At 38.5% G+C, this 68,473-nt stretch overlaps 2 protein-coding genes across 2 annotated transcripts; both read left to right on the top strand.

The window, feature by feature from the left end:
* The first annotated feature begins 29,415 nt into the window (after positions 1 to 29,415).
* LOC104682240 (serpin B3-like) lies at positions 29,416 to 36,512 on the top strand. The gene is made up of 8 exons (XM_010388796.2): positions 29,416 to 29,544; positions 30,150 to 30,339; positions 30,537 to 30,593; positions 31,854 to 31,982; positions 32,751 to 32,868; positions 33,958 to 34,100; positions 34,388 to 34,543; positions 35,646 to 36,512. The coding sequence occupies exons 2-8, from the start codon at positions 30,175 to 30,177 to the stop codon at positions 36,048 to 36,050; spliced, it is 1,173 nt and encodes a 390-aa protein (XP_010387098.2). The 5' UTR covers positions 29,416 to 29,544; positions 30,150 to 30,174; the 3' UTR covers positions 36,051 to 36,512.
* A 23,034-nt stretch (positions 36,513 to 59,546) lies between these two features.
* Positions 59,547 to 65,940, top strand: LOC104682241 (serpin B3). Its single transcript, XM_010388797.2, has 8 exons — positions 59,547 to 59,650; positions 60,259 to 60,448; positions 60,646 to 60,702; positions 61,956 to 62,084; positions 62,556 to 62,673; positions 63,765 to 63,907; positions 64,191 to 64,346; positions 65,107 to 65,940. Exons 2-8 carry the CDS (start codon positions 60,284 to 60,286, stop codon positions 65,506 to 65,508), a joined length of 1,170 nt encoding a protein of 389 aa, XP_010387099.2. The 5' UTR covers positions 59,547 to 59,650; positions 60,259 to 60,283; the 3' UTR covers positions 65,509 to 65,940.
* The last annotated feature ends 2,533 nt before the right edge of the window (positions 65,941 to 68,473 follow it).

The following is a 68,473-nucleotide window of genomic DNA, read 5'->3' as shown; positions in this document are numbered from 1 at the left end:
GCCCGCCACCTTGCCCGGCTAGATTTTTGTATTTTTTGGTAGAGACGGGGTTTCACCGTGTTAGCCAGGATGGTCTCGATCTCCTGACCTCATGATCCGCCCGTCTCGGCCTCCCAAAGTGCTGGGATTACAGACTTGAGCCACCGCGCCCGGCCGAGCATGGAATGTTTTTAATCTGCTTGTGTCCCCTCTGATTTCCTTGAGCAGTGGTTTGTATTTCTTCTTAAAGAGGTCCTTCACTTCCCTTGTTATCTGTATTCCTAGATATTTTATTCTCTTTGTGGCAATTGTGAATGGGAGTTCATTCATGATTTCAATTTCTGCTTGTCTGTTGTTGGTGTATTGGAATGCTTGTGATTTATGCACAGTGATTTTGTATCCTGAGACTTTGCTAAAGTTGCTTATCCAGCTTAAGAAGCTTTTGGGCTGAGATGATGGGGTATTCTAGATATAGGATCATGTCATCTGCAAACAAAGACAAGTTGACTTCCTCTCTTCCTATTTGAATAACCTTTATTTCTTTCTCTTTCCTGATTGCCTTGGCCAGAACTTCTGTCAATAGGTTGAATAAAAGTAGTGAGAGGGCATCCTTGTCTTGTGCCAGTTTTCAAGGAGCATGCCTCCAGCTTTTGCCCATTCGTTTGCCATGATGTTGGTTATGGGTTTGTCATAAAAGGCTCTTATTATTTTGAGGTATGTTCCTTCAATAGCTAGTTTATTGACAGTTTTTAACATGAAGGGATGTTGAATTTTATCAAAGGCCTTTTCTGCATCTATTGATGATCATGTGATTTTTGTCTTTAGGTCTGCTTATGTGATGAATTACATTTGCATATGTTGAACCAGCCTTGCATCTTGGGGATGAAGCAAACTTGATCATGGTGGATAAGCTTTTTGATGTGCTGCTGGATTTGGTTTGCCAGTATTTTACTGAGGATTTTTGCATTGATGTTCATCAGGGATATTGGCCTGAAGTTTTCTTTTTTGTTGTTGTATCTCTGCCAGGTTTTGGTATCAGGATTATGCTGGCCTTATAAAATAAGGTAGAGAGGAGTCCCTCCTTTTCAGTTACCTGAAATAGTTTCAGAAGAAATGGTACCAGCTCCTCTTCGTACCTCTGGTAGAATGTAGTGATAAATCCATCTGGACCTGAGCTTTTTTTGGTTGATAGGCTTCTTGATTTCTGCCTCAATTTCAGAACTTGTTACTAGTCTATTCAGGGATTCAACTTCTTCCTGGTTCAGTCTTGGGAGAGTATATTTGTCCAGGAATTTTTCCATTTCTTCTAGATTTTTCAGTTTATTTGCATAGATGTGTTTATAGTATTCTCTGATGGTTTATATTTCTGTGGGGTTAGTGGTGTTATTCCCTTTATGGTTTCTGACTGTGTTTATTTGAGTCTTCTCTCTTTTCTTCTTTATTAGTCTTGCTAATGGTCTGTCTATTTTATTGATTTTTTCAAAAAACCAGCTCCCAGATTCATTGATTTTTTGAAGTGTTACTCGTGTCTCTATCTCCTTCAGTTCCATTCTGACCTTGGTTATTTCCTGTCTTCTGCCAGCTCCGGGGTTTGTTTGCTCTTGGTTCTCTAGTTCCTTTACTTGAGATGTTAAGGTGTCGATTTGAGATCTTTCTAACTTTTTGATATGGGCATTTAGTACTATAAATTTCCCTCTTAGCATTGCGTTAGCTGCATCCCAGAGATTCTGATACATTGTCTCTTTGTTTTCATTGGTTTCAAATAACTTATTGATTTCTGCCTTAATTTCACTATTTACCCAGGAGTCATTCAGGAGCAGCTTGCTCAATTTCCATGTAGTTGTGTGGTTTTGAATGGACTTTTAAATCTTGAGATCTAATTTAATTGCACTGTGGTCTGACAGACTGTTAAGATTTCAGTTCTTTTGCATTTGCTGAGGAGTGTTTTACTTCCAATTATGTGATGAATTTTAAAGTAAATGTCATGGGGCACCAAAACAATGTATATTCTATTGTTTTTGGGTGGAGAGTTCTGTAGGTATCTATCAGGTCCGCTTGATCTAGAACTAAGTTCAAGTCCTGAATATATTTGCTAACTTTCTCTCTCAATGATTTGTCTAATACTGGCAATGGGGTTTTAAGTCTTCAACTATTATTGTGTGGGAGTATAAGTCTCTCTGCAGGTCTCTAAGAACTTGTTTTATGAATCTGGGTGTTCCTGTATTCGGTGCATATATATTAAGGATAGTTAGCTTTTCTTGTTGAATTGAACCCTTTAACATTATGTAAGGCCCTTCTTTGTCTTTTTTGACCTTTGTTGGTTTAAAGTCTATTTTGTCAGAAACTAGAATTGCAACCCCTGCTTTTTCCTGCTTCCCATTTGCTTGGTAAATTTGCCTCCAACCCTTTATTTGAGTCTATGTGCATCTCTGCACGTGAGATGTGTCTCTTTTTTTTTTTTTTTTTTTTTTGAGGCGGAGTCTCGCTCTGTCGCCCGGGCTGGAGTGCAGTGGCCGGATCTCAGCTCACTGCAAGCTCCGCCTCCCGGGTTCACGCCATTCTCCTGCCTCAGCCTCCCCAGTAGCTGGGACTACAGGCGCCCGCCACGTCGCCTGGCTAGTTTTTTGTATTTTTTAGTAGAGACGGGGTTTCACTGTGTTAGCCAGGATGGTCTCGATCTCCTGACCTCGTGATCCGCCCATCTCGGCCTCCCAAAGTGCTGGGATTACAGACTTGAGCCACCGCGCCCGGCCGAGATGTGTCTCTTGAATACAGCACACCAATGAATGTTGTCTTTGTATCCAGCTTGCCATTCTGTGTCTTTTGATTGGGGCATTTAGCCCATCTATATTTAAAGTTCATATTGTTATGCTTGAATTTGATCCTGTCATCATGATGCTGGCCAGTTAATTTTACAGACTTGTTAATGTAGTTGCTTCATAGTGTCATTGGTCTGTGTACTTCAGTGTGTTTTTGTAGTGGCTGGTAACAGTTTTTCCCATCCATGTTTAGTGCTTCCTTCAGGCACTCTTGCAAGGCAGGCCTGGTGGTGACAAAAATCCCTCAGCATTTGCTTGTCTGAAAAATAATTTATTTCTCCTTCACTTATGAAGCTCAGTTTGGCTGGATATGAAATTCTGGGTTGGAATTTATTTTATTTAAGAATGTTGAACATTAGTCCCCAATCTTTTCTGGCTTGCAGAGTTTCTACTGAGAGGTCCACTGTTAGTCTGATGGGCTTCCCTTCGTAGGTGACCTGGCCTGCCTTTCTTGCTCCCCTTAACATTTTTTCCTTCATTTCAGCCTCAGAGAATCTGATGATTTTGTGTCTTGGGATAGATCTTTTCATGGAGTATCTTATTGGGGTTCTCTGGATTTTCTGAATTTGAATATTGTTCTGTCTTTCTAGGTTGGGGAAATTTTCCTAGATGATATCCTGAAGTGTGTTTTCCAATTTGGTTCCATTCTCCCCATCTTTCAGGTACTCCAATCAGTCACCAGTTCAGTCTTTCTACATAGTCTCATAATTCTTGGAGATTTTGTTCATTCTTTTTCATTCTTTTTTTCTCTAATCTTGTCTGCCTGCCTTATTTCAGCAAGATAGTCTTCAAGCACTGATATTCTCTCTTCTACTTGATTGATTTGGCTATTGATACTTCGTGTTTGCCTCATGCAGTTCTCATGCTGTGTTTTTCAGTTCCATGAGGTCATTTATGTTCCTCTCTAGACTGGTTATTCTGGTTAAAGCTCCTGTAATCTTTTACTATGGTTCTTAGCTTCTTTGCATTGGGTTAGAACATAATCTTTTAGCTCAGCGAAATTCATTATTACCCACTTTCTAAACCCTACTTCTGTCAGTTCCTCCATCTCAGCTTCAGGTCTGTTCTGTATCCCTGCTGGAGATGTGTTGCAATCATTTGGAGGAGGAGAGGCATTCTGGTTTTTGGGATTTTCATCGTTTTTGTGTTGGTTTTTCCTCCTCTTCATGGATTTATCTACCTTTGATCTTTGAGGCTGATGGCCTTTGGATGGGGCTTTTGTGGGATCTTTTTTGTTGATATTGTTGTTATTGCTTTCTGTTTGTTTTTTCTTCTAACAGTCAGGCCCCTCTTCTGCAGCTCTGCTGCAGTTTGCTAGGGGTCCACTCCAGACCCTGTCGGCCTGGGTATCACCAGCAGAGCTTTCAGAATGGCAAAGATTCCTGCCTGCTCCTTCCTCTAGAAGCTTCGTCTCAGAGAGACACCGACCTGAAGCCAGACAGAGCTATCTTGTATGAGGTGTCTGCCAACCCCTGTTGGGAGGTCTCACCCAGACAGGAGGCATGGGGTCAGTGACCCTCTTGAGGAAGAATTCTGTCCCTTAGCAGAGCTGGTGTTCTGTGCTGGAGAAGTGTCCCTCGTCAGATTCAGCCAATCTCTTCAGAGTCAGCAGGTAGGAAAGATTAAGTCTGCTGAACCTGGGACCATGGCCACCCCTCCCCACAGGTGCTCTGTCCCAGGGAGATGAGAGCTCTGTCTGTAAGCTCTTTATTGGAGCTGGTGGACTTCCTGCAGGGAGGCCCTGCCTGGTGAGGAGGGATCTAGAGAAGCAGTCTGGCCACAGCCACTTTGCTATACTGTGGGAAAGTCCACCAAGTCCAAACCTCCCAGTCTCCTTAGCAATGTCAGGGGAAAACCGCCTATTAAAGCCACAGTAATAGTGGTCGCCCCTTCCCCCTCCCCTACCCCCTGGGAACTCTATCATCCCAGGCAGATTCCAGACTGCTGTTCTGATCATGGGAATTTCAAGCCAGGGTGCTTAGCTTGCTGGGCTCCATGGGAGTGGGATCCACTGAGCGAGACTGCTTGGCTCCCTGGCTTCAGCCCCCTTTCCATGGGAGTGGACAGTTCTCCTGTCTCACTGGAGTTCTAGGCACCGCTAGAGTATGTAAAAACTTCTGCAGCTCAGTGTCTGTCCAAACAGTCACCCTGTTTTGTGCTTGAAACCCAGGGCCCTAGTGGTGTAGGCTCACGAGGGAATCTCTTGATTCATAGATTGCAAACATCCATGGGAAAAGCTTCATACTCCTTGTGGGTAGCACAGCCCCTCACCACTTCCCTTGGCTGGGGGAGCGAGGCCCCCAACTTCATGCACTTCCCAGGTGAAGTGATGCTCCACCCTGCTTGGGCTTGCTCTCAGTGGGTTACACCCACCGCCTAGCCAGTCCCGATGAGATGAACTGTGCACCTCAGTTGGAAATGCAGAAGTCACCCACATTCTACACTGGTCTCGCTGGGAGCTGAAGGCCAGAGTAGTTTCTATTCAGCCAACTTGGCCCCAGCCTGCCGATCTCTTTAACGAACCCAACCATAGTGTTACTATGCAATCCAGCAATTGCATTCCTAGGTATTTACCTGAATAGGCTGAAATTCATGTCCACCCAAATAAGTTTAAATTTATGCCACACAAATACCTGCACACAAGTATTTATGGAAGCTTTATTTATTGTCAAAAATTGGAACTAACAAAAATGTCCTTTAATAGTTGAACGGGTACACAAACTGTGGTACATCCACACAATGGAGTATTATTCGGCACTACAAAAATGATCCGTCAAGCCATGAAAAGATATGGAGAAACCTTAAATGCATATTGTTAAGTGAAAGAAGCCAGCCTGTGGCTACATACTGTGTGATTCAAACTATGTAACATTTTGGAAAAAGCAAAATTATAGAGAGAGTACAAAGATCAGTAGTTGCCAAGGGTTTAAGGTGTCAGCCTAAAAAAGAAACACACACATGCTAGAGAAAATTATTCTTTAAATATGTTGGGTTTACTTGGGAAAAGAAATAAAGATTATAGCCTGGAATGCATGGAATGGCAAGCCACCAGTGCCTTCAAAGAGGGAAGGTTAAGGGAAGCTTTTTAGCGAAAAGAGATTTACATAAGCCACTTAGAAACAGGGTTCATTTGTTCCAGAGGTTCAAAGCTGGAGTTGTCAGTTCATTGTTGGAGATGCTGGGAAAGCGTTCCTCTAAGACCATCTTGCCTGAATTAGTGCATCATAAAGAATTTCTAGTGATAAACCTTATCAAATCTGGAGATGCATGAAGGATGAGAAAGAGTTTTTAGAAAGTCCTTGGAAACAGTTCTTCTCTCAGATGTGTCAGCATGAGTCTTCTCTCTTTTGGGTCTTCCCAGATCTGATTTGTCTGAGTCTGACGAAAGTGATTTCTTTCTGGTATCTGCAACTTTCACAAAGGAACAGAAATGGATTGGGAAGGGATAAACAGGTGGAGCACAGGGAACGTTTAGGGCAGTGAAACTTTTCTGTGTGACACTATAATTAATGGTGGATAGAAGTCATTTTGCACGTATCAAAGCCCATAGGACTGTATGACACAAATATGGACTTTAGTTAGTAATCAGATATCATATGGATGTAACAAATGTACCACTATAATGCAAGATGTTAATAATAGAGAAAACTGTGGCTGGGCAGGGTGGAGGTACGGTATAGGAATGCTCTGTACTTTCTATTCCACTGTTCTATAAACTTAAACAGCTTAGTTTAAAAATAATAATAATGCTGTGCTTTTTTCTGGGCTTAAGTTTTTAAATTTTTTTATATTTTTTATTTTTTTGAAACAGCGTCTTTCTTCATCACTCAGGCTGGATGCAGTGGCAGGATCTCAGCTCAATGCAGCTTCCACCTCCCAGGTTCAAGCGATTCTTCTGCCTCAGCTTCTCAAGTAGCCAGGACTACAGGCATGCACCACCACACCTGGCTAATTTTTGTATTTTCAGTAGAGACAGGGCTTCACCATGTTGGTTAAGTTGGTCTCAAACTCCTGATGTCAGGTGATCTGCCTGCCTCAGCCTCCCAAAGTGCTGGGATTACAGGTGTGAGCCACCACACCTGGCCATCTGAACCTAAGTCTTAAGGAGATCTGATCATTTCAACTCAGGCTCTTAGGAGTCTTCAGTCACCATTTGAGTCTCGCTGGGGAAAGCATGTGAAAAAACCACAAGGAGGGAGCAAGTGGAAAGGAAGAGGTCCTGAAACAACAGAGAAGAGTCAAAGAAACAAGTCGATAGGGAGAAGCAGAGCCCGCTCATTTTCCCAGGTGAGTCATTGCAGCCAGCCCTAAACTATTCCAGACATTCTAGTAGAATCAACAGGCATGTGAGTGAAGGAGCCTTCTTGGACCTTCTAGCCCTAGCAGACACAACACAGAGCAGAAACGAGCCATCTCCACTGCTCCTTTCGAATCCCTGACCCACAGAATTGCATGCAAGTAAAATGGTTGTTATTTTTAAGCTACTTAGTGTTAAGGTTGTTTATTATGTAGCAGCAGGTATGTGAAACACCAAGTAAATTTTTTTAAATGCTCAAGAAAAGCTGATATTTCCTTTTGTTTCTCTTCCCTATAATGTTTGGCTCTATGCAAGTGGAAAAAAGGAGTGCGCTTCTGTGTTCTGTCCATTCTACCAGAATTTTAACTGAAGTCATTAGGAAAGGTGTACCTAGTTGAGATAACTACTCTTATAAAATCTTTTAATATGGCACAGAGGGTGGCAGCAGGCAGTCAAATGCCTAGGCAGATAGGGACGGGTCCCCGGTGAAACTCCACCTCCAAGCCAAAGACAGTTTAAAGCCTGAAAGCCAAGCTACAAGTTAAATCCTCAGACCAGATTGAGAACTTGTCTTCCTATTTGGCATGCTTTCCTCTGATTGGTCCCACCCTTAACCTATTTTACATATACCTACCCTTTCCTAATTGGTTTTCTACATTATCATGCCCACCTTTGAGTGGTGTCTTCACTTTAAACATTTTTGCATACGCACAAACCAATCAGCATGCATTCCACATTCTGAGTCCATGAAAGGCCCCGGACCCAGTCCCAGAGGGACTTTCACACCTTGAGGTGGGGGACCACCCCCACGTTCCCTCTCCACTGAAAGCTGTTTCATCGCTCAATAAAATTCTTTTCCATCCTCCTCACTCTTCAATGTCCTGCGTATCCTCATTCTTCTTGAGTATGGTACAAGAGCTCAGGGATCACTGAATGTGGGTACAAGCTATAACACAGGCAAGCTGGGACATGCCAGCATGGCCGAGTGGGGCCCATGTGGAGCATTGCCAGCCAGAGATCTTCAGCTTGCAAAGCAACCAAGAAGAAAAATCCTACATCAGAACTTTATGAGGGAAATCAAGGATTAGCTGATCTCATTCTGTGGAATGAGCATGTTTAGTTGACAATATACCTGTGCACAACAAACAAGGGATGATACATAGTGGTTTCCAGCCTTCATTCCTAATTCTTTCTCACTATAAATTCATCAAAAGCCTTAGTTGGGTATCCAACCAATATTAATTGATCATCTATAACATGCAAGGTACTGTTCTAGTGTAACTGAGTATCCCAATTTTTCTAAGAGATATAAAATGAGGTTTTTTTTCTCTTCTTTTCTCTTTCCTCTCTTTCCCCTATTCCCCCACTTCTTACTTAGCTCTTTAGAAATGCAATTAAAACCACTTATCTTCCCTTCAACAGACAAAATTATCTAACTGTGTGCTTACTTAAAAGCTCCAGGGCAGAAATCTCTCCCACCAGGAGATTGCCTTGAGAGACAACAGTCAATTTATAACCAAAAGTATGCCTGCTACAAAATTCTGTCCCACCTGGAGAGAATCTGGAGACAAGACCACTCTACAACCTAGTTCTGACCATGATGGTGCCAGTTCAACCACCCAGTAGGTCAAATACCAAAGCAAGTCACATGGACTCCCCACCAGCTCACTCCCTCCCCTGCATGCCATTCATGCCACATTCCTTTTTAAAAGCCCCTGCTTTCTGCTCCAAAAGGGAAGCAGTACCCTTTACCCTTAAGGCAGGAAGCCTATACTTCTTCCCCTAAGCTAGCTTTGGAATAAAAAGTCACGTTCTTTATACCAGACCTTGTTCTTGTGCGCTGGACTCTGCAAGCAGTGAGTGACTGCTTTGCACTAGCATGGTGCATACAGCAAGGAATACAGCAAAGTCCCCACCATTGGGATCTTCCCTGCACGGATCATGTGGGAAGTGGTGGGCTGGGCTGGGCTGAGCTGGATCAGATCGATTTTGTGACATGCAGGCTTTATAAACCCTCTTTTGCCTCAGTTTCAGAGGGGTCCTAATGCTGCTGTTATAAAAATAACTAAATAATAAAAATTAAAATTGAGAAGTCCATATTACTCATATATTATAGAAAATTCTGAGTTTCCGTCTGCAATTCAGATTTTTAATGTAGTGTCTCCCTAAACTGTCTTCCACAGCTGTCCAATCTCTACGGCTAGTTACCCTTTGTCCTAGGAAACCGTTCTCTTGTCACCTACAGACCCTGAAGCTTCTATCTGGGAAACAATTTCTCACTCCGCTGCCTTTTTGCCTATATATTGACTAGGCAGCAGGAGATTGAGTCTGTAATGAAATGGAAAGCCCATGTGCCCAAATTAGGCATCTCTGCAAATTAGGCATCTCTGATAAATGGAACCCCATTAGACTCCTCCTCTAATGGCCACAGATCCTGGGTTTTAAAACAGTCTTGCTGATTTGACTTACCAAGACTGATCAGCTTCCTGGATTTCTCAATCTTGCAAAAAATCACCACCCCTCCACCCTAGCCTGGCACCACCCTCTGTGTTCCCATGCTCCTTAAAGACTGCATTCCACAGTGTTTGCATTAATGGGGTGGAGAGGCAAGGTTCAGCCTCTCAAAGAAAGGCTTACTCAGAGAATGCACAGATCAACTGCTGGGAGCTCCTATCCATTTGCCTTGTTGTTTTTACAACCTGTGTGCTGAATAATGCTGAGAACAGTAAATAGTGAACATGATATGTTGCTATTTTCTGAGGTTTGTGCATACAGTAGAGTCTTATCTGGAGAATTTAATTGAGAGAGAAAGCAAAGAGAGAGAGAGAAAGAAGAAAGAAAAAAGAGAGAAGGAAAAGAAAGAAAGAGAGAGGGAGGGAGGGAGGTGGAGGTAGTGTAAGGAAAAGGAAAGACAAAATAAATAGAGAGAGAGAACGGGAGCAGGAAGGAGGGAGGGAACAAAGAAGGGACAAAGAGAAAAAAAGAAGGAAGAAAGAGAAACTGATAAAGTCAGACTACTGAAAGCAACACAGCAAACAAAGAAAGGAAAGAATCAAGAAAACCGTACAGCAACCTCAGCAAGAAGATACCGAAAAAAGCTTCCTCCCTTCCCTTCCGTAGCTTCCTTCACTGTCCTTCTGTTCCATACTTACCTCAGTGAGAGTCCGTTTTCTATTCTGTCATCTTGTCCGTCATTTTTCCTTTACAGTTTTTTTTCCTTCCGGACGTCTTTGTGCAGAGACAGGCAGGCAGGCAGCAGGCAGGCAGGAAGGAAGAAAGGGAGGGAGGGAGGGAGAGAGGGAAGGAGGACTTTTCCAATGCTGAGATCCAAGAGGGAGAATCTGGAACAGGGAGGGAAAAAAAATGTTGGTTTTTGTTATTTCTTATTTTGGTGGGGTAGTGAGGTGGTATCCAGATCACAGAGTAAATGCTGGGTGACACAACTATTAGTGTTCTCTTGTTTAGAGAGATAAATATAAAATATTTAACAAATCCACTCATAAAAATAATTCAAAACAGAGTACTTGATTTAATAAATATAGAAATACTAAAAATGTATATTATATAATATACCAAAGAAGGAAGAGTGAAAGGAGCTAGAAATCAATGTGGAGGGATCAAAATGGAGGCATAAAGAGATGAGCAGGGAGGGAGGAGAAGGACGAAGGCAGAGGAAAGGAAGATGCAAGAGCTAACGGGAAAGAAAAAGTGTGTCAAACAACAGGCTCCAGCAGGAGCAGGGTTGTGGGAGATCAAGCATGTCCTCCATGATTGATTTCATCGAGGCCAGAACACTAGTCCTGTTTTCTGGGCAATTTTGGGAAAATCCTCCTGGCCTCATATTTTTCAGCTGCAAATCAAGGTAGTTGTATCTAACGATTTGCTGGAGTCACTTCTCTGACCTGGTCTTGCCCCATCTGTGAGGCCTAAAGGTGGCCCTGTGAGTGGCCAAAGTTTAGCAGACCCATGAGAGCACTTATACTGCTATTTGTTCTGCTACATAATTAATTAGCTTTTTTTTTTCTCCCTCAAAGTATATTTTGTAATTTACACTTGCTGCTTTTTCTTCTGAGGTCCTCTTTGGGTCCAAGAGTCTATGATTCTGGAACCAACAGCTATCTGATTACTTGCTTCTCGCAGCTTTTAATGTCAGCCCATAGACTCCAGGAAATGAGACACTGTGCTATTAAGCAAGCAAGAGTCTATAAAGCATTGAATCATGAGATTCTGCAACTGTCCCAGGTACGAATGTCAGAAGACTGGTCTTTTGCCCGTCTGTTTCACAGGGAAGAAACAAACAGAAATTTCTTCTTCCAATTACATAGCACAATGAATAGAGACAAGATGACAGCATTTGTAGTTCATATTTGCTCAATTTATTAAAGAACAAAAGCTCATAGAATCACTGGAACTTGCCCATGGAGGCAAAATAATGCAAAGACTGCCAAGGTTAAATAATGGTTTCAGATTTCCTGGGCACCTTCACACAGAATCAATGTCGATATTTGCAAATTGACTAAACATACTTGATGTCTTGGCCTCTCAAGTTACTTATTTAATGTGTATTTATTGGGAGATATTATCAAATGAGTGGCTGAGCACCATGAGCATGGAATCCCACCTCATTTTACTTTTTATCTTTTACATACCCTAGGACTGTACTGGTATAGCAGTAGTGTACAAAACAGACTTGATTAATTAGTGATACTTGAATACATGTGTACAATGTGTAATGATCCATTCTGGCTAACATTCGTCACCTCTGACCTTTGTCATTTCTTTGTGTTGAGAACATTCAAAATCCTCTCCTCTAGCTTTTTAAAAATATGCACTAAATGATTGGTGACCATATTCACTCTACAGTGCTATAGAACACTAGACTTATTCTACCCATCTAGCTGATATTTTGTACCTGTTAACCAACCTCTCCCTATCCTCCCCATCTCCTATCCTTCTCAGCCTCTAATAACCACAATTCTACTCTCTACTTCACTGACCTCCATTTGGTTAGCTCTCACACACAAGTGAAAACATGTGGCATTTGTCTTTCAGTGCCTGACTTATTTCACTTGACATAACATCCTCCAGGTTCATCCATGTTGCTGTGAATAACAGGATTTTGTTCTTTTTTAAGGCTGAATAGTGTTCCATTGTGTACAGTTACCACATTTTCTTTATCCATTCATCTATTGATGGACGATTAGGGTGATTACACATCTTAGCTATTGTGAATAGTGCTGCAATAACACGGGTGTGTAGGTATCTCTTTGATGCACTGATTTCCTTCTTTTGGACAAGTATTCACCAAAACAAAAATTTTAACTAACCCAAATGAAAAGAGTGTTACATAAGCCTTCCCTTCTGGCTTTTCTTGCACTCAAACCTGAATGCTTTCTTCATTTGGGAAACTTCAAAGGAGGTGACTCAGAAGCCTTTTCTCATCTGTCATTCAAAGAATCAACTATATTTCAGTATGTTCTGATATTGCAAGCTGATCTTTTCTTAGGTCAAACTTTTGAATATTTTGGTTTAAGACTGCTCTTCAGAGAATATACCACCTCCACTTTCAATAGCTATATAAAGACAGGCTGACTCAGGATGGGAAGGACAAGTCTCAGGAAGGTTATTTTCTGTTGGATACAGATAAACTGTGGATTAAGTTTGGACTCATCTCTGGACTAGACTGTCCATGCACTCTCAAGCACAGTTAAGACATATGGGGCCATGTGCAATGAGGCACCTTTGCCCTCTCATCTGTTGCCGGTTCTCACACAGATGAGGACTCAATAGGGTAAATTACCTACTTGCTCCCCTCCTGCTCGCCTTTCACCTTCAGTCTCCTCTTCACTGGGCATCCATCACTGTGCTTCCTGCTACCCAGTCTTGGAGTTTCTTGTGGTTTTGATTCTACCTTTTCTATATTTAGTTACTTAATCATTAATGTCTTTTATATGTTTAATCATTTTGTTAACTCTAGCCCTATTACTTACATGAATGAAAATATTATATTCTTTTATCTGAAGCTGTGGGAAAGTTGAATCTTTCTGTTTGCTCTGCTTACTGACTCTAAGTCTTGGGAGGTTGCCTCCTCCAGTGTTTTGCAGTATTACTTTTGGAAGCTTATCTTCAGAGAAAGAATTCTGTGCAATCCAGGCTGAGGAAATGCTCTTCGGAGGAGTTTTGTCTCTGTTTTTGTCAGGAACTCTGGGGGTATATCATACTGTTTTTTATGTCAGTTTCTTAGCTTGGCAGTTCTCAGATTAACTCAGTAATACAAATTGAAAACCATGGTATTACAGGCCCATAGATGTAATTTATTATTATTATTATTATTATTATTATTATTATTATATTAATTTAAAGGCCAGGCCAAGATAATAGTGTGCTCTTTAAATCTTTCTTCCATGTGGTTAAATTATTTTCCTAATCCAACATTTCACCAAGCATGTTGCTCATTAAAGGGTCCAGTATCATGCAGCTTCTCTATTCCAACAATTCGCCTCATAGACCACTTTTTGAATTTTGGTGTGGTGTAAAAAAGAAATACCTGCAAGGCACAGTGGCTGACACCTGTAATCCCAGTACTTTGGGAGACTGAAGCAGGTAGATCACTTGAGCTCATAAGTTAGAGACCAGCCTGGGCAACATAGTGAAATCTTGTCTCCACAAATAATAATAATACAAAAATTAGCTGGGTGTGGTGGTGCACACCTGTAGTCCCAGCTACTTGGGAGGCTGAGGCGGGTAGATCACTTGAGCCCAGGAGGCAGAGACTGCAGTGAACCCATATCACACCACTGCACTCCAGCCTCGGCACCAGAGTGAGACTCTGTCATAAAAAAAAAAAAAGAAAAAAGGAAAGAAGGAAGGAAGGAAGGAAGGAAGGAAGGAAGGAAGGAAGGAAGGAAGGAAGGAAGGAAGGAAGGAAGGAAGGAAAAGAAAGAAAGAAAGAATCACAGTTAATTGAAGAGGCTATGAACATTCTCCTTTAGGCCCAGTGCAGTGGCTCACACCTGTAATCCCAGCATTTTGGGAGGCTGAGGCAGGCAGATCACAAGGACAAGAGATTGAGACCATGCTGGCCAACATGGTGAAACCCCATCTCTACGAAAAATACAAAAATTAGCTGGGCGTGTTGGCACGTTTTGTCTCTGTTTTGTGCCTATAGTACCAGCTACTCAGGAGGCTGAGGCAGGAGAATTGCTTTAACCTGGGAGGTGGAGGTTGCAGTGAGCCAAGATCGTGCCACTGACTCCAGCATGGCAACAGAGCAAGACTCCGTCTCAAAAAAAAAAAAAAAATCTCCTTTATTTTGAAACCACGTATCTATATGAAGCCATATATTCTTCAACCAAAACAACGTATTGCAACAGATTGAATGCACATGCAGATACATAAATCTAACCAGACATAATTACACTAAATCAAACATTGAAAAGATTCGTAAAAATGTAAAACAATGCCTTTTTTATCACTATTTTTTGTATACTGGAAAACATAACTCTTTAAAATAAAAATGTGTCATTTATGTTAACATGCAACGGTCGTATTATTTTTTAATACTAAGATGTTATTTTATAATTTTATGTTTCAACTTTTTCCATTTAAATTTCTGATGTAGTAAATATCATTAGAAAAATGCGCATTAACAAAAGTTCTTTGAGATTTCCTTAATAATTCAGAAGAGTTTAAAGTGGTCCTGAAACCAAAATGTCTGGGTACGCACTGTACCATACATTTCTGCTGCATTTAGCATGCTGAACATTCTCTTCTAGCTTTCATTTCTCTTCTCTCGTCTTCCTCAGTGCACCATTCCAACTTATTTTCCTCTTTCCACCATCTGGTTTTCCCCTAGTTTTCATCCTTTGCTTCCTTATTATTATATTATGTCTTCTCTCTCTCTCTCTGGATGACCTCAACCACTCACATTATTTTAACAACGTCCCAAATAGATGACATCCAAATATGTATCTGTAACCTGATTATTTTACCATACTCTGTGCCAGCAAAACCAGCTATCTACATCTTGATGTTTCTTAAAAAGCTAAACTCAGATATTCCCAAACTGAGCATGTGAGTGAATAGTACCATCATTAAATCCTGCCACGTAAGTCAGAGATCTGTGAGTCATCCTAGATTCCTTTTGCCCCTACCTCCCTCATCTACTACCAAGCCCTGTAGTTTTTACTTCCTAAATATTCCCCCCCTCCGTGGATTAAGTTAGCTCAAAATCTCATGACCTAGATACATTATCGTAAACCTTCCTAATGGGCTTCCTATTACTTCCTGTTACTGGTCCTTCATTTCTCAAAAAAAAAGCCCATAGACACTGTCCTGAAATCTAGTCATACCACCCACATGCTTAAAACCCTTCAATAGTTCCCCAGGGCCTTCAGAAAAAAACTCAGGTCTTTCATCATGACAAAAGAGGCCTTCATCATTAGGCAATTCTTCCTTCCCAGTCTCATCACCCTTGTGAGTGTCTCTTCCCGCATTTCTTACTTTAACAAAACGCAGTTATTTGTTTTTCCCCAACACAATTTGTGTCTCTCCTCCCTTTGCTGTAATGCACGCCATCTCAGACTTAGCCACTTGTTGAGCTCCTATTCATCCTTTAAACCCTGAGAAGGTCTTCTCTTCCTCTGAAGAGTCTTTTGGATTGCACCAATGTCAGTTCCTGGTGTTTCTGTTTGTATATAGTTGTGCAAAATATTGTTATTGGGGGAAACTGGTAGAAAATTTCCTTATACATTTTTTGGCAATTTCCTGCAAACTTACAAGTATTTCCAAGGTTTTTTAAAGATGCTTTATAGATACTTACCATTTTATCACACCAAATATTAGAAGATGTGTATTCAAGTGTTGAAATTTAATAAAATCTATAAGACTTATTGCTTCATCAAGACATTCAGAAGTGAAAAACAACATTTTCCTATATGTGTGGCAGTGAGGAATCCATGACTACCAGCCCAGTTTGGAGCCTACCTCATGCTAAATTACAGTAGTCCTATCCATCACTTTTGCACCATCAGCACAAATCGCAACACAGTGGAAAAGGCAAAAGTGTTTTAGTATTATTATAAAATTGGTTGTGATCTTGTGGTCTCAGAAACTCTTGGGGATCCACAGATCACACATGGAGAATCTCTGATCAGAAAGAACAGGGTGAACTTAAGCAAAAACTGTATCATTAAATAAGTTCACATTCTTTTTCATAATCAGATGAAATTGCTTCCTTCCTCATCCTCTCGAGGAACAATGTTATTCTCTCTCCCATGATCTTCTCCCCCTTAATAACTTCAGGGATGAGGAGAGGCATCTTCGGTCTTGCTGTTGCCTTAAAGTGAAAAAGCCTTTCTTGTCCCCAGAAGTCTTGTGCTGTTGAAGTGCTATTGCAGCCACTGCCACACGGTGTCATAGGTGGTGTGGCCAGCAATGTGCTGCACAACACCAACAAGGTACCGGTGATCTCTGAAACCTTTGCCCAAGAACATGCTATAACTTTTTTCTTTTTTAAAAAAAGCATATATTCCTTGCACATTTCCAAGCTGATAGCTAAAATGTTGCCCATAATCTAAATAATTGCAGATGATTTAATTCAGGCAAATTGTGAATGCTGTTGTTTTAAAATAAAACAGTTCCATCATTCTTTACATGCATGCAGTGAAATCTAACCATGTGAGATCCACCATCACTAATAAATACACATGAAAAACCTATGAAATACACATGAAAAACCTCTTGAACGTTCAGATATTTTACATCATTCCTTTTACCTTGGTGTTATATTTCCGCTTCATTTCCTCCAAAGAATTTTCTCCTAATTTAATATGCTTTTACATTTGAAAGTATTTTATTGATAACCTTGCCATATTTCTCTGAAATGAAAGCACGTACATGCATTTAAAATACAAAATGTTCTTATGGCCCATGGTCATTGTTCTAAATGTTTAAAAAGTTTCATCTGGATTCAGTTATTGTATACTAACTTGTTGTTAGTATACAATTGAAAATATACATACTTAACTTTTGGTAAGTAATTATTAAACATAAAAACTAATTTTTACTGTAGTTGCATCTCTTAATGAATGAGAACAAAAATTTTTCTGTGGTCTTTCATTCAGGACAACAATTTGGTAGGCAAAATAATTTTTAAAATGTATTGACTCTGCATCTTAGACTCTTAGATCTTAATAATAGGAGATTAAAACATTAATCATTTTATATAAGATAAAATAGAATGAAGATGGCCTGTGATAGGAGTAAACATTTCATGGTAAAAACTATCTTACCTGAGCATTAGGACAAATACCTAGTGTAGGCAGGTCTTAAAACCTAGATGATGGGTTGATAGGTGCAGCAAACCACCATGGCACATGTATACCTGTGTAACAAACCTGCATGTTCTGTACATGTAGCCCAGAACTTAAAGTAAAATAAAAATAATAATGAATAAATAAATAAAAACTATCTTATTTGATAAAATTGTTCTTATATATTTATTAAATAATACACAGCACATTTGAAAGAAATTACAAAATGTAATGAGTTTCATTCAATGTAGCTTAAAAATATATACTCAGTAAAACATCCCAGTTAAATTTTAATCAGTCACATAACATATACTGCTGTATCTGATTGGGTATTTTTCTTACACTAGGGTTAAGTATTAAGAAGAGTAGAAAGGAATTCATTGGCAAAAAAAACACCATGTATTCAGTAACTCTTGCAGATGTACTTTTGCTTTGGTTTGCGGAGGAATGCAATTTGACAAAAGTCAAGGATTGGAGGAGGCTGAGGTATGAATGGAAAACTGTCATTACTCCCACCACTGCCCTGTCAGAGAGGATTCCCCTCTCACATTTTTTTATATACTTTTCTGCAGTTTTAGTTTATTATGGTAAGCTTCTAGTATTTTGGTAATTTTTTTTAAATAGTAACTTTTAAAGAAGCAAAGCTAAGCATCCCTGGAGTAACATTATAAATCAAAACAAATATTGACCAAATATTCATTTTAATGCAGTGGTTTTCAGGAACAACTTTTTAACATAAACTATAATTAATGTACATGATGTTAGAGACGACACCCGGGGCAAGGTCAAGGACAGGAGTTTTCTCATGCAGCAACAGAGAAGTACTCGTAAGTATAGGAGTAGGTTTCACCCGGCTTGGGCAACTGAGGGACTGAAGAAGTGGGTAATGGTGACTTCTCCTGGAAGTCCTGGAGAAAGGTATGTTAAAGGCAGGACCATTTCCTGGAAAGCAGAGGCTGGTTCTAGAGGCAATGAGATGGGAAGGGTGTGATGAGGGCATTGGCTCGGAAATTTGGCTCAGAGGATGGTGCTTAACAAGTCACCTCTCACCTAAAATGGACCTTGGTAAACCTCTTTTATCAATAAGTCCCTACTTCAGGCAAGGTGCTAGAGACTTCTCACTTAGCCCACCATTTAGGCATAGACAGTAACTAAGAATCCATTTCATAAAGAAAAAATCACTGAAGAGAGGCACACACAATCAAACATAGTATATAACCATCTCTGGATCCCATTTCGTCCTCAAGAAGCATTCATCAAAATGTCAAGCAGCCAGAAATGATTCCTGGTTGCATCTGGACTTGATGCATACAGGATAATGTAGCTCTGTGGTTACGTGAAGGCGTTCCAAAGAACAGCACTTGTTCTACAGAAATATTCACAGAGCCATGTAACAGAAGAGGGAGGAGGCAGGGTAATTGTTCTGATATGATAAAAAAGTTACAGAATACGTTTTTCACTAAGGACTGATAAAAATAATGTAAAATATCAATCAATTTAAAAATGTTAAATATCGATCCAAAGCAAATGGAAGAGAAAGGTTGAATCAAGGGAATGGAGATGGGAGATGTCAGAGAAGGGTTTCGGCACAGAGCTGGGAGAGACGGAAGGGAAGAGGGCAAAGCTGAGAGAAACAGATGACAGAACTTCCAGGTTGAAGCCATTAGATCATCCAAGGAGAATGACAGGAGAATGTCTGGGATAGATGCCTGGGAAATGTCTGCAAGTAAGGAGTGGCAGTGGAGAAGGAATTGAAGACCGAAAGTCAGAGATGTGCAGGAGAGCAAAATACAGAATTCCGAGGAAGAGGGGTCAGCAGAGACAAATAGGTTCAAAAATTCAGTGAGGGACAATAACTTTTGATGCACAGAAGTTATTATTAGGAGGCTATTAGTAAGACACCAAAGAGATTGTCTTTCATAAGTTTTTAAAATTTTGGTAACATATGCAGAACATAAAATTCACCTTTTAACCATTTTTAAGTGTACATTCATTGTGGTCTTAAGTACATACACATGTTGTGTAACCATCACCACCATCCATCTCCTGAACTTCTTTATTGTCTCAAACTGAAACTCTGTATCATCTGGGTGTGGTGGCCCACTCCTGTAATCCCAGCACTTTGGAAGTCCGAGCCAGGAGGTTCACCTGAGGCCACAAGTTCGAGACCAGCCTGGGCATCGTAGTGAGACCCTATCTCTTTGTATTAATAATAATAATAGAATCACTGTATCCATTACACAGCATCTTCCTATTCTCCCATTCCCCCAGACCATGATAACCACTATTTTACTTTATGTCTCCGTAAATTTTTCTATTCTAGGTCCCTCACATAAGTGGAATCATGTGTCCTTTTGTTTCCGGCAATATGTGTCCTTCTGTTTCTGGCTTATTTCACTCAGCATAACGTGAGGGTTGGTCCCTGTTGTAGCATGTATCAGGATGTTATTTCTTTTTAAGGCTGAATAGTATTCTATTGTCAGTATATACCATAGTATATACCATGGACATTTGGGTTGTTTATACCTTTTGTTTATTTTGAATAGTTTCACAATGAACATTGGTGTACAAATATATATTCAAGTGCCTGTTTTCAATTCTTTTGTGTATACACCTGGAAGTAGGATTGCTGGATTATACATTAATTCTATATTTAATTATTTCAGGAACTGCTGTATTGATGTCCACAGCTACTTCACCAATTTACATTCCCACCAGCAATGCAATTTCTAGAGTTCCAATTTCTCTACATCATCACCATCGCTTGCTGTTTTCTGATTCTCAATGTGGTTTTGAAGTTCAGCATCTTTTCATGTAATCACTGGCCACCTGTATCTTTGGAAAAATGCCTATTAAAGTCCTTTTTCTGTCTATTAAATTGGGTTGTTTGTTGTTGTAGAATTGAGTGCTTTATATATTTTGGATATGAATTATATATCAAATTATTATTTGTAAGTATTTTCTCTCATTCTGTACGTTACTTTTTAACTATGTCTTGATAGTGTCCTTTGACGCACAAAAGTTATTAATCTTAATGAAGTCAAATTAACCTATTTTCTCTTTTGGTAATGGTGCTTTTGGTGTCATATTCAAGAAGTCATTGTTAAGTCCAATATTATGAAGCCTCTTGCCTGTCTTTATTTCTAAGGTTATCATTTTGATTCTAACAATTAGGTCTTTAATCCTTTTGAGTTAACTTTTATATATGCTTTAAGGTAAGGGTCCAAATGCATTCACTGGCATGTAGATTTCTAGATTTTCCAGCACCATTTGTTGAAAAGACTGTAATTTCCCCCATTGAATGGTCTTGAAACACTCGTCAAAATCTTTTGACCATTTATAGAAGGGTTTATTTATGGGATCTCTATTCTATTCCATTGGTCTATATACCTGTCTTTTGCCAATACCACATCATTTGGATTACTGTAACTTTGTAATAGGTTTTGAAAACAGGAAATGTGAAACCTCCAAATTTTTTTCTTTTTCAAGATGGTTTTGGCTATTTAAGGTGTGTTGAAATTCCATATTAATTTTAGGATGAGTTTTTCTATCTTTACAAAAAAATCTGTAGGTAGCTTTGGGTGATATTGTCATCTTAACAATATTAAGTCTTTTAATTCACAAACACAGTTTAATTCTGCTAAGCATTTAAAGAAGAAGTAATACCAATTCTTCTCAAACTCTTCCAAATAAACAAAGAGTGAGGAATCCTTCCAAACTTATTTTAGGAAGCAAGAATTACCATGATACCAATATCACACAAGGACACCATAAGAAAAGAAAATTACAGGCCAATATCGCTGATGAACATAGATGCAAAAATCTTCAAAAAAGTACTAGCAAACCAAATTCAACAGCATATCAAAAGGATCATTCAACATCATGAAGTGGAATTTATCCCAGGGGTGCAAGGATGATTCGATATATGCAAATCAATAAATTTGATATACCACATTAACAGAATGAAGGGCAAAAACCATGTAACCATCTCAACAGATATAGAAACAGCATTTGAAAACATTTAACATTTTTTCATGATAAAAATTTGCAAGATATTAGGCACAAAAAATACATACCTCAACAAAATAAAGCCCAATGCACAGCTAAAATTATATTCAATGATGAGATTTTGAAACTTTTTCCTCTAAAATCAGGAACAAGACAAGGATGCCTACTCTCATCACTTCTGTTCAACATAGCACTGGAAGTTCTAGCCAGAGCAATTAGGCAAGAGAAAAAGATAAAAGATATTCAAATCAGAAAGGAAGAGTTAAACAATCTGTTTGAGATGACATGATCTTATGTATAGAAAACCCTAAAGCAGCTACCAAAAATATGTTAGAACTAATAAATGAATTCTACAAGGCTGCAAGATACAAAACCAACATACAAAAATTACTACTGTTTTTATGTACTAACAATTAACTATATAAAAAAGAAATCAAGAAAACACTCCCATTTGCAATGGCTACTAAAAAGTGACATACTTGGAAATAAATTTAACCAATGAAGTGAAAGATCTACACACTGAAAACCAAAATATTGATGAAAGAAACTGAGGAAAACACAGATAAATAAAAGATTATCTTGTGTTCATGGTTTGGCGGAATTAATACTGTTAACATGTCCACACCACCAAAAGGGATCCACAGATTCATTTCAATCCAATTCCTATAAATATAAGAAAAAATCCTAAAATTTGCATGGAATGAAAAAAGACCCCCAGTGGCCAAAGCAACCTTGAAAAATAACAATGCGGGAGGCATCACCCTACCTGACTTCAAAATATTCTACAAAGCTGTAGGAATCAAACAGCATGGTACTGTCTAAAAACAGACATATAGACCAATGAAACAGAATAGAAGACTCAGAAATAAATCCATGCACATACAGTGAACTGATTTTCAACAAAGATGCCAAGGACACACAATCAGGAAAGGACAGTCTTTTCAATAAAGGGTGTTGAAAACAAATTGGATATCCATATGGATAAAAAGGAAATTAGATCCTCATCTCACACCATATACAAAAATCAACTGAAAACAGATTGAAGGCTTAAATGTAAGAACTGAAAATGTAGAACTACTAAAAGAAAACATAGAGGAAAAACTTCATGACATTGGTCTGGACAATGATTTTTTAGATATGATTCCAAAAGCACAGGCCACAAAAGTAAAAACAGAAAAATGTGATTACATAAAACTGAAAAGCTTCTGCACAGCCAAGAAGTGAAGAATTCACAATCAACAGAGAGATGAGGTGACCTACCAAATGGGAAAAAATGATCTGGAACAGCAAAATATATACATATACATATACATATTTAAAATGGGCAAAGGAGCTGAATAGACATTTTTCAAAAGAAGATATACAAATTACCAACAGTTACATAGAAAACTGCTTAACTTCACTAATCCTCAGGGAAATGCAAATCAGAACCACAATGAGATACCATCTTACACCCAACAGGATGGCTATTATCAAAGAGTCAAAAGATAACAAGTGTTTGTGAGGATGTGGAGAAAAGGGAACCCTGGTACATTGTTAGTGGGAATAAAATTTGTACAGCCATTTAGAAAACCTTATGGAGATTCCTCAGAATTTTAAGAACAGATCTAACATATGATTCAGCAATCCCACTTCTTGGAATATATCCAAAGGGTATGAAATCTGTATGTCAAAGAATTATTTGTATCTCATGTTCATTGCAGCATTATTCACAATAGCCAAGACATGAAATCAGCCTGTGTCCACCAACGAATGAATACATAAAGAAAATATGATATATATACACAATGAAATACTATTCCACCATAAAAAAGACAGTTCTGTCATTCGCAACAACATGGATGAACCTGGAGGATATTATGTTAAGTGAAGTAAGCAAGACACAGAAAGACAAATACTAAATAACCTCAATTATATGTGGAATCTAAAAACGTTGAACTCATAGAAACAGAGTAGAATGGTGGTTACATGAGGGTGGTGGGGTGGAGGGGTTGGGAAGATGTTGGTAAAGGATATGAAATTTCAGTTAAACAAGAGGAGTAAGTTCAAGGCATCTATTTTACATCATCATGACTATATTTAATACTGTTATATTGTATACTTGAAAATTGCTGAGGAAGTAGATTTTAAGTGTTCCAGCTACAAAAATGATAATTATATGAGGTAATGGATATGTTAATTAGCTTAATTTAGCCTTTCCACAATGTGTGCATATGTCAAAACTTTATGTTGTATACCATTAATATATACAATTTTTATTTACCATTTTTTTAAATTAACTGTTAAAAAAAAGGTTTTGAAAACAATTTAAGAACTTCATATGTCTACTACCTAAATTTGACACAAGTTAATATGTTGTCATTCCTATGTTAAAACACAATGCATTACAGATATATGTAATAGGTGCTTTTAAAATGTTTCATAAGTGATATTTACACATTCTTTTCCATTTGATTTCCAGTTCCTTGCTATTATGTCTAGAGATTTATTCTCTTTGACATGATTATCCACCTCATTTATATTCACTGCTGTAGAATAGTCCACTGTATAAACCTAACTTAATTTTTCCTTATTCTTCTTTTGATATACATTTAAGCTGTTTCTAACTCTTCTCCATTGTCAAGAATGTTGCAATTCATGCCTTTACGTGTCTTGTGCAACATAGTAGATGGGTTCATCTAGACTATATATAGAAAGAAAGAGGTTTTTTTCTTTGAGACAGAGTCTCAGTCAGCCAGGCTGGAGGGCAGTGGCACAATCTCAGCCCACTGCAACCTCTACCTCCCAGGTTCAAGGGATCCCCCCACCTCAGCCTCCTGAGTAGCTAGGATTACAGGCATGCACCGCCATGCCTGGCTAATTTATTTTTATTTTTGTTTTTTGTAATTTTAGTAGAGACAGGGTTTCACCATGTTGGCGAGGCTGGTCTCAAACTCCTGACCTCAAGTGATCTGCCCCTCTCAACCTCCCAAATTGTTGGGATTATAGGCGACATCCACTGCACGTGGCCTAGGGTATATATTTAAACTTAGAATTACCAAAATAACCAGATATTGCCAAGTTTTTCCAAAATAGTTGTACCAATAAACATTTTCAGCAACATATTTATCAATTTTAGTTGTCCACATCACACCAGCCCTAAATATTTAAGAATAGTTAGTATTATTTACAATAACAAAGACATAGAACCAACACAAATGCCCATCAATGACAGACTGGATAAAGAATGGTACACATACACCATAGAATACCATGCAGCCATGAAAAGGAATGAGATCATGTCCTTTGCAGGGACATGGATGAAGCTGAAAGCCATCATCCTCAGCAAACTAACACATTAATAGAAATCCAAACATTGCATGTTCTTGCACACAAGTGGGACTTGAACAATGAGAACATGGATACAGGGAGGGGAACAACACACACTGGGGCCAGTTGGGGGATGGGGGGTAAGGGAAGGGAGAGCATTAGGACAAATAGCTAATGCATGCAGGGCATAAAACCTAGATGATGGGTTGATCGGTGCAGCAAACCACCATGGCATATGTATACCCATGTAACAAACCTACACTTTCTGTATTTGTATCCCCAGAACTTAAAGTAAAATTAAAAATAAAATTTAAAAAAGAATAGTTAGTATTACTGGTGTGAACCTCTCTGTTTTTTTAAATGTATTTTCCCAACCTAAAAAGAGTAAAAATCTTTCCACTGTAAACTTCCATATTGCTTTAGGATTTACTTGTCAAGGTCTATGAAAAATACCTTGGGGATTTTGAATGGAAGTGAATTTCTCAAGGCATGAAAAAGAAGCAAGGAAGCAGCTGAGCTCATAATCACATTTGTCACAATAGCAACTAAACACCACAATCTTAACACCTTAACTTAGACTCGCCCTTCATGTTTTGTCTCCATCAGTGATATTTTGATACTACCGTATGCCATATACAAGAGTCCCATTTCCTTCCACCGTGTGTTTCTCAGCATGTGAACAACTCAGTCTCAGAATTCCATTTGCACAACTGTTTTCTAGAGCTATTCCTGATACCAAGTACTTGCTATTAATCGGGGTCACTAGAGAAAACAAAGGGCTCCATCAAATCTGTAATGAAGCAGAGGGACTATTTACAACAGTAGGATTCAGACTAACAGGAAGTACAAAGGATGGTGAAATATCCAAGATCTAGCAACACTGAAGAGACTATTCTAACCCTACTCCTGAAGGGCAAATGGTGAAGTCATTACCAAACCCCAGAGAAAGTAGATGTAGTTTTGGAAAACATTGCCCAATAAGCTCTGTAGCCTTTGGTAAAGTAATGCAAACATCTCTTTTGACCCTCACAGAGAGGCAGTCAGTTGGCTAAGCACCCTGTCTTCACCTAGTTGCTGACCTACTCTTCGTGCCTGCCATTGACCAAATCTAACTGGATGCCAGAGGGCACAGGAGCCTTATTATGTCTCTGTCCAACTCAGCTTCTCGGAACTCACAGGAGGTAGAGAAGAATGAAAGATGTAACTGAAGAAGCAAAATAAGATACCCAGCACAGCCACATCCCCATGAGGGCAAATTTCTTTATGTCTCTAGAACTTCACGTCTCCATTGGTACTCCAGAGACAAGCATCAACAATAATTAAATATTTTATGTAAAAAAGCATATTCAAGTACACAAAACACCAGGATTCCAATGAACAAAAGGGTAAAAGAAAGACAATTCACAAAAGAGGAAATTCAACTAGAAAAGAGATGTAAAATAACATTGGCTATCTGTTGTCAATCAAATGAAAGCTTTGAAGTCACTCAGAATAAATGAAGCAGTTCGAATAAAGAGTGGAGAGGCAACAGATTACTTAGTGGATATGAAGGAGCAGCATAAAAGATAGTAGGAGGTACATGGTATATACCTGCAATGGCCAAAAAAATTAAAATAGGACATTGAAGACAGAGAAAAACGATGGCTAGAAAAGGCAGTAGGAATAAAAGAGAAGATCAGGCTTCCTGGCTTCATGACATGAGAATGAGGAGAGTGAGTAGATACCCACGAGAGAAGAACAAGGGGCATGCAGCCATCAGAGAAAATCCATAGTGCAGATGAAGCAAGGAGGAAGAAGAACAGCTCTAGTAAAAGGAAGAACATCAATACAGGATGTTTCTTTGCAGTAGAAAAAGAAAGCCAAGAGGAATCAGGGAAAGAGTTATAAGAGAACAGTAAGGGGACAGGGTTAGATTTGGTTTGGTTTGAAAGCATACAGTAAATATGATGTCTGTCCCTGGCGGTGTTGGCAGAGTAAGAAGGAGGGAGGGAGGCAAGAGATAATATCACTTTGTCTGTGCTCCAACTGTAGTTACACGTGGGATTATTTCCCTCTCTTCTTTTCAAACCTTACTGGAGTTGTTTCCCCTCATGAAAACTAAAAAAGGAAAGCTATTTAGTCTTGTTCTGAGGTTGTTCAATATATAAATATCTATATCTGTAGAGAGATCCTTGGGAATACAGTAAATGACATATATTCTGTTATTTGATGCTTGAAAAATCTCCTCCACTGACCAGTTTCCCTATAGATAGGCACAAGCACATAGGTAAGAAACAATAAATAAATGTTCTTTCATTTGTAACTTAACAATGCTGAGAAAACTTTACAGGCTTCAGAAGGAAGTGAGGTCCAGAAAAATCTAGGAGATATTTCTCAACCAATCTATAAAGGCATTAGTAATGATAGGATATTTCCTGAAAGTGTAATTTCCCATTGAGGATTTGTTTTTAATTTCTGGATTCCTGGAGCCAATGAAGTTGGCATATGTTTATGAAATGTTGAGAGACATAACTTGGCAAGTGTTCACATGAAACAACTTCTTGGAATTCCTGAGTTCTCTATGGCAATATATGACATCAGGATATGTCCCGTCTCTCACATCAGGATATGTCCTGTCTAGCCTGCCTATCACATGCCAGGAGCAGTGTTTAGGACCAGAAAAAAATGCCTGAAATGATTTCTCATTTGAACTCATCCAAGCTTTCTCTAAATTTAAGCAAACTCCTGGTCATTTTCAGTTAGTACCTTTCCTCAAGTTCAACCTTCATGACAAACCTCAGCATCTCAGAAGATTTAGCCATAGTCTGAAATTCTTTTCCATAGATATGTCCCCTGTAACCTCTGTTTGTCTCAGCTTGTTATCCTGTTTTTTTTTCCCTCCATTCCCAGGGTTGAGCTTCTTGCTTCTGTCCTAGGAGATGTTAGATTCCTTCTCTTTGGTACCCAAGTAAACCCATCCTACTCCGTATAGAGGAAGGTCCATTTTCATCTCATGGCCCTGGATGCAGACTCAGATAAGAAGATCATTATTCATTTTTGGAATTCTTCATCTCGTATATTTCCTCTTGTTTCTTTTTCTTCTATCTTTGGACTTTTTAGTTCATCAATACCCCATTAGTCTATTCCCCAACCTAAATCAGGGAACTTATGCCTCCCAATCTCATTCAGAGACTGGAAACATATATATTGATACAGGAGACCTAAGAGCAGTATGTCTTGGAGGTTGGGGAAACAGGCAGGTGAGAAACGTTCAGATTGGAAACACAGCTTCCTTTCTGCCGTCCAGCTCCTACTTCCATCCTATGAGTTTCCAGAACCTTGTTGTAGATGAATCTCCCTTGACTTTGTGATGAGCTGAGAAAACAAACTCACTGCTGGTGTTAAAAAGGGCTCATGACAATACCAAGTGTTGGGGAGGATGTGGAGAAATCAGAACTCTATTCACGGTAGGTTGGAATGCATACTTGTGCAGAATTCTATGGAGAAGAGTCTGGCATTTCCTCAAAATGTTAACCTAGAGTTACCATATGACCAGCGGTTTCATTCATAGGTTTATACTCAAAAGAAAGGAAGACATATGCCATGCAAATAAAATGTACATGAAAAGTCAGAGCACCATTATTCATAATAGTAAAAGGATGGAAACAACACAAATGTCCATCAACTTATGCATGAAGAAAATGTGGTGTATTCATACAATGAAAATATTATTCGACCACAAAAAGGAATGATGTACTGATCCACGCAACAACGTGGACAAACCTTGAAAATAATACTAGATCAAAGGAGCCAGTCACAAAAGGACGTACTGTATGATTCCATTTATATGAAATGTTTAGAATAGGCAAATCCATAGAAACAGGAGGTAGATTCCTGGTTTCCAGGGTCTCGAGAAAGGGAAGAATGAAGTATAAGGCTCAGGAAACAGTGGTACAGGAAAGACAGGTGCCCGTGATTCAATTACCTCCACCTGGGTCCCTCCAACAGCATGTGGAAATTCTGGTAGATACAATTCAAGTTGAGATTTGGGGGCAAACACAGCCAAACCATATCACTCAGCACGGTAGATAACTTTCTCACTGACTCTATGCAACAGAAAACATCTGGGATGGTTGTAAGGGGCACGGGAGTTGACTGTAGGATCACTGCAAAGGCAGAGCATTCAGGAGAAGGCAATAGAATCCTGTTCTCCGTAGTATGCTATGAGATACTGAGGTACACTTCTTCAGTATCTCTTTGGACTTAGAATTAGCACTATATTCCTTGTTATACAGAAAAATTACTAAGAAATTCAACGGATAACAAAAACTTTCAGAACTGAAAAACAGGAAATGTAAGCTTTTTAGTTGTTTGGTGTTCAAAGTATGCCTAAAGGACAATACAACATCCAAGAAAAGAATAGTGGGGTTTTTTTGTTCTTTTTTGTGTGTGTGTGTTTGTTTGTTTATTTACAGCTGGAGTAGAATACAAAGGGATGGAGTTGAAACAAATGAGGGGAAATTGAAATTCTAACCTTATTCTCATTAGTTTTAGAAAGGCACCTACAGGTATTTCAAATGAGCCAGTTATTGCTGATTTGCATTTTTATTTTTTCCCCATAGATTAAGAAGGAAGTACAATGGTAGAACAGTAATCATGTCCTTTGTCATAAATTTTCATACTTATAAAGGTGAGTGTTAGCCTGCTTGTGAAATCCAAATTTGAGTAACTTCAAATGCTAACCACAGAGGGAGAGGCAGCAAGAGGAGAGGCATAAATTCAGGATCTCACCCTTCCTTCCACAGACACACACAGGCTCTCTGCCCACCTAGGAACACAGGTAAGTGCTTCAAGCCACTCCAGCTTAATAACATGAATTATTTTTGAGAATAATAATGACACTGTGTTCTATATTATGCATCTCCTGCATTCTGATTATATTTTACTTATTCTGCCAGGGCAAAATTAAAATACCTATTTCATCTGATTTGTCCTTTATCTAAATTGCTTCATACTGAGTAAACCAGTGCACTTTTAGGAACACAGAGGAAGAGTACCTTGCAGCCACAGAGCCTTGAAGGAGACGTCAGGAACGCATCTTAAGAGCCGGTTGGATGTGATCCACAGAGGTCTCCTGTTAGCATTCATTATAAGGCCTTCCTACCTAGCCCTAGTGTAACCAGCAATGAAGGAAAGATAAAGAGGGTCTATTACTTATTTGCAATAGTCTTTAAAAACTGTAATTTTGTGAGCCTCTTAATTAGGACATTAATATATTCAATATAAGCACATTGTAGAAAGATTGAAATGCTACAAACAAGAAAAGAAAAACTTTAAATGTCAAAATCTCACAAGCCAGATATGTCATTTCTTTAAGAAAATCATACTACAAAATACCACTCCATTTATTAAAGTCATTCTGACAGGAATCTGATGCTTTTCCAGGAGTCCAGATCACATCGAGTTCGCCATGAATTCACTCAGTGAAGCCAACACCAAGTTCATGTTCGATCTGTTCCAACAGTTCAGAAAATCACAAAAGAACAACACCTTCTATTCCCCTATCAGCATCACAACAGCATTGGGGATGGTCCTCTTAGGGGCCAAAGACAACACTGCACAACAAATTAACAAGGTAGGTATCAGCTTCATTATGCTGTCCTGTTGCAGCTTCTCTCTGTGGTTTCGGCGGCTAGCATGCAGATGGTAATAGATGTGGTGGCCTGATGGGTAGCGCAGGGGCCTGAGCAGGAATTCCCACAACTGTGAGCCCACTGACTTAAACAGATCTTTTGAGTAAAGTTTTCTTGTGCCGCTTCATGTCTCTTCCAGGTTCTTCACTTTGATCAAGTCACAGAGAACACCACAGAAAAAGCTGCAACACATCACGTGAGTCACAGAGCACTTTCGTTCAGCTTTAGATCCCTGAGCAGGTCATAGTTTAAACCTGGAACTTCACAGAAACTAAGTAAAGGCCATTCTTAGGGAAAATCTTGGACAAAAAGATTGTGACATACAGAGTGGGCTGGCATTTCATGGCACATAATTATTATTCCTCGTTTTTGCATTACTGAAAGACAGTCAGTGCCGTACTTCAGAGCATAGGTCTGGATCAGGATAGGGTGTGTTCAAACTACAGCTTTGCTCTTCACAAATGGTGAACACGAGCATGAGACAACTGCTCGGAGTCCCAATGACCTCATCCCAGAGAACTAGGGGTAATAAAAAATCTGACTCAATACATGCAAATACGTGCAAACATTTATAACAGTGCCCTGCCCATAAAAAGTCATAATAAATGTTACTATTATTATAAAATAGCTATAATTATACTAATCACAAAAATGTTACAAAAATAATTTAATTTTAATTGAGTCATTAATGAGATTAAGAGGAATAAGCACAAGTCCAAGTATATTTTGGAAAATGATTTCTATGGAATATATTGGTTTAGAGCCTTAATAGTGCAAAATGTTTTGCTGGAAAGTAGAAGTTTCTAGATTTAATAGGCTTAGGTTCAAAACTTGGCATCTCTATAAAGAGGTTTATTTTCCATTCTCTGAGCTTTCTTGTTTTCACCTGAATTGAACTAAAGACTTAGAGTTACCCATGTAAAGTCCTTAGCCATCTACCTGGCACACACTGCTCTTATTTGCAGAGAATGACAATCATGAGGAAAGAACCATAGATCAGTCATTGTGTCTTATAAGATGATACGACCAACAGGTATAACAGGGCTTCCTGGCATAACCTATTTAAGATATCCAACCTTCAACATACTCATATCCTTGATGGCTGTTAGAAGTGAAATATGGTCCTTGCCCTTAAGGAGATGAGATTTTAACTGGGAAGCTAAACCTAACCCTTTAAACCAACAAGGAGAAAATCCAGTGGTAGACAGTGCTGCATCTTTAGTTCAGAAGAAAAAAGATTGGAGTACATTAGTGCAGGAAGAATTTTCTGGAAGAAGTCAAACATAAGGTAGATTTTGAAGAGTATTTGAGGTGAAATACACCAAGTATCAGGGAATAAGCACAAAGGTCATCATTGAAACTACCAGCCTTTAGGAACTGATCTAACAGACTAAGCATGGGTTTAGAATTTACATTGATGCAGTAATTCAGTGATCTCCTTCTTTGACGTTTGAAGGTTGATAGGTCAGGAAATGTTCATCACCAGTTTCAAAAGCTTCTGACTGAATTAAACAAATCCACTGATGCATATGAGCTGAAGATCGCCAACAAGCTCTTTGGAGAAAAGACGTATCAATTTTTACAGGTAAATTTCGCCTGACCTACCCACCTTTCGTCTGCAGCCTGGTGTCTGTGTCTCTGAGTGGCCTAATGGAAGAAAGCAAGGCAGATGAGCCTGGCTGACCCAAGTGGGGAGCATTTACTCAGAGTGCATTAGCTCCATTTCCACAACTCTCCCCCACTGGAGTGTTCCAGACCCTGACAATACATCAGTGAAGTGTGCATTTAGGGATAATCGTGTAATAAAAGAGGAGGTTGGGTAACAGAGTGAGTAAGAGTAATAAGTAATAAGATACCGTCAATAAATTGGCACTGACTCAGTCACAGAGCATACATCTTGGTGGGAAATGTATGACTAATGGGATATTATTGGAATGGGCAGGCTTGGGTGAGTTCCTGAGGACAGTTGAGGAAGTACCAGGAAATACTGAATGCACAGGATGAAAGACAAAAACAAAGATCAGAAACATCATGGTTAAAATTACTGGAGAGATGTCTGAGAAGCAATGAATCTCCTTCAGGGAAGCCTGCTCTGCAGTTTGCAAATGACAGCCTCTTCTGCTTCTGCCTTTTGCCAGATGATATTGACCTTCGTGACCTCCTTCTTGCGCCAGCCCGCATTCCCCTTTCGCATTGCCTACATGGCACCTATGTAAAAATATGCATAGACAGGAGATATTGCATCTGTTCAGGGTCTGGATTCAGTATACTATTATTACAAATAACTAAGTTTGGTAATACATAGTTACATAAATTACTCTTAATTCCTACTTTCTTCCTTCATATCTCGAAGGAATATTTAGATGCCATCAAGAAATTTTACCAGACCAGTGTGGAATCTGTTGATTTTGCAAAGTCTCCAGAAGAAAGTAGAAAGAAGATTAACTCCTGGGTGGAAAGTCAAACGAATGGTAGGAGAGCCACCCATTATAGAAACATCTTTGAGAAACCTACGCGAGTGAGCCCTGTGCCTGTCACTGCACGGGGACCAGCGGTGGGGATTGAGATGGCTTTGCAGGGAGGGCTGAAGAGGGCACTCCAGATGAAGGATTTGTCCAAATGAATATGAAGAGAGCCTAGGGGAGCCAAGGAGGAAATCACAGGAAGCCAATTAGATGGAAACACATCTGGAGAATTATTTGCTTATGGCCCTGCATGACAATAGCTTTGTGGATCCCCTGTCTCTGCTCAGGCCCATTTTGAGATCATGTCCTTTTCTTTAAATCGGAGCCAAATTTTTATGATGAATATTTAAAAGAAAACATTAGAAAGCGTCTCTCGTCTCCTTTACTAATTGGGAAACAAGCATCTCTCTGGTAAATCACCCTTTTGCCTCTGAGCTTCAGTTGCCTGGACCACATCTGTAGCCACACGTTCTGCAGCGATTATCATGGCTGTCTTCTCCATCAAGGGCAAAAAGCTTAACAAAATCTCCATTCCATAGACATCTTTCCTACCTCCCACCTCTCATTACAGGCCAAACTTACAGCAACTCAACATGAGAGTGAATAGGAAGATACCTCCGGAAGGAGTGTCTGACAGCACAGGGCACGCGTTTCATGTTATAGAGCTTGAGTCACTTGTCCTAAAAAGCAATTAGGGCCTACATCCTCTGATTAAGGACCCCATAGTTAAAAGAAAAATAATCGGAAGAGGAGGGAGGAAGAAAGGAAAGACATATGTTGAAAGAGTAGATAAAATCAGTTTATCAGTATTACATATCAGATGACTGAAGTCGCTCATAGAGAACCTGAATTCCTTCTCTATCACAAGAAGTGATGTCTCCATCAAGGGTAACTTTATCCGACTGGAGCCTGAAAGAAAGCTGCATATGGTGAACCATTGGTCAGTCAGTCTAATAATTCAAAGATCAAAGTCAGTGAGTCTAAAGTAAGGATTTGGGTGAATAATTAATGATCAGTCACGAACATTTGCAAAGCATCTTCCAGACAAACCGTTTGTACCTTCTATAAAAGACTCTTTTATTCTTTCCCTTGCAGAAAAAATTAAAAACCTACTTCCTGATGGGACTATTGACAGCGGTATCACACTGGTTCTTGTGAACGCAATCTATTTCAAGGGTCAATGGCAAAATAAATTTAATAAAGAAAATACTAAAGAGGAAAAATTTTGGCCAAACAAGGTATTGTCTATATTTTATTTATATAATATAATATGTTAATAAATTTAAACATTTCTGATGGAATGTACCATGACAAGTAAAAAATAAAATTTTTCGTGTCTGTTATTTTGTTGTTTTAGTCTTATAACTTTATTTAATAAGAAATACCTGAAGAAACTTTTGTCTCTAACTCGTTGAATTCCTGGGTTATTTCTTAGAAGAAGAAGGATGTGTTGATATCTCAATAATATTATCTTTTTTGTCCTATGTCTCACGTGTTATTTGTTGGACACATTGACTTATTGCAGAATACATACAAGTCCATACAGATGATGAGGCAAAACAAGTCCTTTAATTTTGCCTTGCTGGAGGATGTACAGGCCAAGGTCCTGGAAATACCATACAAAGGCAAAGATCTAAGCATGATTGTGCTGCTGCCGAATGAAATCACTGGTCTGCAGAAGGTAAGAACTAGAATCTACAACTCTTCCTTCTACTGCCTGACATTTTCCCAATGATATCAGGTTTAAACTAGGTAAAAGCTTGTGACTAAGTTGCCTCAAAATAACGAAAAATTCAAAATGAGGAATGATGACTCACCTTCATATTACAAATATTTAAGCATAGGGCCTGATACAAACTGAAGGCTTAGTGAATGATTAATTCATTAGAGTTACATCCATTGGATATCAATTTGATGATATTATTATGCAGCAATTTAAACTTGACTGACAGAAATTTATAGCAATGTGAGGAAAGTTTACAAATACACCAAGTAAAAAAGGGAATAGAAATTTAGGAATTTAGGGAATTGCAACTTAATAATTGCAATGTATACTAAACAATGTATAAGAAAAATAAGATGAACCTGTTAAAAATTGACACATGTAGTAGGCTGTTGGCACAAGAAATAGTGATACATATAGTTCATTGTGTACAAAATAATGTGATGATATTTTTACATGTGTATTATACAGTTTATACATACATATGTACACATTACATATACATAGAAACATGATTTTGTTTTTGCGTACTATATATACATATACACATAAAACCCAATGTATTTATATATTCAGGACTCATATTTTGCCTATTAGAATAATATCTAGGCCGGGTGCGGTGGCTCAAGCCTGTAACCCCAGTACTTTGGGAGGCCGAGACGGGCGGATCACAAGGTCAGGAGATCGAGACCATCCTGACTAACACGGTGAAACCCCGTCTCTACTAAAAAATACAAAAAACTAGCTGGGCGAGGTGGCAGGTGCCTGTAGTCCCAGCTACTCGGGAGGCTGAGGCAGGAGAATGGCGTAAACCCGGGAGGCGGAGCTTGCAGTGAGCTGAGATCCCGCCACTGCACTCCAGCCTGGGCGACAGAGCGAGACTCCGTCTCAAAAAAAAAAAAAAAAAAAAAAAAAAAAAAAAAAAGAATAATATCTAATAAAGTGAACCTTCTGTATTTAACATTTATTGCCAAAACAAGAATTCTCCACATAGTCAATTCATTCTTAAGGTGTATTAGAGATTGATAGTCATATCAGTTTCTTTTTTCCATTTGTATAGCTTGAAGAGAAACTCACTCCTGAGAAATTGATGGAATGGACAAGTTTGCAGAATATGAGAGAGGCACGTGTGGATTTACACTTACCTCGGTTTAAAGTGGAAGAGAGCTATGACCTCAAGGACACGTTGAGAAACATGGGAATGGTGGATATCTTCAGTGGGGATGCAGACCTCTCAGGCATGACCGGGAGCCGCGGTCTCATAGTATCTAAAGTCCTACACAAGGCCTTTGTGGAGGTCACTGAGGAGGGAGCAGAGGCTACAGCTGCCATTGCTGTAGTAACAGAGGTATCATCACCTCCTTCAGCTAATGAAGAGTTCCATTGTAATCACCCTTTCCTATTCTTCATCAGACAAAATAAGACCAACAGCATCCTCTTCTTTGGCAGATTCTCATCCCCTTAGATGCAATTAGTCTGTCACTCCATTTGGAAAATGTTCATCTAGAGGTGTTCTGGTAAACTCATTGCTGGCAACAACAGATTCTCTTGGCTCATATTTCTTTTCTGTCTCATCTTGATGATGATAGTCATCATCAAGAATTTAATGATCAAAACAGCATGGCTTTCTCTCTTTCTCTTAATAATCACACATATAAACCTACTTTTTCTTCCAGAAAAATTCTCCTTGAGGAAAAATGTCCAAGATAAGATGAATAATTTAATACTGTATCTTCTAAATTTGAAATGTAATTCTGTTTGTAACCTGTTTTAAATGAATCAAACCAAATCATACTTTCTCTTTGAATTGAGCAACCTAGAAACCCACATTTCTTTGAATTTAGGTAATACTTAAATTCTTGTTATGTTTCTAAATTTTGTGATTCTATAAAACACATCATCAATAAAATCATGACTTATTAAATCATTTTTGCTCTACCTTTTTTCTCTGGAAAGGGGACATGTCCGGTTACACATAGGAAAGATAACTTAGATATATGTTAATCATATACAAAGGAAAATTAACAACAGAGTAGTTCATGATGAGCCTGGAGTAGAAGGCATACCCCAGAACAGGAGGAGCCTTGTAAACCACATTAGGAACTTTCTATTTTATGCTAAATGGGATAAGAAACACATTACAGGCTTTGATTGTTTTTTGTCAAAGAGGGGCATAAAATTATCATATCTTCATCTTGAAAATACATCTCTGGCTACTCTGTGATCAATGGATATGAGGAAAGAAGAGTGTGGTTATCATATATAAATTAGGAAATCATTAGAGTATTGGGAGTGGAAATGGAGAGAGAGAAACAGCCTGGGAGAATTATTTAGGAAGTAATAGTTGCAGAAAGACATCTAAGTTTCTGTCCTAGCTGACTGGTTAGATGGAAAAAAAGTTGTTTTTGAGAGAAAAAAAGACCATGTGTTTAAATTTGTACTTGTTCAATTTGGGGTACTTTTAAGATTCAAATGCATTTGCCTGGCAGGCACTTGAGGATATTTGTCTAAATCTCAGAAACAGAATATGATCTGAAGCTCTAAATTTGTGATATTCAACATAAATACTTTACAGTTATTGGGATAAATATGGTAATTGTAGCTAAAAGCAAAGATAAGATCTTAAGAAGAAAGGATAAAGTTAGAAGAAAGAAGAATCTAGAATTGACCTTGAAGTATACCAATATGTGTAAAAATCAGGAATTGATCATTTTTATTTTCCAGAAAATAGCTTTTCTTAGGGTTCCATATTTACTCCCACAGATTCTTCTCAGTCAGTACTGAATCCTACCTGGTTTCATAAAACGTAAGTTTTAGAGAATTTGAACAAGGCTGAAGTTTTCTTCAGCAAGAGTCAGCAGTCCAGGATTAAGGCAGAGGAAACAAATGTTTCACCATTTAACTATGAGACTTGGTCAAGTTGTCGAGGGAATTGACAGACTAGCCAGAGAATGTATAACATGAACAATCTGTTCAGTGAATGGAGCTGGGGAAAGAAAGCAAAGAAGGATGTGATAGTCTTGAAGAACAGATGTACATTACAATATTTACTGAGGTCAAATAAGGATGGTATTGAGTTTATGAGAAATATGAAGAAGTCAGAAGTTTGAGCCAGGACCTATGATTTTGAAGTGTGCTTTAAAATGATAAATTGCAAGGAATTAGGAAGCTCAAATTCTGTCCACTAGGTGAGAATTAATTTCTAATGATTCAATGAAGCTGAAAATGGTAGAGTGGATAGTTTTGAAGAACTGATTGTTAGAATCACTGGACCGTATTTTTCAACTATTATTAATGTTTCTGGGTTTAAAAGAAGGGACTTTATAATAATGGAAATGTTAAGACAAAGGCTCATAAGCATTAGACTCTTTTAGAGTAGAGGGCATAGTTGATACTTAGGAGAATTGAAATATTTACATATATTTCAGGCCAGCCATTAAACCAATTACACCTGCCTTGTGGTCATCTGCAAGAGAAACTGAAGGGAAAGCCAAATTTTTGTTCTCATTTTTTAAATAATGCATTAAAATCTACTGACTAAAATAGAATCCGAGTCCATGCTGATATAAAATAAATGACTAAATTAAAAGTTTGATAATGAATGCAAACTTTAAGTGCTTTCAAAACTCCTCCCCACGGAATACCACTTTGTACCCATTATGATGTCCAAAATTAAAACTTAAAATACTGAGCCACTACAAGTTTTCAAAAGAATGTGAAGCAATTGCAACACTCACACACTGCTGATGGAAATACAAAAGTGCAACCACATTGGAAAACAGTCTTAATTCATTGAACTACACACTTATATTGTATGTTAATTAATTATGCCTCTATAAAGTTGACTGAAAAAAGGAAAAAGAGAATCATCCAAAGCACACATTTTTCATTCAATATTGTTTTTAAATGTATTTTAATTGATAAAAACTTTATACATTTATCTTGTACAACATGTTGTTTTGAAATATGCATGCACAGTGGAATGAGTCAGTAGAGCTAATTAATATATACATTACCTCACATAATTTTCTGTGATAAGAACACTAAAGTCTATTCTCTTAGCAATTTTCAAAAAATAAAATGCATTAACTATAGTCACCGTGTTGTACAATAGACCTCCTGAACTTATTTCTCCTGTTTAACTAAAATTCGTATCCTTTGACCAATATCTCCTCAATTCCCTCACACACCCATGCTCCCAGTAACCACCATTTTACTCTTTATTTATATGAGTTCAACTTTTCTAGATTCCATATATAAGAGAGATCATGCAATATTTGTCTTTCTGTGCCGGGCTTACTTCACTCAACATAATGTTCTCCAGGTTTACCATGTTGTCATAAATGACAGGGTTTCCTTCCTTTTAAAGACTGAATAGTAGTATTCTACTGTGCATATGTATAACACATTTTCCTCATCCATTCATTTATTGTTAGATACATAGGTTGATTCCAAATTTTGATTATTGTGAATAATGCTTCAATGAACATGGGAATAAAGATATCTTTCCAACACAATTGCTTTTATTTCCTTTGGAAACATACTCAAAACTGGAATTACTAAATCATATGGTAGTTCTGTAGCTAATTTTTTGAAGAAACTTTATGATGTTTTCAGTAAGATCTGTACTAATTTATAATCCAACCAACAGAGCAAAACAAGTCCCTTTCTGCAACATTCTTGTCAACATTTATTATCATTTGTGTTTTTGACAAAAAGCCATTCTAACAGGAGTGAGATGATACCTCATTGTGGTTTTAGTTTGCATTTCTCAAATGATTATTGATATTGAATGTCTTCTATTGACAAATATCTATTCAGATCATTGGCCTATTTTTAATTGGGTTACTTGTTTTATTGTAGAGATGTTCCAGTTCCTTCTATATGTTGGATATTAATCCCTTTTAAGATGTACGCTTTACAGGTATTTTCCCATTTGTCTCTTCACTCTGTTGATTGTTTTCTCATTTGTGTGGAAGCTTTTTAATTTGATATGATCTCATTTGTCTAATTTTTCTTTTGTTGCCTTTGATTTCATATCCAAAAAATTATTGCCCAGACCAATATCATGAAGCTTTTCCCCCATGTTTTCTACTAGTTGTTTTACAGTTTCAAGTCTTCTCTGTAATCTATTTGGAATTTGTTTTTTATAGTGCGTAAGAGGTGGTTCTAATTTCATTCTTCTGCGTGTGTATATGGTTTCTTAAAACCATTTATTAAAGAGACTATCCTTTCCTCATTAAATGTTCTTGGCCCTTTGTTAAAAACTAATTGGCCATAAATATCTGGGTCTGTTTCTGGACTGTATTCTGTTATACTTGTTTATGTGTCTGTTTTTATACCAGTACCATACCATTTTGATTAATATTGATTCTTAAGATATTTTAAAGCTAGGTAGTTTGATGTCTCCTGCTTTGTTCTCTCTGTTTAAAATTCCTTTGACTACTCCAGTTTTCTTGTGGTTCTATACAAATTTTAGGACTTTTTAAAATTTCTGAGTAAAAATGTCATTAGAATTTTGATAGCGATTGAATTGAAACCATAGATAAATTGGGGTGGTATGAATATGTTAACAATATTAATTCTTCCAATCCATGAACATGGTATATCCTTCCATTACTTTCTGTCTACTTCAAATTTTTATCAATGTTTTATAATTTTCAGTGTACAGGCCTTTCACATCCATGGTTAAATTCATTCCTAAATATATTTTGAGCTATTGTAAATGAAATTATTTCCTCAATTTCTTTTTCAGATAGTTGGTTGTTAGTACATAGAAACACTACTAATTTTTTATGTTGATTTTGTATTCTGTGACTATACTGAACTCATTAGTTCTATCAGATTTTTGTGGAATCTTTATGATTTTCCATATAAAAGATCATGTCACTAGCAAACAGAGACTATTTAATTTCTTTCCTTCTGATTTTGAAGACTTTCACTTTTTTTCTTTTGTATAATGGCTCTGGCTAGGAATTCTAGTAGTAAATTGAATAAAAGAGTGGGCATTCTTGTCTTATTTTTAGAGGAAAAGCTTTAATTTCGTAATTGAATATGAATTTAGCTGTGGGTTTGTCATAGATGGCCTTTATTATGTTAAGATACAGTCCTTCTGTACCTAATTTATCGAGAAATTTTATCATGAAACCATGTTGAATTTTTTCAAATGTTTTTTCTGCATATTGAGATAATCATAATATTTTATCCTTTATTCTGATAATATAATTTATTATATTTATAGATTTTCTTTTTTATTATTATTATACTTTAAGTTCTGGCATACATGTGCACAACATGCAGATTTGTTACATAGGTATACATGTGCCATATTGGTTTGCTACACTCCTCAACTCGTTAATTACATTGGGTATTTCTCCTAATGCTATCCCTCCCACAGTCCCCCACCCCCTGACAGGCCAGGGTGTGTGATGTTCCCCTCCCTGTGTACATGTGTTCTCATTGTTCAACTCAACTCCCACTTGTGAGTGAGAACATGTGGTGTTTGGTTTTCTGTCCTTGTGATAGTTTGCTGAGAATGATGGTTTCCAGCTTCATCCATGTCTCTGCAAAGGACATGAACTCATCCTTTTCTATGGCTGCATAGTATTCCATGTATATGTGCCAAATTTTCTTTATCCAGTCTATTATTGATGGACATTTGAGTTGGTTCCAAGTCATTGCTATTGTAAATGGTGCCACAATAAACATACATGTTCATGTGTTTTTTATAGTAGCATGATTTATAATCCTTAGGGTATATACCCAGTAATGGAATTGCTGGGTCAAATGGTATTTCTACTTCTAGATCCTTAAGGAATCACCACACTGTCTTCCACAATGGTTGAACTAGTTTACCCTCCCACCAACAGTGTAAAAGCATTCCTATTTCTCCACATCCTCTCCAGCATCTGTTGTTTCCTGACTTTTTATGATCACCATTCTACCTGGTGTCTGATGGTATCTCATTATGGTTTTGATTTGCATTTCTCTAATGACCAGTGATGATGAGCATTTTTTCATGTGTCTGTTGGCTACATAAATGTCTTCTTTTGAGAAGTGTCTGTTCATATCCTTTGCCCACTTTTTGATGGGGTTGTTTGTTTTTTTCTTGTAAATTTGTTTAAGTTCTAAGTAGATTCTGGATATTAGCCCTTTGTCATATGGATAGATTGCAAAAATTTTCTCCCATTCTATAGGTTGCCTGTTCACTCTGATGATAGTTTCTTTTGCTGTGCAAAAGCTCTTTAGTTTAATTAGATCCTATTTGTCAATTTTGGCTTTTGTTGCCATTGCTTTTGGTGTTTTAGTCATGATGTCTTTGCCCATGCCTATGACTGAATGGTATTGCCCAAGTTTTCTTCTAGTGTTTTTCTGGTTTTATGTCTTACATCTAAGTCTTTAATCCATCTTGAGTTAGTTTTTGTATAAGGTGTAAGGAAGGGATCCAGTTTCAGCTATCTACATATGGCTAGCCAGTTTTCCCAGCACCATTTGTTAAATAGGGAATCCTTTCCCCATTGCTTGTTTTTGTCCAGTTTGTCAAATATCACATGGCCATAGATGTGTGGTGTTATTTCTGCAGGCCTCTGTTCTGTTCCATTGGTCTATATATCTGTTTTGGTTACTGTAGTCTTGTAGTATAGTTTGAAGTCAGGTAGCATGATGCCTCCAGCTTTGTTATTTTGGCTTAGGATTGTCTTGGCAATGTAGGCTCTTCTTTGGCTCCACATGAAATTTAAAGTAGGCTTTTCTAATTCTGTGAAGAAAGTCACTGGTAGATTAATGGGAATAGCATTGAATCTATAAATTACCTTGGACAGTATGGCCATTTTATTGATTCTTCCTATCCATGAACATGGAGTGTTCTTCCATTTGTTTGTGTCCTCTTTTATTTCAATGAGCAGTGGTTTGTAGTTCTCCTTGAAGAGGTCCTTCACATCACTTGTAAGTTGGATTCCTACATATTTTATTCTCTTTAAAGCAATTGTGAATGGGAGTTCACTCATGATTTGGCTCTCTGCTTGTCTGTTACTGGTGTATAAGAATGCTTGTGATTTTTGCCCATTGGTTTTGTATCCTGAGAGTTTGCTGAAGTTGCTTATCAGCTTAAGGAGATTTGGGGCTGAGATGATGGAGTTTTCTAAATATACAATCATGTCATCTGCAAACAGAGACAATTTGACTTCCTCTTTTCCTAATTGAATACTCTTTATTTCTTTCTCTTGCCTCATTGCCCTGGCCAGAACTTCCAACACTATGTTAAATAGGAGTGGTGAGAGAGGGCATCCTTGTCTTTTGCCAGTTTTCAAAGGGAATGCTTCCAGTTTTTGCCCATTCTGTATGATATTGACTGTGGGTTTATCATAAATAACACTTATTATTTTGAGATACATCCCATCAATACCTAGTTTATTGAGAGTTTTTAGCATGAAGGGCTGTTGAATTTTGTCAAAGGCCTTTTCTGCATCTATTGAGATAATCATGTGGTTTTTGTCGTTGGTTCTGTTTATGTGATATGTTACATTTATTGATTTGCATATGTTGAACCAGCCTTGAATCCCAGGGATGAGGCCGTCTTGATCGTGGTGGATAAGCTTTTTGATGTGCTGCTGGATTCGGTTTGCCAGTATTTTATCGAGGATTTTTGCCTCAATGTTCATTAGGGATATTGGCCTAAAATTCTTTTTTTCTGTTGTTGTGTCTCTGCCAGGCTTTGGTATCAGGATGATACCAGCCTCATAAAATGAGTTAGGGAGGATTCCCTCTTTTTCTATTGATTGGAATTGTTTCAGAATGAATGGTATCATCTCTTCTTTGTACCTCTGGTAGAATTCAGCTGTGAATCCATCTGCTCCTGGACTTTTTTTGGTTGGTAGACGATTAATTATTGCCTCAATTTCAGAACCTGTTATTGATCGATTCAGGGATTCAACTTCTTCCTGGTTTAGTCTTGGGAGGGTGTATGTGTCCAGGAATTTATCCTTTTCTCCTAGATTTTCTAGTTTATTTGCATAGAGATGCTTAAAGTATTCTCTGATGGTAGTTTGTATTTCTGTGGGATCGGTGGTGATATCCCCTTTATCATTTTTTCTTGTGTCAATTTGATTCTTATCTCTTTTCTTCTTTATTAATCTTGCTAGTGGTCTATGTATTTTGTTGATCTTTTTTTTATGAGAAAATTTTTTATGAGTAGGTTCAATTGCTTGCCCTACATGAGTCTGGCAAATTGTTGGACTATTTAGCATGTCTTGTGGCAACACTTTCCAGTGAAAGCATTTAGCAGGCTGCAGGTTGTTTACTGCAGGAATTGTAGATGCAAGCCGTTCACAGTCTTGCTCAGCTAAGGGGATAGTAAAGAAACAGTCTTTTAAATCCATGACTACTAAAGGCCAATTTTTTGGAATTACAGCAGGAGAAGGCAATCCAGGCTGTAATGTCCCCATAGGTTGTATAACTCAATTGACGGCTCTTAAGTCAGTTAACACTTTCCATTTACCTGATTTTTTCTTAATTACAAAAACTGGAGAATTTCAGGGGAAAATGTTGGAGCTATGTGCCCATTTTCTAATTGTTCAATAATGAATTCCTCTAAAGCCTCCAGTTTCTCTTTACTTACCGGCCATTGTTCTATACAAATTGGCTTATCTGTTAACCATTTTAAAGGTATAGGTTCTGGAGGCTTAACAATGGCCACCATCAAAAATGATATCCTAAACCTTGGCGGGAACTTTTGTCTTTCTGCTTGAAGCAGTTCTTTCAAACCTTGCAAATTTTTTCCTAGTCCCATACCAGGGACATACCCCATTTCATGCATCATATGTTGACTTTGAGGGCTATATAATTGTTCTGGAATTAGAACTTGTGCTCCCCATTGTTGTAATAAATCTCTTCCCCATAAATTTTTAGGTACAGAAGTTATAATTGGTTGAATAGTACCAGATTGTTCATCAGTCCCTTCACAATGGAAATATAACTACTATGATATATTTCAGGGGCTTCACCAACTCCAACTACGTTAAATTGAGTGGGTTGAATTGACCACGCGGACAGCCAGTGCTGTAGAGAAATTACTGAAATGTCTGCTCCTGTATCTATCAAACCTATAAATTTCTTTCCCTGAATAGTTATTTCACAGGTAGGATGTTTATCAGTAATTTGATTCACCCGATAAGCTGCTTTGCCTTGTTTATTTGTGCTTCCAAATCCTCCTGTTCATTTAGTTTCACTTTTCCCCATTTCCACATACAGCACAATCAGGAGCTGTGCTATATGCTCTCCTGGCTCTACTTTCCAGGGAACAGAAGTAGATATAACATTTTGAATTTCTCCACTGTAATCTGAATCTATGACTCCTGTATGTATTTGTACTCCTTTTAAACTTAAACTAGACCTTCCTGGAAGTAATCCTATCATCTTCCCTGGCAAGGGTCCACAGACTCCTTTGGGGACCTTTTGTGGGGATTCCCCAGGCAGAAGGCTCACGGGCTTTGTGAAATATAAATCTACTGTGGCTGTGGTGTCAGACAGATATTGTACAGTGATGAGGGAATGGCCTGAGTCAGAAATGCCCCAATTTGGAAGAGGGCCCTGGACAGGCCCCTTATGGCCTTTCCCGAAATCGGGTTCCCAATTTTATCAAACTTAGAGTGATGCTGATTAGCCCAATGTTTTACTTTTTTACATTTTGGACCTATTTCAGGCTCAGTAGTTTTCTTTTTTCCCCTCTCTGGCAGTCTGACTCACTGACTTTTTTCTACATCCTCTTTTATTATGGCCATGCTTCCCACAGCTAAAACAAGTTCCAGGAAATGGAGTATTTCCTTTATCACTCTCAGTCCTGCCATTCCCTGTGCCAACAAAGTAGCTGTATGCAGATTACCTCTGATACTGTCACAGGCCTTGATATAATCAACTAAATGTGATTTCCCTGTAATAGGTTGCAGAGGAGCCTGGCAATCGGGATTAGCATTGTCAAAAGCTAATAACCGGAACACAATATCCTGAGCAGCCGAATCTGCAATCACCTTTTTAAGAGACTCCTGTAACTGAGCTATAAAATCTACGTATGGTTCTTTTGGTCCCTGTTTTATAGCACTAAAGGAAGGGTATTGTTCTCCACCTGAAGTGACTTTTTCCCAAGCTCTAATGCACCCTCCTCTAAGCTGCTCTATGGCATTATCCTGCATGACCACTTGTGCATCTAAACTAGCCCAGTCGCTGACTCCCAAAAGTTGGTCTGCAGTTATATTAATTTGAGGTTAGGCCTGGGTGTTGCAAGCAGCCTTAATGGAAGCTTCATCTGCTCACCAAGTTTTAAATTGTAAGAACTGACCAGGAGTTAGACAAGCTCGAGTAAGAGCATCCCAGTCACTAGGAATCATCCAACTGGAAACAGCAATATTTTTTAACAGTCCCATTACAAAAGGAGAACCTGGTCCATACTGATTAATAGCTTGTTTAAATTCTTCGAGTAATTTAAAAGGAAAAGGCTCAAATGTAGCTATAATATTTCCCTGTTGATCTGGGGGATATATCCTAACAGGGAACAGCCAAGCCTCTAAATAACCCTCTTGTCTAGCTTGCTGAATTACTGTCAGAATAGAACTGAGAGTGGTCATTCGAGGTGCTGCTGGAACAGTCACTGAGGCAGCTACTTCTCACCCAGGGTCCTCTGGCAAAGAAAGTTCTGGAGGATCAGGCCACTCTTTTTCTTCAAAATAAGGAGTGGGAGCAGAAGGGTAGGGATGAACCTCTTCCTCCTTTGCTACTTTAGCTTTAGCTGGCAAACAAACCTGCTATGCTACTTCTTCTGTTACTTCATTAGACTCTACTTCCTCCTTATCATTAGAGTGAAAGTGTTCCAAGGTGGAACGAACCAGAGCCCACACTTGTTCCATCATTAACCTGATGCTTCCGAGCTCCCCTTCTTGCTCACCACAGGGATTGCTTAAGAGTACTTGGGTGTCTTCCAGCTTAGTTCCACATTCTCCAACTGTCGCTCCAGCGACGCTTTGACTTGGGTTCGAGCCCCCATTTATGGCCACTGCTTGCCAAGACCAGCTTGGTCGGGGAGACCCTGATCCAGTGGTGCTAGAGGAATTAAAGACACACACACAGAAATAGAGAGTGTGGAGTAGGAAATCAGGGGCCTCACAGCCTTCAGAGCTGACAGCCTCGAGCAGAGATTTACCCACGTATTTATTGAGAGCAAGTCAGTGATGAACATTACTTTTATAGATTATAGATTAACTAAAAGTATTCCTTATGGGAAATAAAGGGATGAGCCAAAATAAAGGAATGGGCTCTGGCTAGTTACCTGCAGCAGTTGCATGTCCTTAAGGCACAGACCGCTTATGCTATTGTTTGTGGTTTAAGAATGCCTTTAAGCGGTTTTTCACCCTGGGTGGGCCAGCTGTTCCTTGCCCTCATTCCAGTAACCCCACAACCTTCCAGCATGGATGTCATGGCCATCATGAACATGTCACAGTGCTTCAGAGATTTTCTTTATGGCCAGTTTGGGGGCCACTTTATGGCCAGATTTGTGGGCCTATTCCCAATAACTGATTGCTTTTCTATGTTTTCTTGAGCTTCCTTGATTTTTTTCAAACTTTTATTTTGAATTATTTGTCCGCCAGTTCTTATGTCTTCATTTCTTTGGAGTTGGCTACTGGGAAATTATTTTGTTCTTTAGGTGGTGTTATGTCTCCTTGGTTTGGCATGTTTCTTGTTGCCTTACATGGATGTCTGCATGTTTGAAGAAGTAGGAAATTATTCCAGTCTTTGCAGACTGGCTTTTTCTGGGAAAGTCCTTCACCAGGTATTTCATTGAGGGATTCTGGGAAGGCCATTGGGCAGGTTTGCTGCTAGAGTCCTCAGGAAGGCTAGTCTGGTGCTGAGTCAGTGAGTGGTCAGGTCTGTTGCCTGAGTCTTGAGAGTTGGCCCTTCAGCTTAGATTCACTGGGGTTGACCTGTTGACTGAATCCCCAAAGATCTACCTAGAGTCCAGGTCCATGAGGACTAGCCTGAAGGCCGCATCCATAGGGCCAGACTGAAGCCTGGGTCCACCAGGGCCAACCTGACACTGGGACAGTCTGTGAGTTTGAGCCTTCAAAGACCGGCCAAATACTGAGATAGGACTGACACCTTGGTCCATTGGTGTGGACTTGGAGCCTCAATCTGTGTGAGTACATCTGAGCCGTGAGTTCACATAGATTGGCCTGGCTCCTGAGTCCACTGGGGAAGGTCTGTGTCCTGGGTCCATGGGAGCTGGCCTGAAGCCTGGGTCTGCAGGAGTGGTCTTGGAGTCTCAGTCTACAAAGTATTTCTGACACTGGAATCTACTGAGGTGGGCCTGGACCATTAATATCCTGAAGTAAGCCTAGACCCTGGGTCTTCTGGAGCCTGGGACAGAGGGAACATCCTGGATACTGGTGCTGTGGTCAGTATGGAGCCTGGACTCACTAAAGCTAGTATGAAGTCTAGAATAATGGTCACTTGCTTGTACCTAGAACCACTCAGACTGGCCTGGACCCTTGGGTGACAGAAACTGGCATGGGCCTTGTGTCCTCTGGTGCTTTCCTGGAGGCTGAGTGTGCTAGAGGATAATCTTCATGGGATTACCTGGGTCCTGGGAGCTTGAGGACTAGCTTGGGACTCAGATGCACAAAGACCATCCTGGAGCCTGGGTTCATGGGAGCCAGTCCAACAGTGGAGTCCAGAGGGACAGTTCTAGGCCCTAGGTCTGTCACACAGGCCTTCAGCCTAGGGCCGCCAGACCTGGCCTGTCCCTTGGGCAAGTCTGGTTACTCAGTCCTCAGGTACTGACCTGGAATCTGGAGCAATGAGGGCCTTCCTAATGGTGGGCTAGCAAGCTAATTGCATTGAGATTTCAGGCAAAGTTCAGTCCTTATTTCCCCCTCCTTCCTCTATGCATTATCTCTCTCTGCATTTTATTATGGAGGGTTGGGGAAGGGGTGATGTGGGTAATGTGAAACCTCTAAATTTTGTTCTTTTTCAGGACTGTTTTGGCTATACAAGGTGTGTTGAAATCCTATGTTAATTTAGGATTTCTTTTTCTGTCTCTACAAAAGAAATATTTAGGTAGCTTTGGGTAGTACTGTCATCTTAACAATATTAAGTTTTTAAATTCACAAACATAGCTTAATTCTGCTAAGCATTTAAAGAAGTAATACCAATTCTTCTCAAACTCTTCCAAATAAACAAAGAATTAGGAATCCTTCCAAATTTATTTTAGGAAGCCAGAATTACCATGATACTAAAACCACACAAGGACACTACAAGAAAAGAAAATTACAGGCCAATATCCCTGATGAGGATAGATGCAGAAATCCTCAAAAAATGTTAACAAACTGAATTCAACAGCACATCAAAAGGATCATTCAACATGATGAGGTGGAATTTATCCCAGGGATGCAAGGATGCTTCAATATATGCAAATCAATAAATTTGATACACCACATTAACAGAAAGAAGGACAAAAAAAAAAATCATCTCAATAGACAGAAAAAAGGCACTTGAAAGCATTTGACATTTTTTCGTGATAAAAATTCTCAAGAAATTGGGCACAAAAAATATACCTCAACATAATGAAGCCCAATGCACAGCTAAAATCATATACAATGATGAGAATTCGAAACTTTTCCCTCTAAGATCAGGAACAAGACAAGGATGCCTACTCTCATCACTTCTGTTCAACATAGCACTGGAAGCTCTAGCCAGAGCAATTAGGCAAGAGAAAAAGATAAAAGATATTCAAATCAGAAAGGAAGAGTTAAACAATCTCTGCTTGGAGATGATATGATCTTATGTATAGAAAACCCTAAAGCATCCACCAAAAATATATTAGAACTAGTAAATGAATTCTATAAAGCTGCAGGATACAAAACCAACATACAAAAATTACTACTGTTTTCATGCACTAATAATGAACTATATTTAAAAAGTCAAGAAAACAATCCCATTTGCAATGGCTATTAAAAAGTGAAAAGCTTGGAAATAAATGTAACCAATGAAGTGAAAGATCTACACAATGAAAATCAAAACATGGATGAAAGAAACCAACGAAAACACAGATAAATAAAAGATACCTCATGTTCATGGCTTGGAGGAATTAATACTGTTAACATGTCCACACCACCAAAAGGGATCCACAGATTCATTTCAATCCAATTCCTATCAAAATTTCAGTGACGTTTTTACAGAAATACAAAAAATATCATAAAATTTGCATGGAATGACAAAAGGCCCCCAATAGCCAAAGCAACCTTGAAAAATAACAGTGCAAGAGGCATCACACTACCTGGCTTCAAAATATCCTACAAATCCAGGCCGGGCGCGGTGGCTCAAGCCTGTAATCCCAGCACTTTGGGAGGCTGAGACGGGTGGATCACGAGGTCAGGAGATCGAGACCATCCTGGCGAACACGGTGAAAATACAAAATACAAAATACAAAAATACTAAAAAATACAAAAAAAATTAGCCGGGCGTAGGGGTGGGCGCCTGTAGTCTCAGCTACTCAGGAGGCTGAGCCAGGAGAACGGCGTGAACCTGGGAGGCGGAGCTTGCAGTGAGCTGAGATCCGGCCGCTGCACTCCAGCCTGGGCGACAGAGCAAGACTCCGTCTCAAAAATAAAATAAAATAAAATAAAATAAAATAAAATAAAATATATCCTACAAATCCTATAGGAATCAAACAGCAAGGTACTGGATAAAACAGACATACAGACCAATGAACTAGAATAGAAGACCCAGAAATAAATCCATGCATATACAGTGAACTGATTTTCAACAAAGACGCCAAGGACATACAGCCAGGAAAGGACAGCCTATTCAATAAGGAGTGTTGAAAAAATTGGATATCCATATGGAAAAAAAGGAAATTAGATCCTCACGTCACACCATATACAAAAATCAACTGAAAACTGATTGAAGACTTAAATGTAAGGACTGAAAATGTAAAACTAACAGAAGGAAATATAGAGGAAAAACTTCATGACATTGGTCAGGGGAATGATTTTTTTAGATATGATTCCAAAAGCACAGGCCACAAAAGTAAAAATAGATAAATGTGATTACATAAAACTGAAAAGCTTCTGCACAGCAAAGGAGTGAAGAATTCAAAATCCACAGAGACATAAGATGACCTACCAAATGGGAAAAAGGTTTTGAAAACTGTATCTCTGATAAAGTCTTCTTCTTCAAAATGTAAAGGGATCTGAAAAACTCAACAACAGCAACAACAACAAAACACTTTTAAAGTGGGCAAAGGACATGAATAGACATTTTTCAAAAGAAGACGTATAAATGGCCAACAGTTACATAGGAAAATACTTAACATCACTAATCCTTAGGGAAATGCAAATCAGAACCACAATGAGATACCATCTTACACCTGATAGGACGGTTATTATCAAAGAGTTAAAAGATAACAAGTGTTGGTGAGGATGTGGAGAAAAGGGAGCCCTGGTACACTGTTGGTGGTAATAAAATTTGTACAGTCATTTAGAAAACCTTATGGAGATGCCTCAGAAAATTAAGAACAGAACTAACATATGATTCAGCTATCCCACCTCTTGGAATATATCCAAAGGGTATGAAATCTCTATGTCAAAGAATTATTTGTATCTCACGTTCATTACAGCGTTATTCACAATAGCCAAGACATGATATCAGACTGTGTCCACTAACGAATGAATAAATAAAGAAAATATGATATATATACACAACAAAATACTATTCCACCATAAAAAAAGACAGTTCTGTCGTTTGCAACAACATGGATGAACCTGAAGGATATTATTTTAAGTGAAGTAAGCTAGGCACAGAAAGACAAATACTACATAACCTCAATTATAAGTGGAATCTAAAAATGTTGATATCATAGAAACATAAACTAGAATGGTGGCTACAAGAGGCTGGAAGGGTGGAGGGGTTGGGAAGATGTTGGCAAAGGATATGAAATTTTAGTTAAACATGAGGAATAAGTCCAAGGCATCTATCTTATCATGACTATATTTGATACCAATATTATATACTTGAAAATTGCTGAGAGAGGAGATTTTAAGTGTTCTGGCTATAAAAAAAGTATGATAATTTTGTAGTCAGGTAGGGTGATGCCTCTCGCATTGTTATTTTTCAAGGTTGCTTTGGCTACTGGGGGCCTTTTGGTGATGGATGTGCTAATTAGCTTAATTTAGCCTCTTGACAATGTGTACATATATCAAAACTTTATGTTGTATATCATTAATATATATAATTTTTACTTTCCATTCTAAAAAAAAATTAACTGTAAAAAAGTTTCTGAAAACAATTTAAGAACTTCAACTACCTAAATTTGACACAAGTTAATATATTGTCATTCCTATGTTAAAATATAATATATTACAGGTATAGTGTTATAGGTGCTTTTAAAATGTTTCACACAAGTGTTATTTACACGTTCTTTTCCATTTGCTTTCCAGTTCCTTGCTATTACGTCTGGAGATGGATTCTTTTTAACAAATGATTATCCAGTTCATTTATGTTCACTGCTGTAGAATACTCCACTGGATGAACCTAGCTTAATTTTTTCCTTATTCTTCTTTTGATATGTATTTGTTTCTAATTCTTCACCATTCTCAAGAATCCTGCAATTCATGCCTTTGTATGTATCTTGTTCAACATAGTATATGGGTTCATCTAGGCTATATATAGAGAGAAAGAGAGAGGTTTTTTTTGTTTTTGTTTTTGTTTTTTGACAGAGTCTCACTCAGTCACCCAGGCTGGAGTACAGTGGCACAATCTCAGCTCACTACAACCTCTACCTCCCGGCTTCAAGCCATCCCCCCACCTCAGCCTCCCAAATAGCAGGATTACAGGCATGCACCACCACACCTGGTTAATTTTTATTTATTTATTTATTTTGTTTTATTTTATTTTATTTTATTTGAAAGGGAGTCTCACTCTGTCACCAGGCTGGAGTTCAGTGGCGCAATCTCAGCTCACTGCAACCTCTGCCTCCCGGGTTCGAGTGATTCTTCTGCTATAGCCTCCTGTGTAGCTGGGATTATAATCGCCCACTACCACGCCCAGCTAATTTTTGTATATTTAGTACAGACGGGATTACACCATATTGGCCAGGCTTATCTTGAACTCCTGACCTTCTGATCCCCCTACCTCAGCATCCCAAAGTGCTGGGATTACAGGCATGAGCCACCACACCAGGCCCTATTTTTATTTTTTTGTAATTTTAGTAGAGACAAGGTTTCATCATGTTGGTCAGGCTGGTCTTGAACTCCTGACCTCAAATAATCTGCCCCCCTCAACCTTCTAAATTGCTGGGATTATAGGCATGAGCCACCGCACCTGGCCTAGGGTATATATTTAAACATAGAATTGCTAAAATAACTAGATATTGCCAAGTTTTTCCAAATCAGTTGTGCCAGTAAACATTTTCAACATCATTTTTATCAACTTTATTTGTCTACATCACACTAATCCTATGTTTTTAAGAAAAGTTAGTATTATTTACAATAACAAAGACATGGAACCAACAAAAATGCCCATCATTGACAGACTAGATAAAGAAAATGTGGTACATATACACCATGAAATACTATGTAGCTATAAAAAGGAATGAGATCATGCCCTTTGCAGGGATGTGAGATGAAGCTGAAAGCCATCATCCTCAGCAAACTAACACATTAACAGAAATCCAAACACTGCATGTTCTTGCACATAAGTGGGAGTTGAACAATGAGAACATGGATACAGGGAGGGGAACAACACACACTGGGGCCAGTTGGGGGATGGGGGGCAAGGGAAGGGAGAGCATTAGGACAAATAGCTAATGCATGCGTATACCCATGTAACATACGTATACCCGTGTAACAAACCTACGTGTTCTGCACTTGTATCCCAGAACTTAAATTAAAAATAACATTTAAAAAAGAATAGTTAGTATTACTGGTGTGAACCTCTCTGTTGTTTTAAATGCATTTTCCCGACCTAAAAGGAGTAAGATTCTTTCCACTGTAAACTTCCATGTTGCTTCAGGATTTACTTGTCAAGGTCTATGAAAAATGCCTTGGGGATTTTGAATGGAAGTGAATTTCTCAAGGCATGAAAATGAAGCAGCTGAGTTCATAGTCTTTATAACCACTTTTTTCACTATAGCAACTAAACACCACAATCTTAACACCTTGGCTTGCACTTGCCCTTCACGTTTTGTCTCCGTCAGTGATATTTTGATGCTACCATATGCCTTATACAAGAGTCCCATTTCCTTCCACCGTGTGTGTCTCAGCATGTGAACAACTCAGTCTCAGAATTCCATTTGGAAGTCTCTTTTCTAGAGCTATTCCTGATATCAAGTACTTGCTATCAATCAGGGTTGCTACAGAAAACAAAGGGCGCCGTCAAATGTGTAATCAACAAGAGAGACTATTTACAACAGTAGGATATGGACTAAGAGAAAGCAACAAAGGATGGTGAAATATCCAAGATCTAGCAACAGTGAAGAGACTATTCTAACCCTACTCCTGAAGGGCAAATGGTGAAGTCATTACCAAACCCCAGAGAAAGTAGATGTAGTTTTGGAAAACATTGCCCAATAAGCTCTGTAGCCTTTGGTAAAGTAATGCAAATATCTCTTTTGACCCTCACAGAGAGGCCGTCAGTTGGCTAAGAACTCTGTCTTCACCTAGATGCTGACCTACTCTTGGTGCCTGTCATTGACCAAATTTAACTGGATGCCAGAGGGGCACCGGAGCCTTATTATGTCTCTGTCCAACTCAGCTTCTTGGAACTCACAGGCAGTAGAGAAGAATGAAAGATGTAACTGAAGAAGCAAAATAAGATACCCAGCACAGCCACATCCCCATGAGGGCAAATTTCTTTATGTCTCTAGAACTTCACATCTCCATTGGTACTCCAGAGACAAGCATCAGCAATAATTAAATATTTTATGTAAAAAAAAATTCAAGTACACGAAACACCAGGATTCCAATGAACAAAAGGGTAAAAGAAAGACAATTCACAAAAAGGGAAATTCAACTAGAAAAGAGATGTAAAATAACATTGGCTATCTGTTGTCAATCAAATGAAAGCTTTGAAGTCACTCAGAATAATTGAAGCAGTTGGAATAAAGAGTGGAGAGGCAACAGATTACCTAGTGAATATGAAGGAGCAGCATAGATGATGGGAAGAGGTGTTGGGGAAACCAGCCCCACACCACCCGGCAGGGACCCCGAGTCCGGCGGAGACAAAAGAGTTAGAGACAGAATGAGCATTTAAAAGACGGGTCCAGGGGACCAGAGCGTGGGAGGCTTGCTCGTAGCCCAGAGCTCTCCGCCTCCACCTAATTTATTGATTTACAAGCTCTTTGTCTTAGGGCAGATGGGAGCAGGAAGAAGGGATGAGGAAAAGGATTAATTAGTGAAAGAGGGCTTGTGAGTCATTCAATTCAATAAGCAGTGGCGGTTTCTCTGAATTTCTTTGAGCAAAGGCGTGTGTCTAAACTACTTAAGATATTTAACTCATTGGAACTGAAACAGGTGGGAGCAGGTTTCAGGGAAAGCCAAAATGTTTGATTATACTCCACTGCTTCAGAGGAGTGTTATCTCCCTGAGCAACCTGTGGAATACCGCTGAGCTGTTATGCTCTCAGGGCATAAAGATATGAAGGCAATAAGGAGACTTTTCTCCTCAGAGGCTGCCCATGGCTACCCATGTGTGTCTCACACAGGGGAGACCAACTCAACCAACACCCCAGAAACTCTCTTTCCAGCAAGAGGTACATGGTATACCTGAACTGACAAAAAAAAGTAAAATAGGACATTGAAGACAGAGAAAAACAGTGGCTATTAAAGACAGTAGGAATAAAAGAGAAGATCATGCTTCCTGGCTTCGTGGTATGAGAATGGGAGAGTGAGTAGATACCTACGAGAAAAGATCAAGGGGCATGGAGCCAGCGGGGAAAATCCATAGTGCAGATAAAGCAAGGGGGAAGAAGAACATCTCTAGTAAAAGGGAGAACATCAGTAGAGAATGTTTCTTTGCAATAGAAAAAGAAGGCCAAGAGGAATTAGGGAGCCAGTCCTATCCCTGGCAGTGTTGGAGGAGTAGAAAAGAGGGAGGGAGGGAAGAGATAATATCATTTTGTCTGTGCTCCAACTGTAGTCACATATGAGACTATTTCCCTCTCTTCTTTTCAAACCTTACTGGAGTTGTTTTCCCTCATGAAACCTAAACAAGGAAAGCTAGTTAATCTTGTTCTCAGGTTGTTCAAAATATACATATCTATACCTGTAGAGAGATCCTTGGGAATACAGTAGTTGGCATATATTCTGTTATTTGATGCTTGAAAAATCTCCTCCACTAACCAGTTTCCCTGTAGATAGGCACAAGCACATAGTTAAGAAACAATAAATAAAATGTTCTCTATAATTTGTAACTTAACAGAGCTGAGAAAACTTTACAGCCTTCATAAGGAAGAGAGGTCCAGGAAAATCTAGGAGATGTTTCTTAACCAATCTATAAAGGCATTAGTAATGACAGGATATTTCCTGAAAGTGTAATTTCCCATTGAGAATTTGTTTTTAATTTCTGGATTCCTGGAGCCAATGAAGTTGGCATGTGTTTATGAAATGCCAAGAGACATAAGTTGGCAAGTGTTCATATGCAAAAACTTCTTGGAATTCCTGACTTCTCTGTCACAATATATGACATCAGGATATGTCCCGTCTCTCACATCAGGATATGTCCTATCTAGCCTGCCTATCACATGCCAGGAGCAGTTTTTAGGAACAGAAAAAAATGCCTGAAATGATTTCTCATTTGAACTCATCCAAGCTTTCTCTAAATTTAAGCAAACTCCTGGTCATTTTCAGTTAGTATCTTTCCTCAAGTTCAACCTTCATGACAAACCTCAGCATCTCAGAAGATTTAGCCATAGTCTGAAATTCTCTTCCATAGATATGTCCCCTGTAGCCCCAGTTTATCTCAGCTTGTTATCCTGCTTTTTTTCCCTCCATTCCCAGGCTGAGCTTCTTGCTTCTGTCTTATGAGATGTTAGATTCCTTCTCTTTGGTACCCAGGTAAACCCATCTTAATACATATAGAGGAACGTCCATTTTTGTCTTATAGCCCTGGATGCAGACTCAGCTGAGAAGACCATTATTCATTTTTGGAATTCTTCATCTCGTATATTTCCTCTTGTTTCTTTTTTTTTCTATTTTTGGATATTTTAGTCATCAACACCCCATTAGTCTATTCCCCAACCTAAATCAGGGAACTTATACCTCCCAATCTCATTCAGAGATTCAAAACATAGGTATTGATACAGGAGACCTAAGAACAGTATGTCTTGGAGGTTGGGGAAACAGGCAGGTGAGAAACGTTCAGATTGGAAACACAGCTTCCTTTCTCCCGTCCAGCCCCTACTTCCATCCTATGTATTTCTGGAACCTTGTTGTAGATGAATCTCCCTTGACTTTGTGATGTGCTGAGAAAACAAACTCACTGCTGGTGTTAAAAACGGCCCATGACAATACCAAGTGTTGGGGAGGATGTGGAGAAATCAGAACTCTATTCACAGTAGATTGGAATGCATACTTGTGCAGAATTCTGTGGAGAAGAGTCTGGCATTTCCTCAAAATGTTAACCTAGAGTTGCCATATGACCCAGCGGTTTCATTCATAGGTTTATACTCAAAAGAAATGAAGTCATATGCCATGCAAAAAAAAATGTGCATGAAAAGTCAGAGCACCATTATTCATAATAGTAAAAAGATGGAAACAGCACAAACGTCCATCTAGTTATGAATAGGGAAAATGTGGTCTATTGATACCATGGAATATTATTTGGCCACAAAAAGGAATGATGTGCTGATCCATGCAAGGACATGGACAAACCTTGACAGTAATACTAGATGAAAGAAGCCAGTCACAGAAGGACAAATACTGTATGATTCTATTTATGTGAAATGTTTAGAATTGGCAAATCCATAGAAACAGGAGGTAGATTCGTGGTTTCCAGGGTCTCGAGAGAGGGAAGAATGAAATACAAGTTTTCTTTTAGAGGTAGTGAAATTATTGTGGAATGAGATGATGATGGTGATAGCACAACTTTGTGAATGTACTAAAAATAATTGAATTGTACAGTTGAAAATGGTGAACCTGATGGTATATAAATTACATGTTAATAAAAAGGGGGGTTCACAAAAGAAAACCAGCCCTCTATTCTGGTGGTCAGGGAGATATTGGATTAAATGGCCTTGGACAACAACCCTCTCTCTGGCCACAGGCATTCTTCGGATTACAAGATATTCCAGGGAAAACACTGGAATGAGCCTGAAGCCAGGTGCTAAATGGTAAGACCACTGAGCAATGTTGTGATCCTGACAGTTCAAACAACTTATTTTTCTGCTTCATTTTTAAATGAAAAATTTAAAAACTGCCATTCAAAATGGCCCGTTTGTTTCAATTGTTCTTCTCAGTGTCAGCCTGTTAACTCAGTGTATTAGTCTGTTTTCATGCTGCTGATAAAGACATACCCGAGACTGGCAAGAGAAAGAGGTTTAATTGGACTTACACTTCCATGTGATTGGAAAGGCCTCCGAATCATGGTGGGAGGCAAAAGTTATTCTTACATGGTGGCAGCAAGAGAAAATGAGGAAGAAGCAAAAGAAAAAAACCCTGATAAACCCATCAGATCTCCTGAGACTTATTAACCATCACGAGAATAGCACAGAAAAAGACCAGTCCCCATGATTCAATTACCTCCACGTGGGTCCCTCCAACAACATGTGGGAATTCTGGTAGATACAATTCAAGTTGAGATTTGGGTGGGGACACAGCCAAACCGTATCACTCAGCAAGGTAGATAACTTTCTCACCGACTCTATCCAACAGAAAACATCTGGGATGGTTGCAAGGGGCAGGGGAGGTGACTGGCAGGATCACTGCCAAGGTAGAGCATTCAAGAGAAAGCAACAGAATCCTGTTCTCCATAGTATGCTATGAGATACTGAAGTACACTTCTTCGGTATATCTTTGGACTTAAAATTAGAATTATATTCCTTGTTATACAGAAAAATAACTAATGAAATGCATAGGATAACAAAAACTTTCAGAACTGAAAAACAGGAAATGTAAGCTTTTTAGTTGTTTGGTGTTCAAAGTAAGCCTTAAAGACAATGCAGCATCCAAGAAAAGAATGGCCCTTTTTGTGTGTTTGTGTGTTTGTTTTCTTTCTTTTTTTAAACATCTGGCGGTGGCTCAAGCCTGTAATCCCAGCACTTTGGGAGGCCGAGACGGGCGGATCACGAGGTCAGGAGATCGAGACCATCCTGGCTAACATGGTGAAACCCCGTCTCTACTAAAAATACAAAAAACTAGCCGGGCGACCTGGCGGGCGCCTGTAGTCCCAGCTGCTCGGGAGGCTGAGGCAGGAGAATGGCGTGAACCCGGGAGGCGGAGCTTGCAGTGAGCTGAGATCCGGCCACTGCACTCCAGCCTGGGCGACAGAGCGAGACTCGGTCTCAAAAAATAAAAAAAAAATAAAAAAAATAAACATCTGGAGTTGTATACAAAGGAAAGGAGTTGAAATTAATGAGAGGAAATTGGAATTCTAACCTTATTCTCATTGGCAATAGAAAGTCACCTACATTATTTCAAATGAGCCAGTGATTGCTGATTTACATTTTCATTTTTTCCCTATAGATTAAAAAGGAAGTACAATGGTAGAACAGTAATCATATCCTTTGCCATAAATGTTCTTACTCATCAAGGTTAAGTGTTAGCCTGCTTGTGAAATCTCCTCTCCACAGAGGGAGAGGCAGCAAGAAAGTCACCTACATGTATTTCAAATGAGCCAGTGATTGCTGATTTGCATTTGCATTTTTTCCCTGTAGATTAAAAAGGAGTGTTAGCCTTCTTGTGAAATCTCTTCTCCACAAAGGGAGAGGCAGCAAGAGGAGAGGCATAAATTCAGGATCTCACCCTTCATTCCACAGACACACACAGGTTCACAGGCTCTCTGCCCACGTCTGCTTCCTCTAGGAATACAGGTAAGTGCTTCAAGGCACTCCAGCTTAATAATATGAATTATTTTTGAGAATAATAATGATACTGTGTTCTATATCATGCATCTCCTGCATTCTCTCTGATTATGTTTTGCTTATTCTGCCAGGGCATAATTAAAATATCTATTTCATCTGATTTGTACTTTATGTAAATTACTTAGTTCCAAGTAAACCAAGGCACCCTGAGGAACACAGAGGAAGAGTGCTTTGCAGCCACAAAGCCTTGAAGGAAATGTCAGGGATTCCTCTTAAGAGCGGACTGGATGTGATCCACAGAGGTCTCCTGTTAGCATTCATTATAAAGCCTTCCTACCTACCCCATTGTAACCAGCAATGAAGGAAAGATAAAGAGGGTCTATTACTTATTTACAATAGTCTTTAAAAACAGTAATTTTGTGAGCCTCTTAATTAGGACATTAATATGTTTAATATATGCACATTGTAGAAAGATTGAAATGCTACAAACAAGAAAAGAAAAACTTTAAATGTCAAAATCTCACAACCCAGATATGTCATTTCTTTAAGAAAATCATACTACAAAATACCACTCCATTTATTAAAGTCATTCTGACAGGAATCTGATGCTTTTCCAGGAGTCCAAATCACATCGAGTTCGCCATGAATTCACTCAGTGAAGCCAACACCAAGTTCATGTTCGATCTGTTCCAACAGTTCAGAAAATCAAAAAAGAACAACACCTTCTATTCCCCTATCAGCATCACAACAGCATTGGGGATGGTCCTCTTAGGGGCCAAAGACAACACTGCACAACAAATTAACAAGGTAGGTATCAGCTTCATTACGCTGTCCCGTTGCAGCTTCTCTCTGTGGTTTCGGCGGCTAGCATGCAGATGGTAATAGATGTGGTGGCCTGATGGGTAGCGCAGGGGCCTGAGCAGGAATTCCCATAACTGTGAGCCCACTGACTTAAACAGATCTTTTGAGTAAAGTTTTCTTGTGCCGCTTCATGTCTCTTCCAGGTTCTTCACTTTGATCAAGTCACAGAGAACACCACAGAAAAAGCTGCAACACATCACGTGAGTCACAGAGCACTTTCGTTCAGCTTTAGATCCCTGAGCAGGTCATAGTTTAAACCTGGAACTTCACAGAAACTAAGTAAAGGCCATTCTTAGGGGAAAGCCTGGATGAAAAGATTGAGATGTACAGAGTGGGTTGGCATTTCATGGCACATAATTGTTACTCCTTGTTTCTGCGTTACTGAAAGATAGTCAGCGCTGTACTTCAGAGCATAGGTCTGGATCAGGATAGGGTGGGTTCAAATTGCAACTTTGCTCTTCACAAATGATGAACACGGCAGGACACAATTGCTCAGAATCCTAGTGACCTCATCCCAGAAAACTAAGGGTAATAAAAAATCTGACTCAATACATGCAAATACATGCAAAAATTTCCAACAGTGCCTTGCCCATAAAGTCATAATAAATGTTATTATTATAAAATAGCTATAATCATACTAATCACATTAATATTCCAAAAATACTTTAATTTTAATTGAGTCATTAATGAGATTAAGAAGAATAAGCACAAGTCTATTTCGGAGAATGATTGATATGGAATATATTGATTTAGAGCCTTAATAGAGAAAAATGCTTTGATGGAAAGTAGAAGGTTCTAGATTTAACAGGCTTAGGTTCAAAACTTGGCACTTCTAATTTATGTCTCTATAAACAGAGTTTTTTTTTCTATTCTCTGAGCTTTCTTGTTTACATCTGAATTGAACTAAAGACTTAGAATTACCCACGTAAAGCTCTTACCCATGTACCTGGCACACACTGTTCTCACATGCAGAGAATGACCATCATGAGGAAAGAGCCATAGATCAATGTGTCTTACAAGATGATACCACCAACAGGTAAAACAGGGCTTCCTGGCATAATCTATTTAAAATATCCAAACTTAAATATATTCTTGATGTCTGTTAGAAGTGTAATATAGTCCTTGTCCTTAAGGAACTGACAGTTTAACTGGGAAGCCAAACCTAACCCTTTAAACCAACAAGGGGAAAACCCAATGGTAGGCAGTGCTGCATCTTTAGTTCAGAAGAGAAAAGATTGGAGTACATTAGTGCAGGAAGAATTTTCTGGAAGAAGTCAAACATAAGGTAGATTTTGAAGAGTATTTGAGGTGAAATACACCAAGTATCAGGGAATAAGCACAAAGGTCATCATTGAAACTACCAGCCTTTAGGAACTGATCTAACAGACTTAGCACGGGTTTAGAATTTACATTGATGCAGTAATTCAGTGATCTCCTTTTTTGACGTTTGAAGGTTGATAGGTCAGGAAATGTTCATCACCAGTTTCAAAAGCTTCTGACTGAATTAAACAAATCCACTGATGTATATGAGCTGAAGATCGCCAACAAGCTCTTCGGAGAAAAGACGTATCAATTTTTACAGGTAAATTTCACCTTTCATCTGCAGCCTGGTGTCTGTGCCTCTGAGTGGCCAAATGGAAGAAAGCAAGGCACATGGGTCTGCCTGACCCATGGGAGTAGCATTTACTCAGAGTGCATTAGCTCCATTTCCACAACTCTCCCCCACTGGAGTATCCCAAACCCCGACAATACATCAGTGAAGAGTGGATTTAGGGATAATCTTGTAATAAAAGAGGAGGTTGGGTAGTAGAGTGAGTAATAAGATACCATCAGTAAACCGGCACTGACTTTCAGTGACCTGTTTTTTGTGCCAGCCCACACTACCCTTTTGCATTGCCTACATGGCACCTGTATAAAAATATGCATGGACAGGAGATACTGCATTTGTTCAGGTTCTGGATTCGGCTTACTATAATTATAAATAACTAAGTTTGGTAATACATAGTTACATAAATTACTCTTAATTCCTACTTTCCTCCTTCATGTCTCAAAGGAATATTTAGATGCCATCAAGAAATTTTACCAGACCAGTGTGGAATCTGTTGATTTTGCAGAGGCTCCAGAAGAAAGTCGAAAGAAGATTAACTCCTGGGTGGAAAGTCAAACGAATGGTAGGAGAACCGCCCATTATAGAAACACCTTTGAGAAACCTATGCGAGTGAGCCCTGTGCCTGTCACTGCGTGGGGACCAGCAGTGTGGATTGAGATGGCTTTGCAGGGAAGACAGAAGAAGGCACTCCAGATGAAGAGTTTTTCCAAATGAATATGAAGAGAGCCTCGGGGAGCCAAGGAGGAAATCACATGAAGCCAATCAGATGAAAACACAGCCGGAGAATTATTTGCTCATGTTCCTGGATGACAATAGCTTTGTGGATCCCCTGTCTCCACTCAGGCCCATTTTGAGATCATGTCCTTTACTTTAAATCAGAACCAATTTTTTTATGATGAATATTTAAAAGAAAACATTCGAAAGCATCTCCCTTCTCCTTTACTAATTGGGAAACAAGTAGCTCTCTGGTAAATCACCCTTTTGCCGTCTGAACTAGAGCTGCCTGGACCACATCTCTAGCCACACGTTCTGCAGGGATTATCACAGCTGTCTTCTCCATCAGAGGCGAAGAGCTTAACAAAGTCTCCATTCCATAGACATCTTTCCTACCTCCCACCTCTCATTACAGGCCAAACTTACAGCAACTCAACATGAGAGTGAATAGGAAGATACCTCTGGAAGTAGTGTCCGACAGCACAGGGCACGCGTTTCATGTTATAGAGCTTGAGTCACTTGTCCTAAAAAGCAGTTAGGGCCTACATCCTCAGATTCAGGACCCCACAGTTAAAAGAAAAATAATCGGAAGAGGAGGGAGGAAGAAAGGAAAGACATATGTTGAAAGAGTAGATAAAATCAGTTTATCAGTATTCCATATCAGATGACTGAAGTCACTGATAGAGAACCTGAATTCCTTCTCTATCACAAGAAGTGATGTCTCCATCAAGGGTAACTTTATCCGACTGGAGCCTGAAAGAAAGCTGCATATGGTGAACCATTGGTCAGTCAGTCTAATAATTCAAAGATCAAAGTCAGTGAGTCTAAAGTAAGGATTTGGGTGAATAATTAATGATCAGTCACGAACATTTGCAAAGCATCTTCCAGACAAACCATTTGTACCTTCTATAAAAGACTCTTTTATTCTTTCCCTTGCAGAAAAAATTAAAAACCTACTTCCTGATGGGACTATTGGCAGCGGTACCACACTGGTTCTTGTGAACGCAATCTATTTCAAGGGTCAATGGCAAAATAAATTTAATAAAGAAAATACTAAAGAGGAAAAATTTTGGCCAAACAAGGTATTGTCTATATTTTATTTATATAATATAATATGTTAATAAATTTAAACATTTCTGATGGAATGTACCGTGACAAGTAAAAAATAAAATTTTTCATGTCTGTTATTTTGTTGTTTTAGTCTTATAACTTTATTTAATAAGAAATACCTGAAGAAACTTTTGTATCTAACTCGTTAATTCTTGGGTTATGTCTTAGAAGAAGGATGTGTTGATATCTCAATAATATTATCTTTTTTGTCTTGTGTCTCACTTGGTATTTGTTGGACACATTGATTTATTACAGAATACATACAAGTCCGTACAGATGATGAGGCAAAACAAGTCCTTTAATTTTGCCTTGCTGGAGGATGTACAGGCCAAGGTCCTGGAAATACCATACAAAGGCAAAGATCTAAGCATGATTGTGCTGCTGCCGAATGAAATCAATGGTCTGCAGAAGGTAAAAACTTGCATCTACAACTCTTCTACTGCCTGACTTTTTTCCAAAGATACCAAGTTTAAACAAGGTAAAAACTTGTGACCAAATTGCCTCAAAATAATGAAAAATTCAAAGGGAGGAATGATGACTCACCTTCATATTACAAATATTTAAGCATAGGGCCTGACACAAACTGAAGACTTAATTAATTATTAATTTATTTGAGTTACATGCATAAAATATCAATTTGGTGATATTATTATGCAGCAGTTTAAACTTGACTGGGAGAAATACATAGTAATGTGAGGAAAGTTTACAAATACACCAAGTAAAAAAGGGAATAGAGATTTAGGGTATATATGATAATTGCAAAATGTACTAAATAATGTATACAGAAAAATAAGATGAGCCTATTAAAAATTGACACATGTAGTAAGCTGTTGGCACAAGAAATAGTGATATATACAGTTCATTGTATACAAAATATTGTAATCATATTTTACATATGTATTATACATTTGTATACATACATATGTACACATTACATATACATAAAAACATGATTCTGTTTTTAGATACATATATTTACATATACACATATAATTCAATGTATTGATATATTCAGGACTCATATTTTTCCTATTAGAATAATATCTAATAATGAACCTTCTGTATTTCACATTATTGCCAAAATAAAGATACTCCACACAGTCAACTCATTGTTAAGGTGTATTAGAGATCGATAGTTAGTCATATCAGTTTCTTTTTTCCATTTGTATAGCTTGAAGAGAAACTCACTCCTGAGAAATTGTTGGAATGGACAAGTTGGCAGAATATGAGAGAGGCACATGTGGATTTACGCTTACCTCGGTTCAAAGTGGAAGAGAGCTATGACCTCAAGGACACGTTGAGAAACATGGGAATGGTGGATATCTTCAACGGGGATGCAGACCTCTCAGGCATGACTGGGAGCCGCGGTCTCATAGTATCTGAAGTCCTACACAAGGCCTTTGTGGAGGTCACTGAGGAGGGAGCGGAGGCTGCAGCTGCCACCGCTGTAACAGGGTTTTCATCACCTCTTTTAACTAATGAAGAGTTCCATTGTAATCACCCTTTCCTATTCTTCATCAGACAAAATAAGACCAACAGCATCCTCTTCTTTGGCAGATTCTCATCCCCTTAGATGCAATTAGTCTGTCACTCCATTTGGAAAATATTCACCTAGAGGTGTTCTGGTAAACTCATTGCTGGCAACAACAGATTCTCTTCATTCATATTTCTTTTCAATCTCATAGTCATCATCAAGAATCTAATGATTGAAATCGTATGCCTTTCTTTCTTTCTCTTTATAAGAGCACATTTAAACCTACATTTTCTTCCAGAAAAATTCTCCATGAGGAAAAATGTCCAACATACGATGAATAATTTAATACTGTATCTTCTAAATTTGAAATGTAATTCTGTTGGTGACCTGTTTTAAATGGACCAAACCAAATCATACTTTCTCTTCAGACTTAGCAACCTAGAAACCCACATTTCTTTGAATTTAGGTGATATCTGAAATCCTTATGTATTCTATAAAATACATCATCAATAAAATTATGACTTACTTAAATCATTTTTGCTTTACCTTTTTTCTCTCAGGAAAGGGGAAGTGTCCACTTACACGTAGGAAAGATAATTTAGAAATATATTAATCATATACAAAGGAAAATTCAAAACAAGAGTAGTTCATGACCAGCCTGGAGTAGAAGGCAGATCTCAGAACTTGAGAGGCCTTGCAAACCACATTAGAAACTTTCTATTTTATGCTAAAAGGGATAAGAAGCTCATTAGAGGCTTTGATTGTTTGATTGTTTATTTGTCAAAGAGGGGGATAAAATTATATCTGCATCTTGAAAATACATCTCTGGCTACTCTAATATCAATGGATGAGAGGAAAGAACAGTGTGGTTACCGTATATAAATTAGGAAACCATTAGAGTATTGGGAGTGGAAATGGAGAAAAAGAAATGGCCTGGGGAAATTATTTAGAAAGTAATAGTTGCAGAAAGACATCTAAGATTCTGACCTAGCCAACTGGTTGCATGGAAGAAAATGTTGTTGCTGTTGTTGCTATTGCTGTTGTTGTTTTAAGACAGACTCTTGCTCTGTCGCCAGGCTGGAGTGCAATGGCATGATCATGGCTAACTTGCAACCTCCGCCTCCCAGGTTCAAGCGATTCTCCTGCCTCAGCCTCCTGAGTAGCTGGGACTCCAGGCGTGTGCCACCAACTCCCAGCTGATTTCTGTATTTTCAGTAGAGACAGGGTTTCATCATGTTGGCCAGGATGATCTCAATCTGTTGACCTCGTGATCTGCCCGTCTTGGCCTACCAAAGTCCTAGGATTACAGGCGTGAGCCACCGTGCCTGTCCAATGTTGTTGTTTTTGACAGAAAAAAAAATCATGGGTTTAAATTTGTACTTATTGAATTTGAGGTACTTTTAAGATTCAAATGGATTTGTCTGGCAGGCACTTGAAGATACTAGTCTAAATCTCAGAAACAGAATATGATCTGAAACTCTAAATTTGTGATATTCAATATAAATACTTTAGAGTTATTGGGATAAGTACAGTAATTGTAGCTAAAAGCAAAGATAAGATCTTAGGGAGAAAGGATAAAGTTAAAAGAAAGAAGAATCTAGAATTGACCTTGAAGGATATCAGTATGTGTAAAGATCAGGAATTGATCATTTTTATTTTCCAGAAAGTAGCTTTTCTTAGGGTTCCATATTTACTCCCATAGATTCTTCCCAGTCAGTACTGAATCCCACCTGGTTTCATAAAAAATAAGTTTTAGAGAATTCGAACAAGGTTGAAGTTTTCTTCAGCAAGAGTCAGCAGTCCAGGATTAAGGCAGAGGAAACAAATGTTTCACCACTTAACTATGAGACTTGGTCAAGTGGTCGAGGGAATTGACAGACTAGCCAGAGAGTGTATAACATGAACAATCTGTTCAGTGAATGGAGCTGGAGAAGGAAAGCAAAGAAGGATGTGATAGTCTTGAAGAACAGATGTACATTACAATACAGGTCAAATAAGGATGGTATTGAGTTTATGAGAAATATGAAGAGGTCAGAAGTTTGGGCCAGGACCTATGATTTTGAAGTGTGCTTTAAAATGATAAATTGTAAGGACTTGTGAAGCTCAAATTCTTTCCAATAGGTGAGAATTTATTTCTAATGATTCAGTGAAGCTGAAAATGGTACAGTGGATAGTTCTGAAGAACTGATTGTTAGAATCACTGGACCGTATTTTTCAACAATTATTAATTTTTCTGAGTTTAAAGAAGGGACTTTATAATAATGAAAATGTTAAGACAAAGGCTCATAAGCATTAGAGTCTTAGAGAGGAGAGGGCATAGTTGATATTTTGTTAGGAGAATTGAAATGTTTACATACATTCTAGGCCCACCAGAAAACCAGTTACACCTGCATTGTAGCCATCTGCAAGAGACACTGAAGGGAAAGCCAAATTTTTTGTTTTGATTTTCTAAGTAATGAATTAAAGTCTATTGAATAAAACAGAATACGAGTACCTGCTGATATGAAATAAATAACTAAATTAAAATTTTGATAAGAAATGCAAATTTTAAATGCTTTCAAAACTCCTGCCCATGGAATGCCACTTTGTACCCATTATGATGGCCAAAATTAAAACTTAAAATACTAGGCCATTGCAAGTTTTGAAAATAATGTGAAGAAACTGGAACTCTCGCACACTGCTGATGAAAATACAAAAGGTGCAACCACGTTGGAAAACAGTCTTAAATCATTGATCTATACACTTAAATTTTAATTAATTATGCCTCTATAAAATTGACTCAAAAAAGGTAAAAGAGAATTCTCCAAAACACACATCTTTAGGTGAAAAAAAAAATCCTCTTCATTAAATGTTGTTTTTAATGTACTTTTAATTCATAACAACTGTATACATTTATGTCGTAAAACATGTTGTTTTGAAGTATGTATACATAGTGGAATGAGTCAGTAGAGCTAATTTATATATACATTACCTCACATAATTTTTTGTGGTAAGAACACTGCAAGTCTACTCTATTGGCAATTTTCAAAAATAAAATGCATTAACTATAGTCACTATGTTTTAC

Source organism: Rhinopithecus roxellana, chromosome 21, assembly GCF_007565055.1.
Source record: "Rhinopithecus roxellana isolate Shanxi Qingling chromosome 21, ASM756505v1, whole genome shotgun sequence".
Lineage (NCBI taxonomy): Eukaryota > Metazoa > Chordata > Mammalia > Primates > Cercopithecidae > Rhinopithecus > Rhinopithecus roxellana.
The sequence above is the reverse complement of the archived record's forward strand: the minus strand, read 5'-3'. Positions and strand labels throughout refer to the sequence as shown.

Coding starts and splice junctions, on each gene's coding strand:
- LOC104682240 (XM_010388796.2), top strand. CDS start 30,175: ATGAATTCACTCAGTGAAGCCAACACCAAGTTCATGTTCGATCTGTTC. Junction 31,983..32,750: donor AGACGTATCAATTTTTACAG/GTAAATTTCGCC, acceptor CATATCTCGAAG/GAATATTTAGATGCCATCAA. Junction 34,544..35,645: donor AAATCACTGGTCTGCAGAAG/GTAAGAACTAGA, acceptor CCATTTGTATAG/CTTGAAGAGAAACTCACTCC.
- LOC104682241 (XM_010388797.2), top strand. CDS start 60,284: ATGAATTCACTCAGTGAAGCCAACACCAAGTTCATGTTCGATCTGTTC. Junction 62,085..62,555: donor AGACGTATCAATTTTTACAG/GTAAATTTCACC, acceptor CATGTCTCAAAG/GAATATTTAGATGCCATCAA. Junction 62,674..63,764: donor GGTGGAAAGTCAAACGAATG/GTAGGAGAACCG, acceptor TTTCCCTTGCAG/AAAAAATTAAAAACCTACTT.